The 61,299-nt window shown below is 50.3% G+C and overlaps 2 protein-coding genes across 2 annotated transcripts; one reads left to right on the top strand and one right to left on the bottom strand.

Annotated features, from left to right (window-relative positions):
• The first annotated feature begins 1,629 nt into the window (after positions 1-1,629).
• Positions 1,630-31,191, top strand: LOC128274142 (P protein). Its single transcript, XM_053012248.1, has 12 exons — positions 1,630-1,727; positions 5,503-5,647; positions 22,189-22,292; positions 26,241-26,603; positions 26,676-26,860; positions 26,928-27,662; positions 27,728-28,057; positions 28,136-28,293; positions 28,366-28,555; positions 28,614-28,761; positions 28,836-28,929; positions 28,988-31,191. Exons 2-12 carry the CDS (start codon positions 5,568-5,570, stop codon positions 29,070-29,072), a joined length of 2,472 nt encoding a protein of 823 aa, XP_052868208.1. The 5' UTR covers positions 1,630-1,727; positions 5,503-5,567; the 3' UTR covers positions 29,073-31,191.
• A 241-nt stretch (positions 31,192-31,432) lies between these two features.
• On the bottom strand, positions 31,433-40,803 carry LOC128273399 (uncharacterized). The gene is made up of 6 exons (XM_053011346.1): positions 40,713-40,803; positions 35,133-35,213; positions 32,611-32,709; positions 32,486-32,547; positions 32,043-32,414; positions 31,433-31,982 (listed from the first exon to the last, which is right to left on the bottom strand). The coding sequence occupies exons 1-6, from the start codon at positions 40,801-40,803 to the stop codon at positions 31,785-31,787; spliced, it is 903 nt and encodes a 300-aa protein (XP_052867306.1). The 3' UTR covers positions 31,433-31,784.
• Between the last annotated feature and the right edge of the window lie 20,496 nt (positions 40,804-61,299).

The following is a 61,299-nucleotide window of genomic DNA, read 5'->3' as shown; positions in this document are numbered from 1 at the left end:
ACCTTAGATTTGCGTCGTCGTCGAAAATAAATCATAGGCCATAGTAAGTGGTATGTAGCAGTATGCAGCACTGCAACATAAGCGACGTTCGCTCGAGATAGTGATCGCGAGATCGCGATCGGTGGGCGCAAAACAAACAAAAACGCGACGCAACGCGTTTCGAGGGGCCATAAATCATGCAACAATCACCAATCGAAATCGCGGAACTATGATGCACGCCGGGGGGGGGGGACCGTGCCAAATGGTGATGGGTAATTAATTTCTCAGCACCCCACACACGCCATTAGCATAGACCGATAGAGCTTCTTGCCGTGCACTAGGCCTCTTGGAGTGCTCAACAAATAGATTACGCTACTGTCCCATTTGAGGGCTTGAATGATTCTAAAAATGAACTCTTTTGGTAGAAGAACAGACTCATTGACTCTTCTCAATTGCAAATGAATTCATAAATAATTGAAAGTATATTCGAAGTCTATAAAAGTCGTTAAATAAAATTTACTGGAAGATGGCCTAAAAAGCCTAAAAAGAACCCTACTTAGCGGAAATGGCTCCACACTTTGGTTGGTTTAGTTGTGAAGTTTATTATCCCAGCGAAGGAAACGGGTGAACCTTTCGCCTATTATTCAACGTTCGAGCTCCAGATGAGGCTGGCTGAGAATGGGCCGCTTCGTCGTGGGAGAAAGTTCTTCTCACGCGTAGCTAATAATTTTTAAAAGCCCGACCCGAAAATATTTCACTCCGATCTCGTCGGTGTCCCGATGCCACTCTTACTGCCACAAACTCCATCAAATGGTGTTTGCAAATCTTGCGATGATTACCTTCCCTTTCGTTTGTTTCGCGAGCGCCGAGCCATAATTTTCCATGAACCATGATCAAAGACAAAATCAGTGCGTTAGTGTTCGCCAATTTCGCTTCGCTACTTCTTCGTGATAATGACCGCCGCCGTCACCAAATCGACCACGACCACGGGCTTTCGAAAGCTGCCGACTCCAATCCCGAAAAAAAAACATAACATCTCCCTAGACCCGACAGCAGCACCATGGCTTTGATCCGCGTGGTCCATGGTTTCGTTGCGAAATTATATGCCAGTTCATTGACAGCGAGCTCGCGCGCCTGCGTCTTGTTTTGTCTGTTTTCTTCCCGATTTTTACGACCCCGTGCGGTGCTCCAAGAGAGGCATCACCACGATGCCATGCCATCACCATCATCATCATCATCGCCGTCCCCAATGCCGGCCTCAGGGGCTAATAACAGTAGTTGGTCCGAGCAGTGCCATCCCGGTTCCCATCAGCACACACGGAGCATCCCTTCGGCTGGTGTGGTATGTGTGCGATCGGGTTGGACGGTTGGACGGAGGAACTTCCTTTAACGCTCAACCGTACGATCGGGGAACGCGATCGCTGGGGGATCGCGTTTATGCGTGTGACGTATGGTGCGGCGCAACGCAACTTGACACTGGCGTTCGCAGACGTGACGTTCGCCCACCACCCACCACCCAAACCCACCCAAGAGTACGCCGCCGCGGTCACTTGAGGTAGCAACGACGACGCCAGCAGCAGCAGCACCCGAGAGCAACAGTATTAGTCGCGGCATTCGGTGCGACTCGTCAGTCCAGTTTTGTCACTCGACTGGATGCGTACGCATCGTCACCGGGTCGTCGTCGTCGTCGTTGTGTTCTGATTGTGCGCCGGGTGTGCTGCTGGGTGTTCCGAGTTCGAGTCTCTGCAGTGAGTGAACCGCACGTATCCTGCGCGTGGCGATGTTGCCGGTGGTTGGAAAACTTGAACCCAACTCCCGTCTTTAAGGGTCAGATGCTTCGACCGATCGTGAGGAAGAAGAGAAGCGACTTTAAATAACCGGCCCCGACCAGCCACCGACCGGTTCAAGGTGCGTCGGCCGTGCAATTTGGCGCGCTCGTCGGTCGTTCGGCAGGTTATTTTCGGTCCAACGGTCCGGCGCTTGCTTGTTCCGGTTCGTTCTACGCTCTCCGCGTGTGATTGTGCGTACCAATCGTTGGTTTTCGTTTTTGTTCCACGATCCACGCAGCGCAACGAAAGAATTTTCCGTCTCGGAAAACGTGGACGTGGGCGATGCACGTTGTCGTCATCTCCCCACTCTGGTCTCTGGTCAGATGATCGCGCGATGGTGGTGACGATGGTCTGCGGTCTGCGTCAGTTAACGATGACGGCTTGCCAGGCACTTGGCCACGCGGGCGAACTTCCGTAGTTTTTCTTTTTTGAAAACAAAAATGGAATATCGATGTTTACGGTCCGGCGACTAAAAATAGTAATGGTGAAAAACCGGGCCGAGCACCGATCAGGAAGTGGTACCGATGGCGGTCTACACCGGTGAACCGGTGAAATACTACTTCCAGACGTTCGCATTAGGATACGGTTCTATACATCACGCGGCACGATCGGATCGAATAGAGACGTCCGAGACCTCCAACTGTAACCCTAACTCACGAATCAATCAGGTCGAAGCGAACAAGTCAATAAATAACACGTTACATCGTTCTGTGTGGCTTCTAGATTGACGAAATCGATCGATAAGTGAAGAATACGATTGCCGTGATATTAATAGGCCGCTAGTGTTTGTTGTTGACAAGTCCCCCACCCGGTTTAGAAGATGCTGTCTTTACGAAATCGGGTCCCCGGCGGGACCGATCAGTGTCCCAAATCAATGAACTCAATTTCGTCTAATTAACGGCTCTATATGTCCAATTTGTGTTGGTCCATAAAATAAATTAGCGCCTAAAGATCCGCGCCCGATCGGGCGATGGTTTCTTTCCTGGCTGGCTGCGTGTCCAGATGGATACCACCACATAGTCGGGTTGGGCCGGCGACACTTTAAAGTGGGATTTTAATCGAATGAATTGTGGCGGCTTGTGGGGAAACAACCGCGTTGCAACCGCGAAACGCGCCATGCCACCAATTAATGATGTGTGGCAAGGAATCCGTGGCAAGGAAACGGCGCAATACCAAAGAAGTTCGTTTGTGTGACGTGTGTGTTTGTAAAACTGCGTAAATAGTCGAAGCATTATGACGCGATGGGTCAGAACCTTGAGCTGGCTGGCTGGCGTTGACGTTTGATCGCCCGATCCTTGGCCAAGCCCGCCAGGTCAAGAATGGGCGCTTTCGGGAAGCTTCGTGGATTCCTCAACTCGTACGGCTTTTGTGGAGTGACCCAGCGATCCAAAGTTGAACTGTTTTAGTGCGCCCCTGGCCTTCCCCGATACCTTCCACATGTCGGCCTGGCCCTGGCGCGTATTTTATTGGAACTTCCCGCCGTTGCGCTGTTGCGCCGTAGGGTGGTTAATCTTTCCCTCCCCATTCGGATGGCCAGACGACGAGCACATTTGTGGACCTTGGCGGTGGCCAGTGTCGGGGCGCTGATGTGCCTCTAGACCTATTGTTGGAAGCGCTGGCGAGCTTTTTCTAATCACACGCCATTTGCATAAGACGGAACAAGTTTTACTGCTCGGTGCGATCTCGCGTCGGGCTCTCCAAACCTCTCTGACAACTCTGACAGCTCGCCCGCCCTCCGTCTCTACACCACTCCGTTGATGCCCCGGTTTGGGTGCTATTCGCATGCCTTACAAAGGAATGATTCGATCGTTGAACTGTGGGCCTCGAACGGAAGGATCCACCGTGAAGATGGGAAGAAAAGCTCCGAATCTGCGAAGGTGCATTCCGTCGGATCGAACCAGCCAAATTGATTGCAAATCCCGTCGTGACTCCCGCGGAGATTCTCTCTGTGACTGGAGCTGGAGCCCCAACAGAGAGCTGGACATTTATCATGGGCACTAAAAAAGTGAATGCACGGTTCCAAAAATTTGCGCCGTCCCGGATAAAACCTGTTTACACGGTTGGTGGCCCGCGTGGACCATGTTCCGGAAGCGTCCGTCTAAATATGGCGATCTAATTTTGGATACGGTGCCCCTGCTGTGTGCCCGATGCAACCCCCCCAAAACCCGGGACCGTCCGCGAGACAAATTGCTCAACGAGCCCAAAGACGAGCGCCTGCCCCGTAACGATTCGCTCCGGGTCTCCGGGGCCACCGTCAGCATCATCAGCATCAGCCTAATCATCGATTTACGCGCGGCACGTTATTTCGCACTTTACACGCTGAGACAATTGGCCCGCTGACCACCATCACCTACCACCGGGTCGAGAACTTGAAATTGGATTTAGATTGGCTCCAAAATCGTCACCCAACGGCGCGGTTCTCGTTCTCGGGCGCACGTTCTCGTGCGGCCAGCCGTACCTTGGCTAAGGGTCAGCTGGCGGGAAGGGCCTGAGCCGGGTGTAGAACGGCATACACATCTGTTCGTTTGATTTCAGAGCTACGTTTCAGTTTCTTGCCCGTCTTTTCTTCCGCGCAAAACCCGTTGTGGAGATCGGCGCGGTGATCGCGCGCGTCGACGACGACGGCGAAGGACGGCTCAGTCGGGAAGTCGCTCGCCAGTCGCTTGGTCACCGTCGGGGTGCACGGGAAGAATCGTAGTCGTCGTGGTCGTCGTTGTTCGCTCGCTCCGCTTCAGGCCCATTCGAGTGGCTAGCGGATCTCTGGATTCGCGAATTCCCGAGCTGATCACGGTCGAGCTTCTCGAGACAGAAGAATCAGTGACCTGCAGGCGAGGAGGTGCGCAAAGGTACTCAGTTCGTGGCGTTTTTGTTACGCCACACGGATACGAAGAGAAAGCTGGGTGACCCTTTCGGGCTTGTGGAATTTCGCGGAAGGTCGCGGAGGTTTTCCGTGTTAGTTCGCTCGTCTGGCACTATCATTGCTACCATCATCATCCTAAACCGCTAGCCTGTCACTTACCGCTGTTTCGCACATCATCAACGCACACGCTAGAGGCTAGACTATCCTATCGCCGTGATCCTCCGTTACGACCGGTTAGATCGGATCTCGCACGCACACGGAAAGGGACACAAGCACACGTTTGTGACGTTCGGTTTGTTTGTGTCCTTCGCTCCTGTCACCACATCGAGTGAGAGCACCCTCTAGACGTGTAGATAGGCCCCAAGACCGATAACGGCCAGCCGCTGTCGTCTTTTTCTTTCTGCGCCGCGTCTTTCCCGTGTGATTTCAGTGCATGAAGCGTACAGGTTAGAAGCGGTCGTAATCGGTCGGTCAGTACGGGCTGCTGCGTGATCCGATCCTCGATCCGCTCGACGGTGAACCATGACGAGGTGAAGAACCGAGTGGAGCCTCCACCGGAGCGAAGTGTTTGATTTTTGACAGTGCGATCGTGTTTTGAGATTTGTGTGCGTGTGACGTAGCCAGCCGGCCAGCTGGCATCTGTCAACGAGAACTACGAGAACCGATCGTGTTGTTTTGTTTCGGTTTCTGTGACCCAAACCCGGGATCGCGGATCGCCGCCCTCGTTTAGCGCTTGTGTCAGCCTTTCTCTCTCTCTCTCTCTTTCTTCCTCTTTCGACCGCGAAAAATCGAAAACCCAAAACAAACACATTTTTCCCAACAACACCCCTCCAGAGGCCCACGGCCAGCTGGTGCAGCTTTTTCGCAACCGGAAGATCAGCCACTGCCCGACGTTGGAGATGAAAGTAAAGGCCCCGGCCAAGCGGATATTTCGGCGCCGTGTCAGTAAGCAGAGCCTGGACAGTTACCCGAAGCCCAAGTGAGTGCCCGAAAAAAAAACCAACCCAGTTCTGACCCCTTTCCAGCAGGTTAATGGCCCCCTCGGTCAAGCTCTTCCTCCCGGTGCGAACCTCGGACCTACGGGTCCTTCTGCAACTAGTACCCCTAAAACACTGTACTTTGAAGGTCGGAAACTTCCTCTCCGAGGCTGAAGGGCCCTTTAGCGGGACCAGTCTCCCGGTTCGCTCTCCGTGTCGAGCCCGCGTTCCAATGAACAGGTTTCCGACGGACAGACACCTTCGACCGGTGTCTTTATCCAGTACCAACTAGTAACCTCCAGTGTGATCCTCACAACGAACGAATCGAGAGCATTTGCCCAGAGGTCCAGCTTCCGCCTCGGACGGATTAAAAGCTTCCTGGCGGCGCGCGCCGTTAGCATATATCAGACAATCGGAATTTGACTCCAAGCTATGCGGCATCCGAGTGGGTGTCTTGGGGCTCGTTTGTACAACAAGTTACTGGCCGACTGGTCTAGTTCATCGACCAAACACGGCAGATGTGTTAACTGCAATTGCATAGTGTGAATTGATTGATTGATTTTCGGATTATTACCAATTGGCAGTTCAGTTCGGTCGAATAGCTTTTAAAGCTTGTTTACTGAGCATATAGGGTCAACTTATTGCTATGGCCAACATCTTGACTTTTCTTCCTTTTATTTGAACTAAAGTTCCGTGCAAATCGACATGCTTTGTGCATAACAATTACGAAACGAGGCGTCGATACGATGTGAGCAATTCGAACCAGGTCCACTTTCTTTCCACTCGATGTTGTTGGGATGTTTCACTACGAAGTACAGGGGCCAAAAGTAGTACGAGGTCAGCATAATTGATTTTTCTCCCCCCGGGGGGGAGGTTGCTCAGTGGGGCGTCAGCCACGCGCGTACAGTGCAACAAGTATTTTGTGACACACCGAGACCCGGAAAATTAAACGAAGCGCTTTTATTCGAATTTGTCGTTTTCTTCATTCCTGGTAGAGTCCCATTAATTCTTAAGACTTATGCAATTACTCTACCGGGTTTTGTTCTGCTTATTTTATTTCTTTGCTTTACGGTGGAATTTATCCTCGAAGCTGCCCCGAGCATAGGGCGTCAGTATCGAACCGCACTGATCGCACCGTGCCCCTGGCAGAGTGTCCGCACTCCGCGAACCGGTTCGAAAGTAACGCTCGATTAACGAAATCATCGCGATTGGGTGCTAATGTTTGTGGTAAACAATTATCCGCTTGTTACTTGCCGTGTACGCACCTTCTTCTTCTTGCGCTCATCTGCATATTGATTGACGAAGACGATCAAAAAACTTTCCACCATCGTCATCCTGAAGATCGGCATCGTCGTCGCGTGTGTCACGTGCGGCGCTCGCACACACAATTGGACACACGGAATTGAAATGTCGAGGAGGGTCGAGGACCACCATTACGTGGCTGCTTACGAAAACGCAATTCGCACGGCCACGGAGAGCACCCGGGCTCGCAGTGGATCCTAGAGACCCAATTTGTTGTACTGGCTGCTGGTTATGCGAACCCCTTCCGCCAGTCGAGCAGATGTCTCGTGAGGTGCTGATGGAAATTTATGTGACCGCCTTATCAAGCGGATTAGCGGATAACTACGCGCGCACGCGGTCCCGCACTCGGTGTGTCCTTGAGGAGAGAGCAGACCAAAGGCCAGCCGGCCAGGTCGTGGATTCGCTCAATTCGCCAACCGTCGATAGCGTTCGAAGTCGGCGGGCACGCGTTGACGACTTTTGGGTGACGCATGGAAAGCGTCTAAGCGGGAAAACTAATTGGCGACGATTGAGGAAGTTGAGCGTAACGGAACTCATCCGGGTGTCTATGGGAGAAGTGCTTGTTCTCACTGACTTATGGAGTTACGGAATGATCCTTTACGTCAATGGTAATCTGAAACAAGCATTAAGGTTGTTGAAAAGAGCCAAATGAGATCTAAGTACGAGGTATGTTCAAAAAGTAATGACAATTTTGGGGGCTGTAAGGATGTTTTGGGCTAAACTAGCTTCACCACAAGCCACAGTCAACATTTCGACTGCGTCCGCGCTCTTAATTTCGTTTTTCACACAAAATTTGATACAGATTCTTTGCCATCCATTTTTTGGAGTAAAAAAATTGACGATAAGGCAAAACACATTACTTTCGTATGTCGTATGCCCAAAACTAACTTGTTAAACCAAATTATGATCAGCAGCCATCGGTCCAATATTGCAACATATCGATCTGACGGACGATCGATCGATCGATCGATCAACCTGCGTCGTTGTCCTGACTCTGACTCTAATTGTTGCGCGATCGGCAGTAAAACTGTCACAATAACTGACGTTAATTCCTCTGGAAGAACTGCTCGCCAACTCGTCGCCACCGCGCAAGGGTCGGTTTCATCAACATGTTGCCGCCGCCGCCGCCGCCGTCGCAGCCGGTTGATGAATTTGTTTCGCTGGACATAAAAATCAATTAAGCGCGGAATGCGCAAAACGATCGCCAACGTGCGAGACGATCGATGGTGCCGGACAACCGGTCCCGTTCAATTGTCGAGCTGGATGTCACGATGAGCTGGAGGGGTGAGATATGATCTTCCTCCCGGCCTCTGAGGCCGGGGCCCCGATCTCGGGGGTTTCTCGGGAACTACCCCCTGTGGCGGTGTCTTCTTAGAACGATAATAAAGAAAAATTGGTAGATCGTTCATTCGATTACTAAACCACTCGGAGAGCGATCCGAGTCGAGCCAAGTTCTACGATGTAGCCGTTGGGCTGTCCTAGTTTGACCTACGGCACGCGCGTTGATGGGGTTTTGTGGCCATTTTAATCAATCGAACCATGGGCGACCACTGCGACCGATTGTGAATGATCGCGCCCCGGCCGGCCTAGGCCCATGGGTCACCGTGGACGTTAGTCACAGCGTTTGACTATGCGCACGCTCGCAGGTTGTCATCATCGCGTGTGACGAGTGACCCTAGGTGGATGGGTCCTGGGCACTCAATTAAAAATGCGTTAATCTCAATTGATCTCGTCTACGGGACACGACTACGTCGTCATCGTTTGCAGCTGCAGCAACCCCTTTTCTTCCTGTGACAGATCCTTGAGATAACCGTAGAGCTGATTCTACACTACGATCGAATGCCTCCGCGGACTCCTAAGAAATTCCCTAGTGTTCGCCAGGTAACGTTACAAACCAAGCTCACCTGGGTTGCCGTTGGGTAATTATGCAAGAATCGCGCTCGATCGTGAAACTGATTTACATGCTCACGTTTGTGTCTTGGCATGCAACTGGAATGGGCTCGACTATCGGTGTCGGTCAACCTACGTCCAGATTCTTGGACCGCACGGTTTTCACGGCCAACCGGGCCCGAGCCATGTCCGGAAAATGGCGTCACGTCGCCACCCGTCCAGTGTCGGGGAGGTAATGTAAATTATGACAACTCCACCTGAACCCGGCAGCGATTAGTCAGTTCGCGGTGACGCAGTGTGCGCAGGTGGCCCACCGGCTGACCAGCTCGTGCCCGGGAGCCGATTAGTCATCTTAATCTAGGACCACATTCGATGATCGATATTATTAATCAACTTTGCACCTTTGCACCACTGTTTTCTTGTTAATTGTTTTTTGAGCGGCATTATCACTGAATTTATTTCTTTATTATTTTGCTTACATAAGCAGAGATCTTTATATGAATTTGCTAATTGAAACCGTGGAGTGTACAGAATCTATCGCCGCCGCATGATCGTTTGAGCCTCTGCTGAAGGGCTAATTTATTCGTTCTGCATCTCATTAAAAACATGTTATTTTTATTAACAACCGCCAAGATGTGATCGTGTCACTGTGCGCTGAGCTGTGCTGGACCATACTATGGCGCAGGCCGACCCGGACCCTACACCCCCTTATTAAGTCACACACTATCACCCGACCGCATCTTCGCTTTCCACCTAATAATCAGCGGCATTGAATGCTCAGGTGTGGGGTACGTCCGCCGAAACGGGGAGTTTCCAATCTCATTTCCTGGCACTAAAAGCTGTCGAAGTTGTGTGTGCTGCACCTTGCGCAGGTGGGATTTGCAGAAAGCAATAGAAAAGCAACAATCGACAGTCACGACGAATAAGGTAGCCTAATCGTCACCAGCGACTAGCGACGGTGGGTCGCAGGCCATCGGCTGCCAGCGCTTGACACCTATTAAATCTCATTAGCGCACAATCAGGAATGGAATGGCTGCTATCGGAAAGGGCTCTAATGTGGCAAGAATTAATAGCGCACGGGGTTTGGGTTTGCCCGGGCTTGGCTAGGGCCGGTTTGTGGCTAGGCGTTGTAGCTAATTAACCGTCGGTGGTGCTTTTCAGAAGGGAATGTCCAAGCTTGCATTGCGAGTGGCATATGGATTCTCCTGGGGACACCTGGCCCTTATTGCCCAGACGGTCGATCAAAAGTGTCAGTTGAGAGGCTTGTAATTCCATTTTATTTTTTACGCCGAACCGTTACCAGAGATTTATATTGGAGACTTCCAGAGGAGGTGCTTCAGCCGGCACTCGTTACTCTATTTTTAGTACATTTGATAACGAGTAGTGTTGTCTTCGCCTTCGAGTGTTCGTCAGCGTTCAACAACAAACAACATTTGGGGTGCTCACGGACGCAAGCTCACATTCCTAACGCCGTCACGGACACATCCAAACAAATTCGTCGACGCAATGGCAATTTCACGTACGCACCGTATCCTCGTCGAGTGGGTAGGAAAAATGATTCTCCGGAGCAAATCAAATTCCACCCCGGACCGTGCCCATCCGTACCGTGGCTGGAAACGGTTTTAAACGAGGTTAAGGTAAAACGATTCTCGCCCGGAACCCCGAGCCCACGAACTTCGTCGACGCCGGGCATATCATTTGGCCAAGGTTTGTGCCAAGGAGCCACGCGAGCGGGCGAGCCGCCGGGCCGCTCGTCCCGACGGTCGGCGGAAGGACCTCGACCGGTATTGATCCAACAAAACACCGTGAGCGCGACCAGCCACCGCCTCGATCTGGCGGTGCACTTGTCCGTTTGCACGCCAAATATAAAATCATCTAAAACTTGTAAACTCGTCATCATATCACAAAACTGTGCCAATTAACGGATCGCACGAATCACGGGAGCGTGTCACGGACGCGGACACGGCACGGCGATACGCGTTTGCGTGACCAGCGAGCGAGATTTGCTGCAGATTCAGAAGCAAAAATGTTCGGGCAGACGGCATGGCGACAATGGCCCGCCGAGTTTCGTGTCGGTCCTCTGTGTTGGGCCAGTCGATGGGTTTAAAGAGCAAACGCGCCACACGCAACGCAGCTCGCGGGCCTGAATGATGCTTTTTTCGCCCAATTACTTGCGCAAATGGGGGGAAAAAACACGGAAAACGTCAAAGCCTTAAAAGTTTACCATTGTTGCCCGTTGTTGTTGGGATACTTTTTGCTCTCGGTCTCGTTCCGCTCGCCGCGTTTTTGTCACCGGAAAGGAAAAGCGGAGGCGGCCGGAGGGATAACAATATTTGCAGCAAACTCGAAGTGATAAGCAGCGGAAGCATACCGTTTTGTTGGGTAGAATTGATATTTTTTTTGCTTTGCTACTGAGTGTTTGATGTTGCCAAATTGTTTTGAGTACGGACTTTGTTTATTTTGTAATGTTTTGCTCGGTTTTTAGCATGTTAATGTTGGTTTTAATGAATAAAGTGATACCGATATGACTGATACCGATGCCGATATGACTTATGTTCAAATATACTATGCTTGATTGAATTTTGACATTGAAAAAATAGATTTTTACTCAAAATGGTTGCCTTTTTGTACTCAAATACGCTCACCATTGTGCGCTTCCCTAATTGATAGACAATTCCGTGTGTCCGAAAGGAGAGCGAACCGTTTTCGACTCCCACATCACGCACCGCGTCGTTGAATGGACTTTCATGGACTGCAATAAAAAACGGTCTCGCGCGTGTGTGGCATGTCGCAAAAAACCGAAAGCAAAAATAACATAAAATCCCACCGAAAAAAACGGTTCGTTTTTTGGTTTGGCTCCGTCGCGGATGATACTGCGCCCTGAATATCAACAGATCGCACCCCGCCGCGAACCCGTGCCGGGCATGCAAATTGACCGCTGCGGGGCCACAGGTGACCCTGATCGCCACCGCGATGGTAATGATGCCACCGCCAGAGGGCCGCAAGCTACGCATCGCTGATCGGCGCCCTCGATGCCCTCGATCGATGGCGATATGTCGGATCGGACCGATCGGTACGGAAACATCAATTGACAATGTTGTTCATTTGTCGGCTGCGTGTCGGCTGTTACTTCCCAGGGAGGGTAGTCAGGGTGTTTCTTTTTGGATTGTTTACTGTCCGATATCGGCCACACTGTCGATGATTGGCATCAATTGAAACGGGGTCCTTTACCGTCGTCCGAGGCTCCGCCAACTCAGAGAGGGCATCGACGCTGTGTTGCAAGCACCAATATCGACACACATTCGTTGCTTATCTTATCGGATGCCGGGTACTATCGTTAAATTAACATCATCATCGAAGGGACTTTAACGGGTGCTTCCAGTAATAACCCCCTACCGATTGTTCATTTTCCTCATTAACCTTCGAGGGCGCAGGCTGCCGGAACGAAGTGTCGAACCGCAAAAACCACAGCAAGAGCCCCTTATGACGTACTTTAGTTTGGCGTCTACACATATGCCCCCAACACGTGCCACATGGTTCCCGTGTTTTATTAATTTCCTGTGGTAAAATTCATAGAACAACTCCTGAACAACGTCATTGTCAAAGGGCACGAAACGCCTTTGAATGGGCGTTGGATTGGAGTTGGGTTACCATTCTCCCCGACCCGACACGTGTCAACCCCAGCCGATTACGTTGCAAAAAACCACAAAGTATGTGGGCAATTACTCTAATAGTGTTTCGATGGGCTTCGTAGTATTTTGATTGCAAAAACTAAGAATCCGCGATGCAATCAATATCACCAACTCTGGACCGAGGACCGAAAGTCCTCGAAAATGCTGGAAAGTAGCTGGATTCGATCGTTGTACGCCTTATCACCGCGGGTTTTAATTAAGTTTTCGCTGCTTTTTTCTCCTTTTTGTTGATTAATGTAGCTCGGAACGGGACACTCTACTGTTCACTGCGACTCACTTGCTCCGACCGGGAAAGCACGTACTTTACGCTCCGTGGCCACGGTTTTGCACAAGTTGGGCTGAGTCGGTGAATGAATGAGTGATTCATTGACTAAAGAACTGTCTGCTTTGTTAATGAGCAGCCTCGCAACCTCTCGACGATTGCTGTGTGGGATTATCAACACCCACCACGCGTGGCATTCCATTTGGCTGATTGTAATGGGATAATCAAATCAAAGCATCTTCAAAGTGAGGCGAAGGGTTTGCTAAATTTCGTTAGGAAGCTTGACAAACACTCGTCTGTGTTATTTGCCAACAAGGACTGGAGCGACCGGTTCAAAACCCTCGTAAAAACCCGAGCAATGCACTGTTGTGCCCTAATCGGTTTCATCTCTTTTTACGGTCCTGTCTCGTCCTGTCTCGCCTTGCTTCCGGTCAGCCACCCAAGCCGCTTAGGGCGCGGCCCCGTAATTAATGCGCTCTTTAGCGTAATGGCGGCCGACCATACCGGGATGCGCCACTCCAACAAGTCGCGCCGTGACGTCATTGGCGGCCGGCGTGTGAAGGAGCTAACATCAAGAAGCGATAGAAGAAGCGTATTAACCTTGACCAGAACGGGGTGCCAAATTTCGATCGGTTCCCCGGTCCAATGGTTGACCACCCGTCTGTACGGGTATCGATCGACATCTTTTCACTTTCGCCTCCGATAGACGATTCTTTGACCACGGCCATCGCACCCGGTGCGAGTGTGCGTGTGTCTGTGTGTATGTAAAAATAAACTTCACTTTCAAGCTCCATCGGCACTCCGTTTCCCGTTCGGATCGGGTTGGGCCGGGTCGGGTGTTATTGAAAGGTTTATTTTTCCCCAATGGCCTCCCACCGCCTCGGTTTTCCCGTGGGGTAAAGGACGTGAAAACCGTCGGTCAAACGGTCACGAACGTCACGAGCACACGAGAGAACCGAGAAGAGAACCGAGGGTTGGCAGTTGGCGCGGGCTGTTGGGCGGGTGTGAAGAAGCGAACAGTTCTTTTCCATTATTGGTTTTCTTATCATCACCACACAGTGGATTCATTTATGATATGACAACAAATTTTGCTCCGCTTAGAATTTGCAACCGGTCCACGCGCTCCCATACTTATGGCCAGCGGTGTAATCCGGAGAGGCGACGCGTCAGGAGAGCGTTTCGAGAAGAAGAGCGGACGCTGGAAGTGAGTCACAGTCGGACCACTGCCATTAAAGCGCCTAAATGTAGATAGTGGGCGCTTGACAAATGATGAAACATCGGGCGCCACGATCATCGACTGAGCGAAGAAGGAACTTGCCCGTTAATGCCGCACCAGGCGGCTCCATCGGTACTTCGATCGGTTTTGGTTGTTGGGCGGACGCATTCGAAATGTTGACTGTGGCTTATGGTGAAGCTATTTTCACCCAAAGCAGCGTTTATCGGTGGTTCAAAATGTTCTCAGAGAGCCGAGAAGATGTGAACGACGAAGAGCCAAGTTTTGTCGAATGTGAACGGTTTTGCGTACAGTTTTCTTCAATTGCATGGTCGTGGTGGATCATGAGTTGTTGCCAAAAGATAGAACTGTCAATAAAGAACATTTCCGGCAAGTTATGCGCAATTCGGCCGAAGCAATCCGTCACAAATGCCCGGATTTGTGGGAAACCCAAAATTGGCTGTTGTGCTCCTGCTAACACATCATGGTTTCTGCCCGAATTTTTGGCCTAAACAACTCTTTAGTGATGCCAAAGCCACTTTATTCCCCAGATCTGGTCCCCTGTGACCTTTTGCTGTTTCCAAAACTCAAATTTTCGCTTCGTGGTCAATTACTTTTGGAATAGACAAAAAACGAAGATGAGCCAAAACACGTCCAAGCAAAGCAGCTGTCAAAAATTGACTGATTATTCAAAATGGCCGAACTTGGCACCATAGGTGAGTGACATGAGTAGCAACATAATGCCACCAAAAATCGAAAATCGGATATACGTAGCCCGGGTAAATACAAAATTATCAGAACTTTTTGAACACACCTTGTACCTCAACGACCAACAATCTTTTCGCAACAAGTCCTTGGCCTGAAACCGATGATTTCTTGCAACAAATTCCCTTCTTTCATTGGGCTGGGCTCGTTCGCACGTTCCAACGCTCGCTTTCGTGTTCGTGCGCTGTGTTCCGGGAGTTTGGAACCGGGAACCGGACCGGGTTTCGATTGTTCGAAACGTCGCGTGTCACGCGACTCTTTACAGGTTTGGTGGCCAATAAAACGCCATTCAGTTTGTAATGAACTTACTGCCGTGTTTACAGAGCGTGACACCAGAATTAGCAACTGGTGGTCGCAATCGAATGCGGTGCTGTTATTAATGCAAAAGGAATGCTGCTCAAAAAGGTGTTTAACGGCTTTTGCGGGCCCTCCAGCGTCACTGTCTTAAAGCACTACGCAGTGTCGGGTAGTGTCAACCCCCGTCGATGCCCAAAGATTCCGCTTCTCTTTCGGCAAACAAACATCGTGGTGACGTCGAGAAACGGAAAAAGATGATGCAATCCGCGGGTGAATTGATTTATCGGCCATCTTAACACCGTGCCGGGCTTACATTCGCCCGATAGCGTTATGCTTTCGCAGGACTGCGTAGGAGGAGGGCCTAAAATTAGAAGCCCTTGACACAGCGCAAAACAGACACAGGCTTCGTTCTTCGTCCACCGGGACCCATCTGTTGGGGTCGTAAATCCTGGCTTCAGGGTCGGCGGGGCCGCGGATTAATATTCGCTTGCTTATCTTGTGGGGTTTGCGCGTCTAAACAGATAGCGTGTCGCATGGTTGCTTCCCCAACACGTGCTGCTTGCGCTGGACCCCAGCATTTTAACTGGAACTGATTAACGTAACCGGGAGGATTAGTAGATTTCTCCGTCAAACTCGAAACAATGGCAAAACAAACGGGCCGCGTCTCGTGACTGCGTCGGTTGTGTCCGGCGCGACTACGATATTAATTTTCTGTGATCCGATATCCGATGTCCTCAACCCGATAGCGTTCAAAAACGTGCGGTCGGGAAAATAGCTCCGCGAAAGATAACGGAGGCTACCGGCGCGTTAGATATTTCCATTCCGGACACTCGGGCCACGGGCCACTGGAAACAGTGGCCACAGCGATCTTATCGAGCGTGGCAGCGCCACCGCCGCAAGTTGGTGTCGAGTGAGATTGACTCATATTGGTGACTTACATTCTACCGTAACTCATCGCTCTGAAGTGCTCCCAACAAAGCTGCTGCACGTGCGCCGTGCCGTGGTGAAGGACTATGTGAGCCCCGTGCTCGGGTTCGTGGAATTCGTATTGCGTGTGTGTGTATTTAGTTCGGTGTAAAAATTGGCGCCACAATGCCGCAGATGGAAGTAACATACGTGTTCTCGAATGGTGAATGGAGGAAAAGGTAGGGACATCACGGAATTGGGAGGTCCAGGAAAACGTATGACGCTGTTATAGTAACGACATCATCAACAAACACGCCACGCAACGCAATCCGAACCCGGTCCGCCCGGGGTGGTGGGTTGCTGTGGCAAGTTCTTTTCGATGTTGGGGGTGGTCAGTGTGTTAGCCCCGCCGAACCGGTTCGCAAACCGTACGCCCGGCGGGTCTTTCGGTGTCTGGCTTTCACGGAGGAATGCAACCGGCTCATTGCTGCAATTAGGTGCCACCTGCAGACCAGCTGGGCATTTAAATGCGAATCGTGTTGCAGCTCATAACTGCGTGTCGAAATAAATCCAAATCATTCCCTTAAACTGGGCCTGTGACAACTCCGTTACATCCCGACTCCGTCGCTGTTTTATCGGTGCGTCCAGCACCGAGTTCTTCACTTCAATTTGGGATCCAAAAATAGCCCTCCACTATGCTCACCAATCACCATGCACCACCATGCTGGCCATGTTCCGGACGATGCTCCGGTTGCATATGCTGGTCGAGAGAAAGAGAAGCCATTGAGAGCGAGAGACAGAGCAGACAAGCACCTGACAAGACATGTCAATCTGGTTCGCCCATTTGCATCTGTGGCCATGTTAAGAAAAAGGGTACCAACTGTGTGTGAAGCACCGTTCGTGGTGCAATCTTACGTTACGTGTCCTTCATTCCCAAACATTTGGGATATTTTTGTGGCACCTTCGAATTTAAAATACATTTTCTGGGAGACGAAAATAACAATTGGTAAATGAATGGCACCGAAAAAACGCATGTGTGTTGCGATGCTTTCGCATGTGTTTGCCCATTCAATTATTAATTTTCCAAAAATATTTCTCACTTTATTGTGTGTGTATTAACTCTTTCCCGCTACGTTTCAACCACCGACTGCGTTCCATCCTCATTGTCGCGGTCGAAGTTCACTTATCGTCTCATCCTTCTCACGGTTGCCGGTGGTCACGCTGGTGTGTTATTTTTGTTTTAATAATTTTCCATCACTACACCTACACCGTGGTCACAGTCTCTCTGGTCTTTGGCCAAGACTGTCATGCTGCCTACTGTCCGTGGCCGACCGTTTTTTGCTCTCGCGTTGACATCATCAGTAGCCGGTGGCGGCGGCACTATGGAACAAAGCACTTCCCCATGTTTACTGCTGCCTGTGACTTACGTCCCCCCGGGTGTGCTACTTGCGCTCTGGTGTTAGTGGACGATTGTCAATCGGTTTGGTGTTTGGTTGGAAAAAAGGCGGAAAACCTTTCAAGCGCTCAGCCGCCCACCGCATCAACAGAGCAGGACAATCTAATCGTAAACGATCAGCGGGATGATCGGTGGCCTCTAGTAGTAGTGCGAGCAGCATTATAAGATCTGCCTCCAACATCATGCTCTCTGTATTTAATTCTCCTGTCTCTCTCGCTCCCTCGGCTTTCTATCTCTATCACTGCCGCGCTATCTCGTGCTATCTCTCGATCGCACCAAGGTTTCATTGATCTGCTGTCCCGGTCCAACCGCCAGGCTCTGCTCGTTATCAGGCAGACCGACAGAGAGAGAGAGAGAGAGCCAACTTCTCGGTCGGATTGTTTGGTCACTATTCACTGTGTGCCGGATTCACTCCTCCGGACGGTGTGTAGTCCTTCACGAACGCTCGGTCGCGCACCACCCGCAGAGTGACCGTTGACCGTGTGTGCGCGCGCGCGTCAGTAATTGCGCGAAAAACTACGCCAAAACCGCCAGCCAGAAACGGTAACGGCGAACCGTTCGAGTGATCGATCCTGTGTCCTTTGGCGTGCAAGCGAAAGGATAGTGCGCAACCGAAGCTCCGGCGTTGCTCCCGCGCATGACGTGACGACAGATTGCATGAAAGCCAGATCGTTTCAGTGCGCCGTGAAAAATATTATCATTCACAATGTGTTGAGTGAAAAGTGCACTGAAGTGATCATCGCTCCAGTCGATCGTGTGAAGTGTTGCGAATATGGTTCAACGCAAACAGTGTGCTTTATAGCGTTGGCAACTCGTCTGACAGGGCTGACGATTCTCTAAAACTCGAAAAGCTTAACCACTTAGCGCGAAAGCGCCATTTTCTTGTGGCGAGCTCGTAATTCTTCGCGCCCGACCGTCGAGGACGAACATTTTTCTCTTCGTGGACCCATCCCAAAATGCCCCGAAGAAGGGCGACACACGACGGGCGACGGAGCTCCGAGAGATAATTTTATCCACCAAACGTCCATTATGAACGTCTGCGAAACCATTTTTCTCGATTGCGTTTGGCGCGCGCGCGGGCGTACGGTTTTCGTGGGTCACGGCACGGACTGTTGTTGTTCCCGGCGTGAAGGTGACCAAAATCTCACCCCCAAACTCTTCACACATCGATTCGTATTTTTACGTGCCACCACACCAACGTGGCGACCGCAAAAAAAAAAACCCTTTCGATAGGCCGAGCCTCTCAAAACTCTCAAGTGGACCGGAAGAGACCGGGGGCCACAGGGCGAGAGCGGTTAGTTGGTGAGCAGCATAGCAGCGCAATGCGCATTTTGCCGCTCCATTCATAAGTTCTCCAGTCAGTTCTCAGCTGATAGTACCAGTGTCGGGGTCTCAAAACCGGATCGAAGCGTTATCTCCCGCTAATTTGGAATTCGGGATTTCGAAAGAACACCCGGATACACGGAAACGTCCGACACCACGTTTTTGCAACATGACAGTTCGGACGCAAAGACCGGTGCCGGGGCGCATGTTTATTGGTGGCAAATCACGTCCAGCAGCCAGCGAGCCAGCGATAAGGAGACTAGAAATCAAAAGTGACCCCGCGTTCGAAAGCTGTTGCTACCGGTCTTCAACTGATAATCAACCCTTTTGGGGGCGGCATCCTTTAAAACCGGCCAATAAATTACGACCGATTGTAGGTCGCTCTGTGTTTGAAACGAAATCCGGCAGAGTGCCACCGGACCCGATCCATCATCGGTGATACGCGTTCCTTGCAGTGCCGATGACAGTTTATCATTACAGGCTCTTTATGTGGGGCCGCATTTGATTAATTACTAATCAGACTGGCAGATTAGGGGCTGGAGGCAGTGTGGTTGTGTGTAGCAAAGTTCATTAATTTTTAAACCCCGTTTCTGTTACTTTTTTTGCACCATTTTATTTGTCGTTCAATGACGACGCTTCATCGTTTGGCCCAATTACGCGGGGCTCAGGAAGGCGCGATAACGGCACCGCGCGATCGCCAGACGGCCGTGATGGGCCAGTGCGTGAGTCGTGAGTGGCGCAGTATGATAGCGAAAATAGAGCTGCGCTTCACTTACTTACTTAGTCGGCTATTACTTGCGGCGAGTGGTCCTGGACTACAATAGACTGGTTGAGCTGCTTCTGAGCAGGAGATGTTCAATTGGGGATTCCCGTTGTCCGACTCTGCATCGCTCTGAGACTACTAAATTGGCCGTACCGGACTCATTCTAGTCTCTCTATCTCCGTGAGTCCGGGGCCCTATCATTACGCGGTCTTTGTTGATGTATGGGGAGCGTACCTTAAATTAACCCACCGGCAGCCGACGAAACCATTACTCATCCGGGGTATGGCCGTGCAAAATTGATGCTTCGGTATGATTGAGTGAATCAACGCGCCGGTCCCCACCATGATGATGAGGGTTAGACGTGAGCCAAATTGACCGTGGACCATTCCGTTTTCTAATGGCTGCTAGTGGCGGCCTACGGCGACTTATTATTTTGCCAATCTCTCGCCATTCGGCATAAGGCACAGCAGGATGGCACAGTTGTCAACACGTGGGCCGGTGGACCTTTGGGGAATTCTCGGGAGGCGTTCGTTCGGTACAGCTTTATAAGCGTGTCGCTTTTGTGATATGTTGTTGAAATTTATTGGCAACCAACCTAGTCACTGGGGGGATGGAAGTGCCAAAAGAATTGGGCAGCTTTTCAGATATTATCACCGCTCGCGTGCGCATTTCCCAGCAAAAATCAACCGACTGGGAAGCGTAGGTGGTCACCAGCCTTCTGCTGAAAGCATAACCCAAAGCCTTTGAAGCAGCGGATTATCTTTGACAAACATGTTTGAGGCCGGCCAATATTGGTCCGTTGGTGAGCCGTTTGGTTTGGTTGGAGTTATTCTTGGAACATGCATAGAAAATACCAATACCAACGGAACATATTAGGCTCGATTGCTCTCGGACAAACAGAGGGCCATCGACACGATTGCGTCGGTTGATGGTGGGTTGATAAACCCTATTTTGGGCACATTTTCCGCCGAGCTGAGCATGAACATTTTGAACCCATTTTTTAATGCCTGTGATGGTAAGGGCAAACAACATTCGAACGAAACACAATCGTACTGAGAGAATTGACCGCAAATATATTTAGAAACACGAAAACAACGCAAAGGACGTATGTTTTACATTATTCAACAATAACTGCCATTGATGAAGCTTAATGGACCGTGGTTCATTTTGTAAGCAACATTTTAGTTAATCCAAATGAAACGAGAAGAGCCTCAATTGAATCAAACAAACCTCTAACAGTTGCTTCCGATTTTCGAGGTACCCGTGACAGAGGTCCCACTTGCTTGCTAGGGTCCTCTCCTGAGTAACCACACCGAATTCGGTCGAATTTTACAACGACCACCGAAGGTCACACGCGGCCCGTGAAAATCGCAGCCCCAATCGCGGTGTTCGTGAACTCAATAAAAATGACCGGCACACGAGGGGGCGCGATCGACCGACCGACAGACAGATCGTGTTTGGGGTGAAGCAAGAGAGAAAAAAAACATTAATCCCCCCACCCGGTGATGGCTGTGAAATGTGAAGGAGCCACTGCACGGCCGAGCCCGTGATCACGATGGCCCTCGCTTTGACAATGAAAACGACACAAATTAAGCGACAAATTATTGCCGCGATCCCCGTCGGTGTGCGTGTGTTTTGAGTAACAGAATTTGTAGTGGTTTTCTATCGTCATCTCCCCGTACCGTACACACCGTACGAGCACAGGACCTGTGATTAGGGTGACCATCGTGCGATATTTTACGCCCCATTGAGCCCTGTTGAGTTCAGCGAGTAATTTGCCAAATCTAATATCAACGAATTGAGCCGGTTTCGTGTGGTTTAAAGGTTTTAAAGAGTGTGTTGGCCGGCCCATGAGCTGAGCGCGTGCTGACAGTAAAGTTTGCCGGAAGCGCGAGAGTGATCCATAGATAGAAGAAAACTAAGAGAAAAAATCGTACCATTTTCCCACCGGTGACCCCCCACGACCGTGAGTCAGCGTGACGTGACGCGATATGGACCCGCAGAGGTGAAGACCACTCGCAATCAGTGTGTGACTCGAACGCAAACGTAACTCGCTTGTTTTGGAGTGCAATGCACGCATTCCCCGGAATTGGCTCTAATTGGCTGCTGAGTGCATGATGAATTGGTTAAATATTTAATTTCCTTCTCCCATCCTAACACACTCACACCGGCAGCCTAATCTAACCATAGCTGTCCAACACCGTCACCTAATTGCATGCACCCCGTGCCGTCGTTACGTAGAGATTGAGTAGAAACTAAAAGTGTGTGACAAAACAAAAACCAGTGTTCAATGGCGACCGTGGCGAAGATCGAAGGCTTTTATGCTAATTGAAGTGCGCCTCCCTCCCGGGTGCGCCGCATCGCTAACCTGCACTTGCATTTCTGTGTCCCACGGCACACCACGGTACTAATCCTGCACGGTAGCGGTCCACCACCAATACACAGTCCCGCACGCACGCACGCACACCACGCACACAACGCACAAAGTACTCGGTGGCCCCGGGCTCGGAATGTCGAAGGCGAAGGGCAAAAATGTCGTCTTCAAGATACTGCGGCTCAGGGACGAGCAGAAGGAGCGGGCCCGGCAGGAAGAGCTGGACCACCTTAACCCACGGCGCGCCCCGTCCGTCACGGTGCAAACGATCCGGCCTAACCACTCTATCATTTCTCTCAGCCAGGTGACGGAGGCATCGCTGGAGATATGGCGTACGCTTCCGGCCGCCATCCGGCAGGACCCGAGCCTGGCCTCGTTCCGGCAGGAGCACGAGCGACTACACGGTGAGTAGCTTTAGCTTTAGTGTTTTGTTTTGTGCCAACAAATCCGCAGTAGAAGAGGTCCTTTTCTGGCCAGTGGCACCTGTTGATTGTCTTCGCTAGAAACAAAAATCAAGCAAAGCATCCACATTGCATAACCCGGGCGCTCAACTGGCAGAGTGCTAGGGAATTGCTGAGCTGTGGCAATTTTGCATATTAACATTCCACTGAACGCACCGAAAAACGTTGTTTCGCTACGTTTCGCAGGGATGCTTTTGAGTGAGGGAAAATTCCCGTCGACACATCGTCGCGTATGCCAAGCCCCTTATCCGTGATGTAAAAAAAAACACCCCATGGCAACAGTAATACGGCTTCGAGCGGCTTCTGTGAATAGAAACGATCAGCATCGTCACACCCAAAAGTCAGTCCCGTCCGCCGTTCCTCCTGGTGGGGGATTATGTTCCGACCCCTTTACGTCGGGCGCCAGGCGCCGATAACGCGCTATGGCCACGGCGATGATTTGCCTGCCGTGCCGTGACCTAGAGAATGTTTTGAGAGTCGCATTTTTTTGTTCGCCTTTTTTGTGTGACGAAGAGAACACAAAAATAAAAATTACTTTCGGTGACCGGGAGCGCTTGCCACCCGTTTGTTTGGTTTATGCAACTTCAGACAGTTTTCTTTTACGTTTCGATGGTTTTTGGATCTTCTTTAGGAACCCAAAATTAACTGCACGTTATTTCTGTGCACTAATTGTTTGAATCACCTCCGTGTCACTTTGAACTCGAAATACTGAGTAAAGGACTTTCGAAATTTCCAATGATATAGAAGATGCATTGGTAACAATTTTTGTAAAACTTTGCGATGGTCGTACAGGGATCTCGTACGCGCCCCTCATACTCCAGCAGATTGCCCCAAAAAACGGTTTGGACCTATCTCAACACGGAGTGGCAACAAATTGCGTAACAAAACCCATCATTCGTTATCATGCCCACTGCGTGGTGTCGGACACGGATTGTTGGCCCACACACACACCTTCGACCGCACGGGAAGGCACGGTCACGTTTTGCCGCTGATTAGTGTCAATGCTAGGCGCTCGTTATGCATACTAAACCATTGTATCGTCGGTGTCAATTGATAAATTCCCCGTGCACCGCCTTGACTGACTTGAACCGGTAAAGCCTGGCGCGCGAGAAAAACACGCAAAACATAACATGTTGCTTTGGTCCCGCAGCAATTGAAAGAGTCCATAAATCATCGAACACCCTTTCTTGCGTCATCCCTCGGCACATCCTTGGTTGATCCGCCCAGCGCCTAGCGGATCAGTGCTGTCGGTGGTGACGAAGGTAACACGAAATTAATTAGCATGAGTTCCGCCCAAGACTCAAGATCACCCCGTGCAATGTTTTTGTTTATGCCGGCGCCCTTGCTACCGATATCATCATAAATCAAAGGGACCACATCCTCACGCCCATGCAAACGGATGAGATAATTCGCGAAAACAACGTGCCCCACCGAACGGAACGGAACGGGAAACGGCAACGAGCATATAAACCACTCTGTTTAAGATGACTCCTTGATTGCTCGTCAAGCGTCAGTCAAGGGGGGGACGAGAGGATTTCCAGCGGCTTTGGAAGGGTCGCGGCACTTGGCGGCCGATTGTCTTTGATGGAGGAGGGTTCAAAATTGAAAGTGGAATAAAGAGGAAAGATTTGTGCGGATTACGCTTCACATCTTACGGATTAACTTCGCTGCTGATCGTGGGGTGAAAGTTTCGTAACATCGCTGGGAGCAGTGCTTAACTTCTCTTGTCCCATCCACGTGGTTTTTTGGAGAAACTGTGACCTTCTGATAAGTTTCATGCACTAAAAATAAAGAATTATTTAACCCATACGACCGAACCGAAACATTCAAGAAACCTTTTAAAGAACGAATAATTTATCGCCAACCACCAATAGAGTGGTTCATTTGCGTGTTAAGTCTTACTCGTTAGCTATTGCCTACTACGTTGTGTGCAGCCTTCTGCAGTACAGAAATAGCTGAAACTGTGAGCAGTTGGTGAAGTGAAGCGATGTAAAAATACATCGGCGCCGCCGCCTCAGTGGATACAGTTGACGGGATGCAATCTATTTCGTCATGGAATTCACGCCTAATATTGTTCGAAAACCTGGATTGTTTTCACAACATCAATACGTCTTTAATTTAAAGAGAAGATTAAAACAGCTTTTGTTATTGAGTTTAACAGCTTTTTAACACATTTTATCCATTTCAATCATTTATTGGTTGCACTGAGCTATTCATCTTTACGAGTTATCCAAAGGTTGTGATGTTTCCGATTGCTTTGTTTATCTCCGGCTCCATATCTCCCCTCCAATCGCCACCGTCAACGTCCCCTCTCTCGAGTGCATCTCCTCGTCGATATTGCACCGCACATTGTGACAGTGACCCGCATTCGCTGCTGTCCCCGTTGTTTTCGTTTTTTCAAAACCACACCAATTGCCCGGTTCCATTCCATTCGATAGACTCGACGACGACAAACGCGGCCCGCGGTAGGCGGCCTTGCCCCCGGTAGCCGGCCAGCCACTCGAAACTCCAGCGAAGATTGTTTTCAATTATTCTATGTAAATGTTCGAGCATGAAACATTTCCGCTCATTATCGCATTGACTGCAGCGACCGAGGCGGAAAGCGAGGCTGAAACCGCACCGCACACAGCAAAAACCCGCTTCGGATGCGACTGATTTCGGGCTTGATTGATTGTGTACAGCGCACACACACACACAGTGGCACGAGTGCTGGACCCGGCTGATTGTATGCACCGATTATGCTACGGGTGGCGCACATGCTTCCGAAGGGTGCGCCAGTGGACGCGGCGATCACGCGAGAGATCTAAAAATATGCGCGGCCGGCACGGAGCGCATTATGAAATATGCTTTAGACCGCGCGTGGACAATGAATCTGGCCAGGAAGTAGTAATTAGCTAGAGGGTTGTTACCTTCCGCGCTATCGATATCTGAGGGCGGTTATCATTGCTTTTTCGCGTGTGTGTTTTCCGGGAAGCGTTGCCGCGATCGTCCGAAAGATAGTCGGAAACGTTTTATGTGTCCCCACCATCCGGTGCCTATTTACAGCGCAACGTAACATGGAACGTTAATTTAGGCCTTCTACAAGCTGTTTGCGATGAGCGGCGCAATTGAATCACTGTATTGCGTGTCTCACTTCGGAGCGCTTCAGTACGTGACGGTGGGAAATCGATAATCTGCCACACAGTCAATCGATGGAGGCGCATGGCCTTGGACCCGGTTTTTTGGTTTGCTTTTTATCCTTGCATTTGCCAGAAAAAAATAAAAACTACAAAACGATATGAATTGCAGTGCCTTGGCCGTCAGCGCTTTGGTTTGTTTCATCCGAAAAAGGGGATTCTGTTTCATGTTTACATCACTCGCCGTGCCGTCAGAACGAGCGACGTTTTATCAGTCATGTTGACGACATGTTACTGCTGTTACCAATCATGAAGAATTTCCAGCTTCAAACGGTTTGTTTACGGAGACGCTCTAGCCCACTTGTTGTCTTTCCAGTTGTACTGGTCAAGATACAAAATTATCCATTCATAAAGGCCAGCAGACTGCTTCAATATGGCGCACGAGGGTGCTCTTGAACGGAGCGAAGTTTGAACCATAAATTAACCTCCGTTTAGTCCGACGCCCGGTGGGCGTTAATTAACTAAGTCTGAGGAAGTTAGAGAAAGACCGTGTTTTGAAATGATGACGACTCAATGAGTCCCCATGTGAGTCCATCAATTGACGCTGATCAACCCGCCAGTCGAGAAAGGTTAACCGGGTTCGGGGTTCCCGACACAAAGTGTAACGATTGTCGCCCGCTATTGAACGCAAAGCTCATGCCACAATTCTATCGCGATGGTACGCAAAATATGATTGGCAACACTCAAAAGCAGCATCCTTTCCGGTTCGCTCTAGGAACGGACGAAGATCCGCTTCCGAACGAAGACGTATCGGCCGATGATGGCGAGGATAGCAATAGCAAGGAGTTCATCACAATCAAGGTGACCAACCCGGACTCGAGCATCGAGGACAGCAGCAAGGTGGTGGAGCAGTGCCACGAGAAGAATGGCCAGAACGCGACGACCGATGGCGAGGGCGAGGACCACGAGGCCACGATTGGCCACGAGGCCAGCCACCACCAGCACAGCAAGCTGTTCGGCTACGTCAAGGTCGGCATCCTGCTGGTGGTGTGGCTGTTCTTCACCGGCTTCCTGATGTCGGTGCACGAGAAGGAGCTCACACCCCGGCAGCTGTCCGTACCGGAAGCAAACTATCGAAGTACGTTCACCCATTGTCCGCCTGCTGCGACAAACGCGAGTCACTAATCGATTGTCCTTCATCTCCAAACAGCGTACATTCTGCCAGAGTCACCGCCAACCTCGAGGATAGGTATCGCCCTGAAGGGAGCCTATCTCAGCGATCAGCACCACAACAACACGATTACGTACTTGTTCGTCAACCTGCAGCTACTGTACCTCAGTAGCAACAGCTCGAACGCGAGCTACTTCCAGGAGCACGACGTGAAGTACACGGAGGTAACTAACTACGGACCGCAACTGACTCCGGTAACCAAACTAACGGGAACCCCTTTTTTCCTCGTAGAACATCACGAACGTCTGGCAGGTGCCGATACTGAGCACGCTGGACGCGATCGACCAGTCGGACGAGATCACGCGCAAGCACGTGTTCGACGTGGGCCCCATCAACCACCAGAAGGTGACCAGCGGGAGGGCGGTGGTCCGGGTGCGCATGGCCACCAACCTTGAGGCCGACTTCCCGACCAAGTTCACGTACGATCCGACGCCGATGGACGTGGAGGCCGGTGTCATCTACGCGGCCATCGTCCTGCTCGGCCTGTACGTGCTGATCATCTGGGAAATCGTCCACCGGACGTTCGCCGCCATCATCGCTTCGACGCTCGCAATCGGTGTCCTGGCGGCGATGCACGAACGGCCCAGCATGCCGAAACTCATCTCGTGGATCGACGTCGAAACGCTGCTCCTGCTGTTCGGCATGATGATTCTGGTGGCGATCCTGTCCGAGACCGGCATCTTCGACTACCTGGCCGTGTACGCGTACCAGGTAACGAACGGCAAGGTGTGGCCCCTGATCAACTGTCTGTGCATCTTCACGGCGGTGCTGTCCTCGTTCCTTGACAACGTCACCACCGTGCTACTGATGACACCGGTCACGATACGACTGTGCGAGGTGATGGAACTCAACCCGGTGCCGGTGCTGATGTCGATGGTAATCTACTCGAACGTCGGCGGGACACTGACACCGGTCGGCGATCCACCGAACGTCATCATCGCCTCCAACAGTCACATCGCCAAGAACGTAAGTGAAACGCGGCGGCCGGATTTGGCTCAGGCACACTAATTCTGTTCCGTTCTCCTTTCCAGGGAGTCAATTTCGCGACCTTCACGCTACACATGGCGATCCCGATCTTCTTCGTGATGATCACCACCTATTTCCAGCTGCGCATGAAGTTTAAGAACATCAACGATCTGCGCTTCAGCGAACCGCAGGACGTGCAGGAGATCCGTCACGAGATCGCCGTGTGGCAGCGGGCCGCCGCGTCCCTGTCGTCGTACTCGAAGGACGAGGACCTTGTGCGCGAGACGCTCCTGAAGAAGGTGAACCGATTGTCGCGCTCGCTGAAGAAAAAGCTCGTCACCGGCTCGGTGCCGGTCGAAAGCTACAAGGCGACACTGGAAGAGATGAAGCGCAAGGTACTCAACAGGTCGGAAACTAAGGCGAAAGTGATCGGATCCTAACTCTTCCCGGTTTTCTTTTCCACCCGTACCCAGTACCCGATTCGCAGCAAAGCCTTGCTGGTAAAGTCGGCCATCACGCTGGCGTTCGTAATCACGTTCTTCTTCCTGCACTCGGCGCCCGATATACAGAAGCTGTCCCTTGGCTGGACCGCGCTGCTTGGCGCGCTGTTGCTGCTGATCCTGGCCGATCGGTAAGTTGTTGAGGACAACCGGCCGGACCGGGGGGATGTGCGACTAATCCTTCTGCGTTTTGCGTTCTCCAGCGAGGACATTGAGTCGGTGATTGCACGCGTCGAATGGTCGACGCTGCTGTTTTTCGCTGCCTTATTCATCCTCATGGAAGCGCTGGCCGAGCTGGGCCTGATCGAGTGGATCGGCAAGCAGACGGAGAACGTTATTATGTCCGTATCGGAAGAATCTCGCCTGGCGGTGGCCATCCTGATCATCCTATGGGTATGTGCTTGCCAACAGGCCAATGTGTGTCCCTTTTAACACGTGCCCCTCGCTCCAGGTGTCTGCGTTCGCGTCCGCCTTTGTTGACAATATCCCGCTCACCACGATGATGGTGAAGATTGCCATCGGTCTTGCCGAGAACGAAACGCTGGATCTGCCACTGCAACCGCTCGTGTGGGCGCTGGCGTTAGGAGCTTGCTTAGGAGGTTAGTAGGGGAGGGGGCGGATGTCCAGGAAGGATTGGCGCGATGATCGGCTAATTTATTTCCCCTTTCTACAGGCAACGGAACGCTGATCGGTGCCTCCGCCAACGTTGTCTGTGCTGGTGTTGCTGAGCAGCACGGCTATAGGTTTACCTTCATAGAATACTTCAAGTAAGTGGTGGGGTCTTCGACCGCTTTTCGGTGATACTAATCGCAGTTCGTCCTCTAGGGTCGGTTTCCCGGTGATGGTCGGCAGTGTGATCGTCTCCACGATCTACCTGATGTTTGCGCACGTCGTCTTCACGTGGCACTAGAAGCGGCCGCTCCGTCACATCACGCCTGGTTATGTGCGTGTGTGTGTATGTGTCTGTGTAAGGTTGCCATCCTGCTTTTCCCACCCATCCGGATCCTTCAAATCCTTTCCCACAATTTCCAATGTTTGTGGCATCGATCGAACGATCGTGAGTGCATAAGTTGTAAGTTGTGTGACGTGTAGTGTAAGTATTGAAGCACGAAGTGCACCGAAGAGAGTGCATCGTGAATAGAGTGTGCAACGAAAGATCGTGATCGCGTGGGATGTACCGATCAGCAGCAACAGGTTATGTGATAGTTCACAGTGTAGGGCCGGCGGCCGCCGGCTTCCCCAATTTATCAATGACACCAACACACATCCTACATCCACCGGAAGGACCACCACCTAGAATGGCATCAACCGCATCAGCCGAGCATGTGATAAGTCTATCCCCTAAGCTGAAGGACGGCGTTTCGAAGGCATCGCGGTGCCAGAGGGTGTAGTAGCGACATCAATTGTACCGAATATTGTTATGAACTATGCATTTTACACACACACACATACACACACATACACCATAGAAGAAAGTCAATTGGGACATCACGCGGTAGAGAGTGTTAGCTACCCACAAAACCTACCAGAAACCAGACATGCAGTTATAGGGGGACGATAGATACAATTACCTGGTAGGCAGCACCCCAAGTATCCCGTATGGGAAGGATCCGAATACTAGAAACCTCCCTCCTATACAATCGCCAACCGGACCGGGCTCGACCGATACTTTCGGGTGGAAAGTATAGTCGCCTACGGAGTAACTCGAGAGCCCAGAGTCTCTAAGTGTTATCGTTTTCAATCTTTACTTCTTGCATGTTAACTCTGTACAATTCGAAAGTCCGCGTGAGTGTCACGAACGTTAGGAACGTTAGGCGCGGTGCGGATCGGTTTTAGAAGACGCGAAACTGAATGGCATGCTCGTTTTTGTTATCTTTTATCCCGTTCTTTATCCCACCCACCCCCAATTTGTTTTGCGTTTGTTTTGGCGTTGTTTCGTTGCGCATTGCGTTGTGCTTTCGAAAGTGAAATAAATGATGCAGGCGGCAGCCGGAGGAGAGCAGAGCGTTTTAGGAAAACGTAAAGTGTAATCGAACCTGTTTGTTAAGTTATTTGAAGGGCTGAGCGAGAGAGAGAGAGAGGACCAGAACGCCTTCCCGTTCGTGCGAACACACACGTGCAAAAGACATTCCAATACACGAGGAGCCACCCAGAGAGGTGCCGGAAAGGTGCAGTGGCCGGTTTAATGTAAAATATCAAACAACCGAGCGTGGCAGAGCAGAGCTTTACCGTAGCACCCTTTACTAGCGAGGGCCAGTGAGCGAGTGAGTGAGTTTCCTCACCTTTGGCCGGACGTTAGGGGCGGCAGTTATGTAGCCAATTGTAGATAGCTGGAAAATGGAGAAAATGGGCCAACCTTCGCCGGTTGAACGGTTGAACCGCAACACCGACATCTCAAGAAGAACATCACACGGTGTGATTGATGGCGCGAGAAAGGAACGAAACGTACATATATATATTTTTTACCACGTGCCACAACATCGTTCCAGAGTTCCTCCGAGATAATGGCGAGTGTTGCGTTTGTAAAAAAATCTTTCGAGCCTACGAAAAAAAAACAAACTAAACAGCAGCAGAAAAGTATGAAATGAAAAGGCAAAAGACGATAGGAAAATGTTTTGTACGTTCACACACTAGCAAACGGCCTCGAACGGACGTGCAGAACGAAGGATGTTTCCCTTAGTTAATTATTTTCATACCAAAAAAAGAAAGTGAAGAGCTATAAGTAGCGTTAGCGAAAAGTATGATGTAAAATTTGCCAATGCAAACCACGTAAGAAGTAAGCAAACCAATTACTAAGTAGTAGAGCGAGTAAAATGAAAGCATCACTAAAACCAACCAATTCTAAATCCAATGGACGAGCATCGAGAATCGAAAGAAAATGTACGGCAGAAAGAAAATTGTGGATTCACCAACGGAGAAACTTTCGCTGGTTTGGTAACTCGCAATTGAAATGCGCAGTACAGTCCGAGCGGGCAGACATTTGCAGTGAAAACCCAAAGTGTACTAGAAAATCACAATAAAACAATATGTTCCACAACTTTATTTCGGTTGGCCAAGAGATTTTAATATTTTTACACTCAAAATTGTAAGCAACACCGATTGCCTAACTTTAGGCGCTTAAGTTTCAGCATCTCAGCCTCCGGAACGATTTCGGTATCGGGTTTCGTTTTACTTCCACCAAATGTGAAGAATTTTGTTAATCCGTCCTATTCTACTGTGTGACCAAACTAACAGGAAACAATCGTTTACTATTGCCTTTCATTCCCGGACTCACTCTTGCTTTATTGGTTCGTTTCCGTTCGTATGCGATCTAATAAATAAACCCTCCCCGCGTTGTTTGCTTATGGTTTTCTTATGTGCATCCGTTATTTTAAAATACATTACACTAGGTAGGTACTGCTTTCGTTATTTTTTAAACGCTGCCCCACCTAGTACACCCACAACGTTCGTCGGATAGTGCAAAGGAACGACCCGCCAGTAGTCAATAAATATCACATCCTAAACCATTAACTATATACATCGAACATTCTGCGAAGCCGTTGTTGCGTCCGGCTTCACACCCGCCCTCTATAATACATCCGCCGATCCGCAGCCGTGGACAGTGGCGGCGGTGCTGCAAAACTTAGTCCAACGACACATCGGACAGTTGAGCCGTAATTCGTTCCTTGTCCCGCTTGCTAACCGGTCGATTGGTGCGTCGCCGCACGTTTCTTCGACCACCATCGATGGTTGCCGTGGCCGTGGTGGTGCTACTGCTGCTGCTGCTGCTACTACTACTACTGACTTCATTTTCCCGGGGCGTGCTTGACAGCATCGTGGGCTTTGTAGCCGCTACTGCTACTCCGTTGGTTGTACTGAACGGGGCAGCCGGTTCAGCAACGATGATAATCTGATTGCTTGATCCAACCGTCGGTTCCGCAGCTTGAGCTTCGTTCGTGGACAAACTCTTCGCTTCACTTTCGCCTCGCATTTCACCGGGCATGGGCTTAAACGGTGTCACCGGATTGTGTAACGCCTTCAGCAGGTTGATGCGCGTCTCCAGCACTTCCGCCGGCAGCGTACCGATGGAGTCCTCGTACTCGCGCTGTTTGTTCATTTCGTACAGTTGCTGCAGCTGATTAAAGGCCCCCTCGTTCATTACCGGTGCCGGGGGCATCAGTGCGTCCCGCAGCTTATCCTTGTTGAACTGCTGCCGTTGTTTCGTTTGTTTCGACCACGCTTGAAGCCAGGACGATCCGCTTCGGGGTGGATTCTACGGAGAAAGCGGAGTTTAGTGTGCACTGTTTAGTTTGGTCTCCGCCATGGCGCCCGCGTCCGACCTACCCTTATCGAGTTTGCATAGTCCTCATTATCCACGTATCGTTTACTACTTCCGGCAGCCGCTCCTGAAACGAAGCGTTAGAAGATTGATTCGAATATAAAGTTTATCGCGCTCGCTTCACACTCACCGATCGGTCGCGTGTTAAGCTGGGGACCAAGCTCCAGCTGAACCTGAAAATCCGCATGCTCGCCAAGTCGAAAGCCAAAACCTATCCGTGAATCGGTTCCTGTGGAGAAAATGGAAAATCGTACCTTAATGGAACTCTTACTTCACTCCGGCGGAAGTGAAACTGAACCGGTTGAGCGGGTTTGGAACGGAAACTCTGACTTTGCAAAATGCAATCCCAGGATGCAGCTGTCCAACGGTGGCTCACCGTTACATGCTAACACAGAGTTACCACACAGCGCATAAGAGAGCGCTGCCACTGCTCAAGGGCAGAGACCTCCGCGGCCTCCAGGCTAATGACGCAAAGCTGCCTTCCAATTTGGTGTGCCACGAATGACGGTTTGGTGCGGTTTGTAGGCCATAGTTTCGGAGAGCTCGGAGCCACCACTCCGAGTTTAGTGGAAGGTTAATCGATGTTTTGGGTCTGCTTGGTTTTGGGTTAAGTCTACGCTCTGACATTGAAATAGTTTATTGGCCGGTGCGATGGAGAACGTTCCACGACACTCGTTTCCTAACAACCTTTTGTCAAAACGGTTGAATGTTAGATAATGTTGACGCACTGATATTAGAGCTCAAAAAGAGCCGTGAAAATAGTATTTTAAAGAGTGCAAAAGTTCAAGTTTTTGGTTTATTTTCAATTTTGTCATTCATTCTTAGTTGGCTAACGTCATCCTTAAGTTGTAAAATATTGGGGACTTTCATAATACTGAATTTTCGATTTTAAACGATAATCCTGAGGGAGGATTGAGGTCTTTCGAGCTACGTTCTCCCTTAACCCTCAACCCTCCCTTCGAGTCACCCCTTAACTTACTATAAAAATGATGGCTCTCCTATGAAATCTTTCGAAACCGATCATGGAGCTCACTCACTAGCGACGATGCATTTTAATATCTTGCATCGTCCGATTGATGGGACCGATCAACCGGGCGGTCACCGTGCAATCGAGCGTCTAATCGACGATCCCGCGAGCAAGTACCACTTTCATCGGGCAACTTTCATCGGCAAAATTATGGCCGGGCTGGGAGTGTTTTGCACAGTTTCACTTCCCCCGAGACGGGAGCAGTCCACTTAGCGTCGCCAACGATGCCATAATACACCGTTTGCCGGCAATTGCGAATTGTGGCCATTTTCTGCACGCGAATTACAGCACGGAGTAGAATCGTTTAATTTTCCATTTTCTCTGCTGCCGAGACTTATGCAATTGATGGCCCGGTGTCGCTGGCGAACCGGCCACGCTCAAACACGTGGAGATTGAAGAGAGGATTTTTCCCAGCGATCCTCTCGAAGCGCCCTTCACTGTGGTTCGGCTATTTGATGTGTATCCATTTCATTACGATGGACAAATCCCAACACGGCAAGTGCACACAATGAAAGTTATGCACCCCACTGTACTGCGCGACTCGATTGATGTTTGCCCGTGGTCCGCGCTCCGATGCGCGAAGACGGTCCGTCCGGATGTCCGAGACGGTGTGGATGCAAACAGAAAGGGAAAGTTGTCTCGCCGATCGTCGTCGAATGGCGCTGCGCGATGTTTGTCCCTCGACCACGATCGTCCATTGTGGACGGGCGCGGTTTCAAGGCAAAACCGGCAGCTCGGTTTCCGAGCCACGCGATTAGCATTTGTTGGTTTCGATGCATCGCCCGAGAGAGGGCAGGGCAATCAATTTTCCGCTGACTAGCGGTTGCCCATCTGGGTGGTTATGTTGTGGCCGGTTGTTGCGTATCGATAACGGGTTGGGTTGGCCACCTGTCCCACGCTGCTGCTCATCACAGGCTCGTTTTAAAAAATTATGTTTTCCTACGCGCTCTTTAATAGGAAAAACACCAAAACAGTCCTTGAAAGAACAACGGGCGCCATTGTGATCGATGCAAATTTATTCGCCGATGGTGAAAGTATTATACGCCGGACCAAATCTAAAATTCGGCCCCATTAATAATTTTGAACATTATGGAACTAAGCCCAAAGTGCAAGTTATGCGTCGATAGCTGTTTATGGAAACAACTTCGTCACTTTTCGCACCGTTCGAATGATTACACTTTCGGGTGTGAGCCATTCTTGAAATACCGGATTTCATATCCGGTTCGGAACCGTCAATGGTGTCACCCAAAGTCACACTCGCTGACTCATGTGGCGGTCCGAAACCACCATCGCGCCGCACGCTGACCGAAATCTCGGACGTCGGTGCAGGACCTACAAAGTTAGCCACCATAACAATCGGGAACCCGCGGGAGGATCGATTCCGAGATTATGAAACAACTGGGCCTCGGATACAACGGTTTCCGATCCTGTGATTTCCGTTCCGGCGGAAACGCCGGATCGACCGATCGGATCTCCATTAACCCTGTTTCCGCGTCGGGTTCGCCGGGAATAACATTACATAATTCGACTTCGGTAATTGATCGATCCACTCTCCGGGAAGGTTCGGCATTTGCATTCCGGACTGGATCGGGTCGGACCCCGGATCGGTGCTGGTGCGCGCTTACCTTTCTTGATCGGTGGAATGTTGGAGTAGACCAGGGAAAGTATCGATGGCAGCTCCTCCGGTACGATGAACGCATTTGTGACTGCGTGGGGGCGGCGGCGGCGGCCACATGGAATGAAAACGGGAGGACGGATAATGAATGAGTAAGTGGGCATTTTTAATAACCGAATTGTGGGTTGATTTCAGGGTACGAGGACACACACACACACGACCGCAGCGGTTGGCAAAATGGAAGGTGCGCAATAAAAACAAAACCAAAAAAATGGACACACACAACCCGGGGCTCCGGGTTTGGGGCTAAATCGCTCCACCAAATGATGCTTTCACGTCAACCCCAGGCGAGGGCAATCTGTTGAGAGCGGTGTGTGCTCCTGCTTCGGGTGCGGGAAGCTTTCCGTTGGTTGGTTGGTTGTTGTTGTGGTTGGGTTTTCTTTTGTGGCTTTGATTTTGTTTAGCCTACAAATTTTGGGTTCCGCAATGGTTACTTCCGTTTCTCTGCGGGGTTTCTTCGGGGGCCTTCGTCTGTGAAGTCATCGAGACTTCACCAACATCGGTTCATATGGTGTTAGAGCTTTGTAGGCACTACTTTATGAAGCCTTAATGAAGTCAAAAAGGGTTTATTACGTCAGCCACAGATATTTGATCTTCTTCCAGTGGTGCCATTTTACTTTAGTTAATAAAGGCTTGAATTAATTTCAAACTCTCCACTAAGAACCTATAGTAAACCAAACAAATCAAATTTGAATCCATTGGCTCCATGACTTCTGAACTTTGACTGAAGACTTCTGAAGACTTCTGAACCTTAACGAAATACAACAAATTTATTATTCAACTAGATAATGAACAGCCAAAATACCTACCGATGACAGTGAAGGCAAAGCGCTCATTCATCGAACGGAAAAGGTGATGTTGAAAAAGGTACAAAAACCTACACACAGGACTACAAGCACGGAATTACAAAATGACCCCCGACGGTGCAAATTGCTCAATAGATAGTTTGGCCTCGGACATTCGAGCCTTTTCACTCCGAAACACGCACCCGAAACATCATCATCATCGTCGCCGTCGTCGTCAACATCGCCACCATTCGTATCATCCTCTAATGATGACGTCTGGCCCATCACAGCCCAACATCCCGGCCCGCTGTTCGCTCGTTCGTTCGCTCGCTCATCGACGTCGTCGGTCGCTGTTTGGGGCGAGTGCTAAAATTGATGGTTTCAGGAGTGTATAATTCGGTTACCAAACTCATCAATTACCGCCAACATTAATAAGGCGTGAAGCTGGCAAACGGTTTTCTACTAATCATCTTGCGTGTAAATGAGATGTTCGAAGGTGGATGTGTTGGCGGGTTTAGTGCCAACACCAACGTCAGCGTCCGACAACAGCAACTGTCGCTCAATTTTCTCTGATTTTAGTTTCAAAACACCTTCGCTGCGAGCTTTTCTCCTTCCGACGGCAGCAATCGACGTTCACGGATCCGGCGGCTCATGGCTCGATCTCGCGCGTTTACGTAAGAAGCATGATCAGAAACCTGTTTGCGGTTGCCAGCCCACCGTGCGTACGGTCGCCCCTGATGGCGCACAGCGACGGCCCAACCCAAAGGACCTTCCCGCCTTGCTCGGCCGAGCAATTCGTTCAATTGTCGCACACAATCGAAAGACCTTGGCGCGGAAAACCCGTTCCCTGGGGGGCATAACGAAAGACTCCAACGGCTAGTGACAGGCGAGAAACCCCCGTGGCGGGTTCGCCACGAATTCGCACAGTACAACTACAATCTGTTCCGCCACTTCCGAAAGTGCTCCGTGCACCACTCGCAATTGTGGCACCCTACCGGCGTTGGTTGCACAATACGGCGTGTTTGAATACTGGTTTTAGTTGAAAGAGAAAACTAATCGATCGCCCACGGAAGGAGACGCGGCGCAGTGCGTTTAAGTAGTAACTAAACTTGTCTAAGAGCGCTTGACGAGGCAAGCATTTGCATTCCTCTTGTGGTGAAACGAGCCACTAACGAGCTTGTCACGGGAACCGTACGAGGTACGATGTCGCAAGATGTGCCGTTGAGAGGGTTAAGTACTTAATGCAATAGAAGGAAGCCGTTTGCGGAGATCTGCGTGGCCCCTCAGCACCTTCGACATTAACGGCAAAGTGGGTCAACATACTGCAATGCTGCTTGACCAGGCAATAAGCATAGCGGAGATTGGCTCCATCAGTATCCGTTTATGATGCTGCGTTAGCTAAATGTCACAAGAAACATTAGAGTCATTAACATGGTGATGACTTCAATTGTAAGTACACAAATACATTAAAAGTACTGCAAAAAAGACTCATAAACTTCATTCGAAAGTTCCTCTGCTCTGTGATGCAATTGCTACCATTTTTCCCGGAATACCATCGACTACCACGAAACCGAGGTGGTCGTAACGCTGCAGCGAAAGGCCACCAGGTCAAAACGCCCGGCACGGTTGTGACCTTGTGAACCAGCGGGCCGAGCCTTGTGCACGGCACCACAATGAGTTGCTGTATTTAATTTTCGTCGTCTTCGTCGTTTTTTCGCCACCGCCATTTTTCCACCCGTTTTCGCGGAGCAAACTCGGTTAAACCAGATCTCAGATCAACAGCCTGCAAAAGGATGGGTGGGAAGCAAAGAGTAAAACGGTGCTCTCCGAACGGGGTCACTTTTCGTCCGAGGTCCAGTTCGGTTTCACCGACCCGCCGGGCTGATTATAACGTTGCCGATGATGACGTTGTTGATCGCGTTTATCACGTGGCCGTCACGGGGAGGCACTGATCGCGCGTATCTTGCGACTCGCTAGTTCGGCCCTCGAGCCACCGGTGTGAACGGTGTCAATGTCATCGTGGCGGGCCGCGGGCAGAGCATGGTGTTAATGGCATTGTACCCAAAAATTTAGCCTGGCGGCTGCCCACATCGTAAAGCGTTTGCAACATAAAACCCGCTTCCCAGGCACTCGGATTTCATGCAAATGAGCTGACCAAACCCAAACACCGACGGGCACGGGACGATTATTGAATTGTGGCAATAAAGTTGCAACGGGGCGCGCAATTGAGGGAAAGAATTACAAGATGCGCGTGTTGGGTACCGTCGGGTGGCCCGATTTTTCGCTTATTATGATTCCAATTTTCCCAATGCTCACGGGGGGTACCGGTGGGTGGAAAGTGCCTGTACCCACCTACCTATCAGACAGCTATCCTGCCGCTGCTCCACGAAAGCTCCATGAGATCATTCAGCCGAACAATCACTCTTGAGACGTCTCGCACCAACATCTTCATTTGCTTTGTCTTCGAACAATTTCATCACGCAATCCGCGTCGTCACCGCAAATCGCGGGCAGCCGAAGGCACGGTGCTGGTCAATCATCTTCACGTCTTTCATGACTTTTATTTTGCATTTTCCCTCTCAAGTGGGAAACATTTTCAAAAGCAGCACTTCGGGTGTGATTACACCGATGGCTGATACTTCATTGCCGTTGCCGCTGCCGATCGCTTCGCAGCATTGTCGGCGATCATGAGATACTTCACATTGAAGCCCGTGTAGCTTTGGGACCCTTGACGTGGGCCCCTGCCCAAGTGGCAGAAATAAACCGACAAGTGATCGTCGCTCGCTCCTTAAATGACTTTTATTGTGACGGCGTTTCCAACGCACGTCAGTTCGTGAGAACTTTTCACGTCACATCAAATCGCACGCCCCGTCAGAGGGTAGTCGGTTGCATTGTGGCGTGGCACTTTATTATCGGGCACCGTGTCTGATGTGAACCTTAACTATCCATCCCATCCTCATAATGGACGTAAATGGGAATTTATTTTTCTTTACTTATGTTGCTGCAAACACCGTCAAATCCGTCATCCCTATCTGCCGATGTAATTATACGTCTTTAACAGAGTAGCGCATTAAATGGAATCAATTGGGCGAGGGTCGGATAGTCTGACGATCCACCACTATTATGCAAGGCTCGGTGCCACGCCGATCTTCATCATTCCGTTAGCTAATACCAGTCGAACGATTAATCAATCACTGATTTGTTCTCATGATTGGGGCCTAACGTAAGTTGACACGGCCATCTTTGGCCGGAGCCCGGCACCTGAGGACCCTCGTTAGCCATGAAGATGTCGGTCCACCAGCCGACCGTTGGCCATTTTGGTAGCCTCGTCTGCCTGGCTCCCCACACCGGATTGATGGCAACGGCAACCGATCAAAGGTCTCGCGACCCTCTCGAGAAAGGCCGCGATTGGGCGTCGTTTCGTGAAAGTGAAAACTGATTAGCATTGTCAAACGGTTGACGCGGCCCGAGCGAGCTTCCCGTGACGGTCCCCACGGATGGGGCTGCAGTGGGCCACGATGAAGACGCATCTTTTATGGTCGCTAATCAAATTAAACGTACCACGGTGTGCGCCGAACGGAATGTGTTGATGGATTACGGGAAGGATATAAAATGATCTCTAATTAGCTTTTAGTGCCACGAATTAAGCCGATCCCATCCAATGTCCGGCCGCAGACAGGAATGCGATTTGCGTAATGAACGCTTTTGGGATACGTTAATTCCGTTCATTAGGGAGTGGTTTGCCTTTTTCTGCACAAATGTCCGGGAGCGAGAGTTGGTCCGTTTGAAAATCTGTCACCAATTAAAGTAACCAGTTTTTTACCACCAGCCAGTACCAGCGCAACAACATCTCACCATCCTCTCGTCGGGCCATCCATCGCGGCGACGGGCGTTGCAAATTTGTGTATCAACAACCGAAAACAGCCGTACACCAAAGGCACCGCCCGCAGTTTTGGGGAGGCCATCCCGCTGTATTCCGAAGAGCCGAAGAGTTGCGCAATGTTTTATCAGATGTTGGAACACAAAAGCGGAAGCGGCTTCTTCGTTCTTTTTTTTTGCTACGCCCATCCACAATTACACCGGTTGTTTACGAAAGCTAAAAGGTTCGTAACTATCACTCATCGCCACCAGAAGAGGCGGTTGTTGTTTTGTACCGCGGCGGAAAAATGGCGTGCGCTTAATTGAGTGGCGTAAAAAATCGATCACGTTCGACATTCCCCGGAAGGCAGCCAGTGTTTATGTTTTTCCGCTCCGAAAGAAAAGCTCCATCCCGCCAGCCCGCCCGTGGATTGGCGGAAAAAGAGAAAAGCTGGAGGGCGTGCAAAGGGGTGCAGGCCAAACTGCACTTCCGGCCCACCCAGCCCGTAGTCGCCGTCACGGACCGGGACCCGTCACCGCTTCGAACGAAAGTGAAACAACACTGTAACGTGTTATTTTCCCTTTCGTTTTGCGTACTTGCGCAAGTGAATGGCACGCCAGCAAGTGCACGTGCTCGTAGCGGCAGGGTCTCGATCCACACGGCACACTCGGCTAGCAGCGGTGGCCCTGACACGTGATTCTCCCGCTGCTCGGAGCATTAAGTTATGCGTCGTAAGCCAATCGGATCGTAAAGTGTTGAGAAAGAGATATTAAAACATTCAAACGACCTACGCCCTCTCTCACGCTCCGACGGGCCGAGGCAGACCGGGTTGACCTTTTCGGGTCCGTTCACAACGTACACCAGCATGCGTCTGCAAATATACTTACATGAAACGACATCAAACGCCAACAGTAAGATCATCAGCAGCAGTGGCCGCCTCGTTCGTGTACGTAGTCCAACTAGAGTACGTGCCGCCATCATCACCGTCATCGTGAATGCTGACTGTTGATCGTTCTCTGGTGAACTTTGTGGTGCTTTGAAGGACCTACTTCTGTCGTGATGGGCCTTTATTACTCTATCGGACCAACGAATTGACAGCGACAGAGATCATTTCAGCGTCTGATGATCAATCATCTCTAGCATCTTTCGCAACACTTGCACATAACTCAAACACACACAGATCGCTGATTCTGATCCCGTCAGAGGACACAGCAGGAAAAGGGCCTGTTGCCAATGTGACGCTTTTGCACCCTGCCTGGGTTGAGACACGTTTTGGGACACCACAATTCACACCTTCGAAAAAACGACCATTTCTTCGCACGCACACACGAAAGCTCGCTGGGATTGTTGGTGAGGTTTGTTTTATTACCTTTTTCAATTAAACAGTGGCTAATATTTATTCACTTGATTTCCTTTCGTTACGCGATGCGACACAATTGAAGAAGCCACCACCGCAACCGCCGACTCTGCAGCACCCCGATTCCTCCGGCACGATCCGCGTCTCAATCGATCGTACGCGAGCGAACGACCGAAAGAGAGAGAAAGAGAAGAAAGCACACACACTGTGCGTGTGTAGTGCGAAAGAGCGAGAGAAAACACGGCGAAAAAACTTTCTCACCGCGGAATTTCGATTTTCGAGCCGCCCCTTGCGAACCAACGTCCAACGAACACGTCGACGGAGATGCACCGGGTGGCCGGGCTTGCGCCGGGTGAAACGATTTTCTTTATTGCACGATGCAATACGGTGCGGTGGCCAACGAAACGGTGACCATTTCCGCCGCAAAATCCACTCGCAGCGGCACTACAGACACACGCAAACTCCAAGCACTTCTGGACCTCCGGAGCGAAATCCGCGATGAAACCAACACGGAGCAAGGGGCCCGGGCGTCCTTCACGATCCTTTCACCAAAGGACGGTCTCTGTTGTGGTCGTAGAACGTCGGCAAAATGATCACAACACTCGCCGAGAATTTCGTAGCGCGAAAGAAAGACTCAGACAGAAGACTTCAACGGCACGGCAAGTGACGAACCGTCTCGATCGCTCGCAAACGACTGAAGACTGAACGACGATCGTTCGTGCTTTGCGCACCGCGTGCTTTCGTGGGTATGGGACGTTCGGGTGCCAGCTGCTGTCGACGAAAGAGGTGGTGCTCGATGATCGGTACCTTGCCTTGACAAGATCTGATCTTCGACGAACGAAGGTTTAAATGTTCCGTTGCACGTTGCAAGCTTTGCCAACGGGTTTCTCGAACAATCTTGGGGAAACATTGAGCAACGAAACGATCAGCATCGAAACATGCAATAAAATGAATAGAAGGCAAATCACTCTTTACCAAAGCAAATTTTATTGTCTAATCTAGTTCATCATCAGTTTATCGAACTGATTATAGTTTTTCAAATTTGTTTCAACATTCAATATTTGTTTCCATTTCTGTTTCACAATCTGCGAAACGGTTTGAGAGAGAAAATTCGCAACAACTAGAGAAATTGGCACCGTTCTTATACTCAACTTTCGTGTAACCCATTGTTGTACGTGCTACTTGCGTTGTTTCTACGTTTGCGGCGAGATTGCATTTCATGCAACATGCTCAGTGAGGTCGGCACCCCCAGTATTTCCCATAAGTCTGTGTTTATTTTGTGCCGCCAATCGAAAGTTGGAGTTATTTCAAGTTCTAGCAACAACCCTGAACTGCTTTGCTCCTCCGGCTCATCACCTTCTGTGCTGTTTGTAGAGTGTATGGAAGTTAGTTCTGGTTCAACTATCGGTTCGTCTTCCTGCATTCTAGACGTGCTGTTCATAGAGTCTATGCCACTAAGTTCTGGTTCAAATAATGTCTCAGCTTCCTGCAGAGTAGACGTTCTGATCATACAGTCTGTCCCACTTGGTTCTGATTTAACTATCGTTTCATCTTCTTCCATTGTAGACGGGCTGTTCATAGAGCAAGTGCCACTTAATTCTGGTTCAGCTATCGTTTCATCTTCCTGCAGATTTGTCGGGCTGTTCATAGAGTCTATGCCGGGTGGAACGAAAGAGAGCAAGTTTTACATACCATCAATGACCGTGTGAGGGCAATACCTACCATATGTGCCTTCAAGCTAAACACGGTGCGATACGTTTTGCTGCACAGATTACAGCAAAACGGTCTCTGAGTGTGAGTCGCATTGTGATGAGCGAGCAAGCTTCTGGTTCTAAACTTCGCCTGGCAGTACATGCAAGCGTACAATCCTTTGCGAACGTGAATTTTCATGTGGCTATTCAACGATTTGCACTGTTCCGCACAAATCGGGCACATGTGCTTAAAGATCTTGTTCGGTTCGTCTACCAATATCAGTTTTTTCGAATCCGAAATGCCCGCCGGGTCTTCAACCTGCGTTTCGCGTGCCGGCACATCCGAATCTTGCATTGGTTCGCAAGAATCGTTTGGTGCCGGTGCCAAATCTGGAACATATTCGGACGATTCAACTGTAACCTGCCGTTCCACAAAAGACGGGATAAGGTCGCTAGGATCATGTTCAAAGTTTTCCTCCCAAGCGTCAGTGTCGTTCAAGTCCTTCGAATCGTATACGATTCCCAGCAAAGGATCGTACTCTTCTATTATAACCGGCGGGTCCAGATCCTGCAACAGTAAGTCCCTAATCTGAGGCTCAAATTGATCATCGTACATATCGATCCGTTCGCGACATTCATCGCAGACCGGAGTGATGATACCAAAAACCGGCTTTGCGCGGACGTTGGTCATTGCAAGTATCCGGTCCAACATCCGGCGATCGTCGGCATCACAGACGACCGACCCCATTCTGGTACCTTCCACCTCGCAGATTTTGCACTTTTTCAACGGCGGCGGATCGAAACTGGAAAACGAAAGAAAGGTTACACATTGGCAACACGTCGGGATCGTAGGACTTCTTACTCCGAACACAGCGTAAAATATGGATTCGCCATTGCGGGCATCTCGTTTGTGTTTTTCACCGAATGCTAGCTCAAAGAACACACACTGTTGTTTAATTCTTCATCGAGAACTGCGTATTACTTAATCTATTTATTATGTGGCACTTGATAAATTTGCTCGCGCGAGAATGTTTACAAATGCCGTGCATACAAATGTGTAATGCCAAAGTGCCAGTGCCCTCTGGTGGTAACAAAACGACCGAACAATGAACTAGGGCCACACGAAGCGTAAAACCTAGCGTAAAAGCAATGTATAATGCCAAATTGTTTACGCTTCGTGTGGCAGGCATAATATAAAAAAATTTAAACCAAAATATTAAACGTGTTTACATTCGTGTTTTTGGCCCGAGAAAACAGAAATCAAAGTGGTAAGTTGATTTCTGAATAATTTTTTCTGGTTTTTCTGGATTTTGTTGATTTACCAGCAAAGAACTTACAGCATAAGAACTTACATTATCCTCTGTTTGTAAGCAATTATTCTCACGTTTAACTTTTGGAAATTGGACAGATATTGATGCTCTTTTGCTTAGATTTTCTACATCTGCGTCGGTGGTCGACAACGACCAAAATTGGTGCAATTACGCTGCGATTGCAATGCGATGCGATTGCACAGATCGAAGTAGCAGTCAAATCGTTGCGTGTGGACCGGCCTTTCGCAAGGAACGAGAGAGAATAGAGAAATACAGAGAGAAAACCAGAGAGAAAAAGAAAAAAACAGAAAAGTGAGCTTCAGGAACGCAAAGTCAGTTAGTTCAAGCTGTCAGAAAATACAGATCCAATTGTTTTTTCAGAGAAATGTCAAAAATTCAGCGCGTGCGGTTGTGTTTTGTGTTTCGTTTGGTCTCCCATTGCTTATTTGCTTATTTGGTAATATTTTGATACAGTATAGGTATAGTTTCTAAAGTTGGCCTCACGAGTAGGCTCCAAAGTTTCCAGAAGGTTGTGAAGAACGGCGTGTAGAACCGACCCGCGTAAGCATTTCGATACACCAACGTAGGTTCCAGCGATTCCCGGGCCATCGGCTAAAGTTCTACGGTGCATGTTCTTCCAGACGCTACGCGTATCCCAAGTTGGCCTTTTTCAGTTTTCACCCGTTAACGTGTGCGGCGAGTGCGGTGCTAATCGATGGCAAAATCGGTACAGAAATAGTGCGCTTCCAATCAACCACCGTCGGTGTGGCGGGTGCACGTGAGCCACCGAATCATAGATCCTGCCAGTGCGAGTTCGCCGTGGCCTGTTGTTTGTGGTGTTGGTTTCTGTTGGTGCTCGAGTAGGCTGTTCGTCCTTTGCTGGGCTTCCGACGGGTTTCTATTTTCTTGCGCCTTTCTGTGCTGCGGTGAGCATGATTATTTAGTCAGTGTGTGTCGTGAAAAAGGAAAGAAAGCGCCAGCCAAAGAAAAGAATATCAAGTATCAGAGAATTGTTATTCCGTGGTGGTGGTGCCTCTTTTGCGTGTCACTGGTATGTTTTTATGTTCTGACGAAACAAAGAATGGAAATGAAAAATAAGTGAGAACTCTTTTCGTTAAAGTGCGCGGGTAAAGCCTCTGTTATTTAGTTTAGTTTCGATTTAATTTGATTGAAAACTTCATGTTAACTTGACGGTGCTGTCGTTCGCCTGCCAAGAGAATTAAATTACTTCTGAAGTGCAAACACAACGTTACACAAAGTTTCAAGTGGCGAGCCTTCGTCGATTGTGTATTTCCAACGGCTGCCCTGTCCTGTAGAGGTGTGCGTGAAGAAGCAACGCTTCCTTCAGGCTTCAAATCACTCCAGAAGACACACACACAGGTTGGGCTCTTCTTAACACTGGAAAGGACTAATTACCTTCTCGGCCAAGAGGATCATCAAACAATCGACCTAAAGATGGTGAACATCCTCATCGAGGACTGAGGAGCGCGTGGAAGAGCTTGAAAAGGTCCACCCGTTGGAACTCGTCTCGGAAGTCAGGTAGGTGAAGCGACCACGGTATTGGAGTCGGTACATCTTTACCTTTCTGGAAGTCTTGGAAGGTCAGAAATTAGCCGTAAGCTGCGGTTCGCAAGCGGCGTGAATTTGGGTTCTTTACGCCGCGTTGGCCCCTGGGTCTAATTTCTTATTTCTTTTCAGTGAAAAATTGACTCAGAGAAGAGGACACTAATCGTGATTCTGGGTTGCGTGCAGCGATAAATCGGAAAGCCCCTTTACGTTAGAGCAAGATTATAGCATTCAAAGGTCATTCGATCGCTAAATCCACACCATGGCCCAATGCCGGCTTATCACTGCGCGCTAAAGTGCCTCCGAGGCACGCGTAATCATTTATCCCCAATCCCTGGCCCCGGTCATATCAGGTGGAGATATTTCCTGTTTCTGTTCGGAACTCGGAACACAGAACCGAATGGAAAAAGATGGTCGAGGATCAATCGGTTTGGTTGGCCGATTGTTATCGGAACCGCATCGGGTCACGGGAATCGGGATCCCTCGGTAGGCATACCGGCATGTTCCCTCGGCAAACGCGATCCGGTAGAACCAGTTATTCCGGTCCGCGACTCCGATCCTGATAGTGCGCAACCAGTAATCTTTGGATAAAAAATATTCAAATGCCGCTGACAAACCGAAGGCATTTTTGCTCCTTTAACCACCTTGCCGCCACCCATTGGCGTTCGGTAATCTTTTCCCCAGGCACCAACCTTCTAAGTTCTCAACAACAGGTTTTGCATCATGTTTCCCACCCGTGTGGCTTGGGGTTTTTAATTTTAAAACACGCAATTCACGCCACGAACTCGAACGGAGTGTTAACGGAGCTCACCGTGCATTTCTTATCTGCCAAGCAAACCACAAAACCAATTGTTTGCCCTCTTCCGGCAACGATTGTGCAGCGGCAAGAGCTGGGAATGAGATTCATTAAAATCGTCGTCCCGTTGGTCCACAGCTTCGAGCTGCGGATCGATAAGGAAAGCCGGGCCGCGGGACCGTTCTTAAAGACTAATGAAAAGAGGAAATCGTTCTCCGCGACGATTGTGCCGGAAACAGAGACCGGTTTTTATTTATCCATCTCTCGTAAGTTAGAAGTGAACCTCATGAAATATTGATTATTTGCAAAACATACGAAATCCGCGCCCGAAGTAGCGTTAAATCGAATTTTATACATCCGCTTCATTCAATTAAGGTACGTAATTACCGTGAGATAATCTCTCTCGCGCGATCCCGCCATAGCGGGCCGTCCTCGGGAGGGTACCGTCTCTTTTCCGTTTTTGGCCACTCACTACTGCGCACGGCAGCAGCGGTACTTGCGGGATTTGGTTTTTTTTTCTTCTGCTGCCGCAACGTGTCCGATGCTCTCCTCGTCGGACACACAACGGTTTTATGTCGCTGTCCATCGCCGCCCGGGTTGGACGAGGACGGGTTTTGCTGAGCGCTACAACTGGCAAACATGACACAGAAGTCATTACTCTTCGATCGAAACGAAGCGAAGGTCTCCATCGGCGACCCTCAGCTCGGCCTGGCCCGGCCCGGGTGTGTGTGGATGCTGGGAGGGACGGGCCCCGCACAGCAATGGTACAGCTCGGAAGGACAACTTTCCACAGATGGCGAACCGCAATCAAGATCGTATGCATTTCTTTTCACGGCTGCATCCAGCAGCTGTTGCGAAAAACTGCATTGCGATGCGAAACGCACGGGGCACTCCAATACGCGCCATCCGTTGTAAACAGCACCAGCCCCAGTGTTGACATTGCCCGAAAACATTCCTGCGTGCGACTAGAAGCCGGGCTCCTAGCTGGGTCCATTCCACGGCAGCGAATCACAGTTTAACAAGATTCCCTTTGGGGCTGGTAATTTTGAGGGCCTCCCGCGGGGCGCTAATTTGATTCCAAAAATCTTGCCGCCTCAGTCGCGAATATGCGGCCAAAGTTACTTACTCCGTTGTCAGCACTTTCGCGTGTCAGTCAAACTCCGGTGGTATTAAATAAACACATTTTCGCCCTTTTCGACGCCGCGGGCACAGCGTTAGCCGTGATGATAAAATTATGGGCCCAAAAATAAAGTCACACCACGCGCTCTACTGATTGCGAGTCCCTGGGCTTCACTCAAATTGAAGTGAATAGAATTGAACTTACTTTTCACAATATTTTGTTATTAAATTCAAAAGAAGCTCAAAAATCAAATGCTTTCTCTGGCTGCGTGTTGTCGTTCGTAGCTTATCAATAGAATGTGTCACAAGGTTGGTAATCGAACGCGGTGGCAACCTTCGTCAAACTCAACGACTCCCTGACCTTCGGGAGGCACAGAACGTTGGCGTTGAAGGGGCGGCGGTTCCTCTGGTGAAGGTGGGTTAGTTCTGTATTTAGTCACCTCCGATTTAGTGGCTTGAAAAGCCTTGTTTGCAGCCACACACGGTACACGACGGTGGTCATCTGGTGTTATCGGTCCGCGATTACTTAACCTCACAATCAATTCTGCGAAGCAAGCGAGAGAGAGAAGGGTCAACGAATCCACTTCGCGTTGGCCTCTTGGACTCCTAAGACGAGGCGGTTTCCGATGCGTATTCCGAACTGCACTCAGACGCTATCGCGCACTCGGTCCTCAGAAGTTGGCCAGCTTCTCGGGAGTTGATTCCGTTGATGTCGTTCGGCCGTGACGTGACGTGTGTTGTGTTGATAACTGTGTTTGTCTCTAGACCTACACCGACCAGACGAAAGCACTGATAAGTTGGTGGTGGGCCTTCACTTATATTGTCTTCTATTTTATGAAATGTGCTCCATTCGCGGTCGCACTTGAAGTGACCATCGCTCGGTTGGCGATGTTTTGGCTTACAGTTCAGTGTCTTTTAATTCGATTGTTGCTTAATTAGGGTGAGACGTGACAGGAACTAAATCCTGCAATCGGGTCGTTTAATCAACAGTTTCTACTGACTACTGGTGTGGTCCAAAATATGTTCTCCATTTTCTGCACCGTTTAAAACGTAATTGCGCCCATGATAAACTACTCCGCATGGCGAATGGGGGGATGCCCCTTGGATGGAGCATAAAGTTCGCCGCGCGGCCCGGGAGCATAATCAATTCCTGATGAACTCGTTACAAATCTCCATTACACAATCCTCCCGGACCCGGGTGCTGGAATTGTTGGCCTACATCCAAGCCAGGACTAACTTTGCCCCACACACACACACCGAGTGTCCTGTGGGGGGTTCCTATCGTGTGGTTGGTGTTATGAGAAATTTGCGCACCACGTCGTTGCTGCTGCAGAGCCTCACACCTGCCAGACCCGGAACGACATACGAAAGCTTTCCAACTTGTCTTGCCCGCCGACACCAAATTTCTCGGGAACCATAAATAGGAGGAACATAAATTGTCATTAAAACTTCATTTTTACTCTGCACACCGGGTAGAGCATGCCCCGTTATGCTGCGCCAGCATCATCATCCCAGAGTTGGACCCGGAGTATCTGCAGCCGATTGATTGGCAGGCGGCTTTATGATGGTGCACAGTTGCGGCCCCCCTTCCGTCGATCGGAAGCTAATTCTTACCGGTGCCGACCCCGGGATCACCCCTGCGGCCGCAGGGTTTAATTTGTGGAAGAAAATGTCCCGATGAGGGCGCACGCGACATAAACTTTCGCTCCATTGGGTTTTCGGTTTGTGACGCACGACACAAGAGTCCTCCAAAAAAGGGCAGAGATAAACTTTTACCACCGTAAAAGGGCAGCCGTGCTGTGCCTCCCTGCTGATGATGATGGGCCATGTGGCCAACAAATAAACAGTTGCACACGTCCGTCCGTCCGTCCGGATGACGGTGGAGTGCAATTGGTGAAAAAAGCGGTGTTTGTTCCACGGTTGTCGCGGGCGTTAAACTCCCCCGGGAAAGACCAGTTCCCGTACGTTATGGATCGCGTTTTTTTTGTGGTCATATGCTTTTTTTTGCCTGCCCACCGGTAGTGATGCCAAGGACAGTAATGGCGTTTGAAGGGAAACTGTTCCACTTCCAAAGCCTCACAAAACGGCGAACGAGATGATGAGCTGGCAAACAGTGTAACCAGCAGCGTCAGCGGTACGGTATCGTTCACCCTTCCGGGGGGTGTTTGTGGCCCTTGTGTTTGTGGAGTGTGTCTGTCTGTACGATAAGAGGTGCGAGAAACGCTTGCACTTCTGATGACACCGTGGCCCTGCGTGTGTAATTGAGACAACGACACGTGCCAATTATCATCGACCGATAGTGGTAGTGCGCCACCGCCAGCCGGGCTGAAAGTTTGAGCCATTTTCTTATCAATCTACGCATGAATTTGGCCCCCAAAAAACGTTGCCTTATCGCCACCACTGGGCAATAGTTTGCCTGGTGGCGCCATTTTTTAATCTATTTTACGGGTCTCATAGTACGGGTCAGGTTTCAGGAGATCGCCTTTTCCACACAAAACTCTACACAGAGAGGAGGATCGGTCTATCGCTGGCCGAGACAGAGGCCGATGATGAGTAATCGCTCGAACGATGCTCGCCATCCATAACCGCGACGTGTCTTAATGACCGCGAAAAAATTCCCATTCGCGCGTCACTGAACTGGCCACACGGCGCACACACACGCGTTCGTCTTTCTTGCGCTTTGTGGGCCTCCTTTGTACACCGGTTTACCGGTCCCGGAAACACCGATGGAAAGCAGCCCCCTTTCCATGACTAATGGACGTGTTTCATGGATCTGGAACAGAGGGAGGAACACCACAAAGAATTCTGGACCGAAGATTGCATCTTCTGTCTGGATTGTCGTCTGGGGCGATTACAGGATTACATTCCGACCAACAGAACAAAGGTTTTCAAAGATGTGGCAAACCTACTAGGGTGGCCAGTGCTGGTTTACGCTGACGTAGAACAGTTCTAGGTCACACCACCGGGCTGGGCTCCTGGCCCTGGTTGGTCGTTCGCAAAAAGTCAAGGACAGACCGGGGCCGGTCTCGAGACCGGCGGCCAGCGATAAAACACCCGGTCGTTCTTGGCGCGGTCCACGGTGCGAGAGTTCCGCGCGTGATGTTACGACTCTACACACACCACGCTCCGTGACCAATGGTTCCCGCGGGGGCTTGTTCGGGTCGAGGACGGTGAAGGCAGCGGCGGAACTTCACGCTTGATGGAGCATGTTTGTTTTGGGCCAACTGGCGTGTCGTTGAATTTTTGTTCTCCACTTGCCGAAGCCCCGTTACGCGACAATGTACCTTTGGTTGGCATGGGGCAGAGGGTTTAGTCATACGGCGGTGCTGGTGTCCCCTAAAACTATTCCGTAACTACGCGAAGGGGCGCACAACACAACACACAACCGGCGGCGGCGGTTTCCAGGCACGCGCAGGCTATTGGCCTTGAGAGCAGGAGGAAAATCGCTGACCGCCGGGAGAGAGAGCGATGCACATCGTGTGATGGTGTGTTCTTAGCGCAGCGCCAATGCACGAGAGAAGGGCTAGGTTAGTGGGTCACACAGAGCCGGGGACCGGTCGTCGAGGTGAGACTAGATAGGTTCCACCGGAAGGTTCCCCGGAGCGGGCTGAAACTCGATACGCGAGAAGATTCTCTGCGCGGTCCTGCTGCCAGCCTGCTGGATATGGACCGACAGAAACTGTGCCAAAGAAGAAGTGTGACAATCACCTGAAGATATCCAACGGCGGAGTAAACGGTTGACCTGTTCCGTAGGCTATTTTTGCTTCACCCTCTCTAGAAGGGGTACCCCAAACGGCCTTCTTGGCTAGGCTTAGCCGGGGTTGGAGTCGTGTCGTACGTAGGTTTCCCTTCCCTGCACAGAGATAACCCTGGCCTGAGTCCGAACGGGGCCTCTGGTCAAACGATGGTGTGGCTCCCATGTTTAACCGTTAACCAGCAGCAACACCAACGGAGATGGCAATCGTTTCTGCAAGGTATTAATATTTAAAAGCCCCATTCTACATCCGCTATTGCGGCCATTTTGTGTTGCTTTAATTTAACCACGAAATTCAAACGCTTTGCAGCAATAAACGGGGCTTGTTGGTCTGGTTGTGAATGCTACTAATTAAGTAAATTAATCAACTAAGGGAACCGGCGACCGGGAAGCTCCCCACTAGAACCCACCCAAATGAAGCGATTCGATTGAATTACTACTTCCTACAGGGTCTCCCAATGTTATTAGTTAATTATTTAACGGCACGGCAACCGATCGATAACGTTACAGTGCACCCGAACTAAGGTTCTAAGCCGCATGGTTTCCGGTAGGTTCGATGTCCTCCGATGTGGTACCGGACGGTCTCAAACGGTCTCATAAACTAGCTTCGCCAAGGGACACGACAGCCTTTGAGGGCAGCGAAGCTCTAGACCAATGGGCCTCATTCCGATTCGAGTTCATCAATATTAATTACTGTCTGTGCCAAGCCCCCCAGACACGGTCCCGGTGTCCGGTTCTGCAAGACGTTACGGCCCACGAAGTCGCCGCCGATTATTTGCTAGCGAAAGTGTGACTCAAACAAGGGACTGGCCCTAGAGGTTGATGTGTAATAAATCACAAAATTTGCGTGGAATTGCTAACCGTCAATGTTATCGCGAATAAAAGTGCAATTTTGCAAATAGCAACCGTCGGAAGTACGGGGACAGCGGCGGGACACATACACACGCGCGTGGACCGTTGCGTTTCCTCCATCGATAAACGGCTATTGGTTATTACCTCTTTCTCTCGGGCTCTATTGATCGCCACGAACCGTAATGTTGTGCCGTAGGTCCGTGACAGGGTTTTGCACATGATCGAGAGAGAAAACAGTACCAACACAATCGCAACGCACGCGAGCAAACTTCTAAGCCCCTTCGAATGACGCAGCACCGGCGGCAGAGACGGCGCGAAAGACGTCACGTCGTCACACGTCTGACGTGATTCTGTTGACAAGCTCCTCGCGCTTTTATTGCTGATAAATGAAATTTGAAATCCATCGATATGCTGGCCTGTAACGGGTTTTGCACACCAATGGGTGGCCCACTGGTGCCCACCACACGACCACACTAGGAGAGTCGATGCTTATCGATGCTTTTTCGCAGAACCTTACGAAGGCGCGCTCTAGTCTCCAACTGGTTGATGGCCGCACGACACGATAAGTGCGTGTGCCGCCGCGCTGCTACGTGTCCGCGATGGGATTTCGTGCGTGCCTGCTGGCGGCCAACGGATTCGGATGGAGGCAAGATTGCTGTGGATCATTGTTTTGTATCTAATGTCTTTAGATTCATCCTTTGATTGTAAAGCAATTCATTCTGGGATTCGAAGATGGCAAGAGATTTGTGTCGTTTTATTGAAGTTTTATTTGTATCTTATTCCATTTACAATTTTAGTAAAGTTTTAATTTTGGTTTCATGAATTCTGACTGTCTTACCTTATCGGGAGTTTATATAAAATTGTTCTTTTGAGTAACAAATTCTTGATAATTTATAATAATAGCCTTCCATATTCTCTCTTTTCTCCGTAGGTAATTATGCACTTCGATGTTGGACTGGCCAGAATTAGTGAGTCTAGTTGATATCCGGAAGTGTAACCTAAAACACTACCAACCCAACGACCACCACCCGATTCCGCTGTGTTCCGCTGCGTCCTGTGCTTGATGGGATTTTTCTGTTTCTCCTGTTGGAAAGTTTGCCTACCGTGATTTGTTGTTGTTGGTCCGTTGTGTGGGCTTAATGTTGTTCAACTTTAAGCCCATTTACGGCCACCGACAGGCGGCCGTAGTGCAGCTGGGCTGGCTGGCTGGGAACTGGTGTGAGGCTCCTCGATCCGCCGGGTGTCACGTTTCGCTCTCGTCACCGCACGACAGTGACGGCGACGGCGACGACGGTTGATCCAATTGCGTCGGTGACTCGACTCGTCCGTCGACTCGGCAGTTCACTTGACAAATCACCCATCGGGGCTGACCTTCGCCGAGGTCCCTCCAGGAGAGTGAGACTTGTTAAGACACAGCAGCCAGCCTACGGTACGCCGATGTCGGCAGAGATAAAAGCGATGATGGAGCGCTTACGAGGCGTGCGAGTGTGCCTAGTCCCCGGTAAAGCTGCGGTGTGGCCCCTTCGCCGGCGCGCACTGGTTAACGACGATTACGATTGGGGCCGAACAAATTGATGCAGCATAATTATTTATCCACCGCCGTGCCATGCCGTGTGCCGTGTCGGGCCCGCCAAGCTCTCGGCCGAGCGGTGGTTCTCCTTAACATTTTTTTGTGGTTCTGCACGGCCCATGCTGACAGGTTGGGATTAACCTTCCATCAATCAGCTGTTCCGTGTGCGCGGCATTCAATTTATACGGACCAACGAGAGACGATTGCAGCATTCCTCGGTGTTGGCGCAGAGGAAAGCCATCTGGCCGGTTGGCCGATCGCCGATATGTGCATGTTAACTGCAGTGAACGAAGTAATTGAGTTACGTTTCAATATGTTGCGGCTTTTTTTCTGGCGAAAACACGAATAAGTAATGACACGATCCATGTTTCATGTGCGTCAGGACGAATTCCTAGTATAATAATTTCAGGGCCACCGTAAGAATGCGAATCTCCAGAAAAACTGCCCCATGACCATTGTCTCCGATTGAAATCGTTGTCCGTAATGTCCTGTTCGCTCAGACCATTATTGCAGCGCCACGACAAAACTCATGATTGACAGATTATGTCCCGTTAATGGTGTCGTTTGTTGGCCAATTTCCCTCCCGAACGATCCGTATTTTCCATTGGCGTGGATTTTCTCGGGGCAAAAACCCAACAGCGAGAGCTGACAGCGCTCTGTGCGTTGTCACATCATTAGCAAATCTAATGAGTGAAAGTAATGTCCCATTCGTCACCGCGCTTGCTCTCTCTATTTGTTTCTAACGCACGCAACATTATGCGCTCCTTTTTTTCGCCTACCATTACCCGGTGCCCTTAATGTCACTGTCTCTGTGCTGTGCCACGAGGCCGGCTGGCGGCTGGCATTTTCGTTAATGGGCGCTCACAGGTGTTTACTGGTGTTGGTTTGGTGCTGAGCCACGACTTTTAGTGCGACTTGTTGATAGGTCGGTGCTGCTCGAGTGATAATCGTGAGAAAAGCACACGACGTCGGTCCGGCGACGGCAATGGCTCTATGCTTACAAACCCATTTCTTTTTCCCGCCACTCGCTCTGCTGGCGACCGCCGGGATGGACAATTGAAAACAAAATCAAGTTTTGTTCCGTCCGGGAAAAAGGGCCCCATCAGGGGGTATTACGCGAAAGTAAACATCTCTGTTGGTGGTGGCGGCGGCCATGAAGCACTTTGGGTGCGTTTGATTAAAGTTTAATGAAAAAGGACAGGACCACGGTTCCGGGCCACTGTCAGGGCACAGTGTTCCCGTGTTGCGATGCGGTTAAATTAAAATTACTAATTGCGTTTTGTTCAGCGTTTTTCGGTTTTTCTGGGCCAACCGGAACCGGTGGTCAAAATATGGTCGGCCGGTGACCGCCGCCCGGCATGCATATGTATGCTCACCGTTACGACACCGCAGACGACGACCGATGATGATGATGATGATGGGGTGTGATGGTAAAATGGTGTGAAAACGCAGTGTAGCGCCAGGGTATTACGACGCTGGCGGGCCCTTTTGTGGCGCCGTCGGCCAACCGGAAGTTCTCGGGAAGTCGTGAGAATTTCACTGTTTCCGATTAATAACGCCACCCAACGCGGCCACTCACCGGCACCCAGGGGGAATGGGTTAAGAACGTTGCTCTCGACAGAAACGCTTCCGTAAAACGGGGAACCTGGCGACGATGCTGGCGTCTCCTAATACCAACCATCATTACGGGGTGTAATGAGGCCTGCTGGTTGGGTTTCATTGGCCACGTGGGGCGCGTCGAATGCAATGATATGCACCAACGCTCCTCTTTCGTTCCGCACAAGTTCAACGCATAATCATTGAGCGGAGGAATGTGGATTTAGTTGTTGGAAGAGCAGACAATACAGACAGCAGTTTGACCGCAGCAATGGTTGATTGCAAATGTTCTGCAAGCTCAAGCGCTCTCTCTGCAGTTCGAGTTATGGCATCTTGACGCCACCCGCCACCAACGAACGGTTGTTCGGGCACGCGAGATGAATTTTTCGTTATATACCCGCGTCGTTGTAGTTCAGTCCTCGTGCGTGCGTGTGCTCCTATTGTTTGTGCACATTGTTGCACATATTTTAAACCAGGACGGGCGTAATGAGGGCTCCTATGCTATGCGCAAATGGCTTCATTCAGTGGGCGACCAACGGGCGCAGTTAAATAACGACGCAGACTACATTCAGAAGATAGAGCCCTGTTATGTAAAGTATGCTCCATTTTTCTGCTATTAATTTCAATGCTTGTGTCCGCCGATGCGCCGAGTTGGTGGTCTTTCGCAAAGACCTTCACCGAAATCGACCCCTTTTTCAAGAGTCAATGATAATTTTTATTGCCCCATCAAAATGGCATTACGAGCCGGCGTGTGTGTTTTAAGTCGGTCTTTCAATTTGCGCACACAACTTTTGTGACATTCTGGTGACTTTCAGGGACTTCCGAAAAGTCGAGGCTCCTGCCCAAAAAAAACCGTGGGCCACGAAACTCCACTCGAAGTGAACACTTTTTCCTCTCTGTGGGACCTCTGTGCGCATGTTTCAGCAAACATTCGTCTTGGTTTTGGTCGGAGCGGTTTGATGGTTGGGCGGCCTTTTCGCCGGGTGCTGCGCTCGACTTGGCTGGCGACCTTCTGGTGAGCTGAGCGTGGAATTTTGCGTTCCCTAGCCCGCGCGGTGTGCGGGGGGGCAAGAAAAATTCCTGAAATACATTTCCCAGAGCACCCCCCGAGGCGGCGCTGGGCTTCAGTTTTTCTTGCCACTATCTACGGTTCGGCGCGAAAAAAAGGGCCGCCGCGGTGAGGCTGGAGCAACTAACGAGCCACAAGTGCGCAAGAAAACCCACCGCGGCGAGGGACCCCCGAGCAAGATCGCATGATCTCGATCTATGCTGTGGGTTGTGGCTTTTAGATTTATTTACTTTTCGCACAGATTTTGTGCTCGCCGTCCGCCGGGGCGCAATGGAATGTTGCTGGGGTGTTTGCCCGTTTGCACTCCAAACGGCTCCGTGATGTAAGTGGCAAAATCAATTCCTCTCTCTCGCTAGGGGAAGTAATGCGAAAAAAGGTTTCGATTTTCACTCACTCACATCTGTGTGCTGTTCACGCCGACGATCTATGGTATTAGCAACCAGCTCCATTTTTACATCGAAATCGTTTCGCTCGGAGCAGGAAGCGGTTCGCCATTTGTGGCGCGCAATGTGGCTGTGGCCCCCGCGCTGGGGATGGCAGTTTCGAAAATGATAGCTTCCAATGGCCCTTGGTTTCCGTTTCGACGGCCATCATCACAATGACGATGTGTCGATTGGCTAGCTGGCTGGCCATTTCGCCGACAGCAGCCCAGGCTCCTTTCTCACTTTCTGGCCATTTTACGATGAAAAACTCGCGGCATGATTGGCGGCTTGACCCCGTAAAGATATGTTTAAGGTCCGGGAGTTTGAGGCTGAGAAAATTGATTAGCTGTGAGAGGGGGCGATGGGGCCGGCACCATAGAGACTTTAAAAAATCATTGGTCATTGGCACACTTCTACTGGACGGTGCCGGATGCCTATGTCAGCATTGTTCGCTTTGACTTGCGTTTCCATTTTTTTTACAATAAAATTTACGGTTAAATTTTTATATTCCCCTCCAAGCATAAGCCGTATTTGTTGTAAAATGCCACGAAGGTCCACCCAAAACCCATCAATTATTGTGTCAAAATAAATCTTATTGCCACACCATAAACACAGATCGGTCATTCGAGAATCGGGGACACAACATAAAATGCATCCCGATGCAGTTGGTAGCACGTTCGTCGTCAAGCGGAGACGACGATCATTTTTGGATTATCGTCGTCGTGGCCGTCCGCACGCAATAAGGCGACCGACCTCTAGCGACCATCGATTTGTGTGACAGAAGGAAGCATAAACAATATCGGCCTCGACGGCGGGGATGGGCCCCGCACAAAAAGTCTCACAGCCGCGCACAGACCTGGGATGGAAACCGTGTCCCGTCGAATGCACGGGCCTTCCCGTTGTGCATATAAATTAAGTTAAATCATCTAATTAACCATCCACCGCACGGTTCTTAGGTGTGTGTGGCGCTGCGAATTGCGTATGCTGCTTCGTCGCTTCCCAGCAGCACCGATTGGTTTCTCTGAGGGAGGGACTTTACACTCACTAAATCCCGCGGTCCCGCTCGTGAACGATGCAACAGCGCGGCGGATGGGACTAAGATAATGAGCAGCGAATTACTCGCCACATCGTGCCGGCGTTTAATTTGTTTGCCAGTGCACCGAGAAAATGGTTGTGGCTCGTTGTGGGGTTGTTGTGAGAGAGGTACCGATGAGTAACAGCACGGTAGGACACAATCGAATGGCGCACACCAGACGCCGTCAACGACGTTGTAGCTCATTGTCGGAGACAAATGTTTGCCGGCTAAGGCGCTACTGTGTGTTGAGTTGTTGCTAATCCGTGCTGTTAGTTATGCTTCCTTTCACCGTGCATAGATCACCGTGTCGGCGGCGGCGGCGGCGCAACGTAATCCTTCGATCCGATTATTTACTACGGTGCACTTCTATTTTGAGATCGAATGGACACACCGGCGAGACGATCGCGCGCCTCTCGTTAGCACTTCCGTGAGCTTTGCGAGTGTTAATTTATTTGATATCAAGCGTGTATCACGGGCTGGAGAGATTGGTTACACAAATGTTTCCGGAAAATAAATAGAAATTCTCTCGAATAACTTGCCGAGCTCCGATCATCACGGTTCAAACCAATCAGCGGTTCCTGTATCGGATAGGAAACGCTGGCCCTTAATTTAGGGTTGGAATCCCAAAACAGGCCATAAAATCGATCCCCCGTCATTGGGCCTGGGTCGCACTAACAACCCGCGATGTTTGTCTTTCGCTGCGCCCAATTTGTTGATGTCTTGATTCGATTTCCCGTGCGGGCCGGTTATTGGATGAAATAAAAATTCCTCCACAGGCCTCGAGCTTCCCGTTGGGGTTTTCTTTTACCGACCGACCGATGGAAAATCCATCGATCGCTCGCTTAAATGGGCTGTCCAAGTCCGGGTCACGCTCGGCTCAAATGAAAACACGCCGGTGGCCTCAAGTTCACGTGAGTCTGTGTCGAAGAAAAACCGGGAAACTGGTTGTCTCAAACTATCTCGGCTTGCTCGGTGGCGGAAATCGGACTTGCTCGGGGCTTCGGGGTTTTCCGCTTTTCTTTCCCGATTGTCTGTGCTCTCCGGCCCGTGGAAGACTTGGACGACCTGCCGGCCCGGTCTTTCAAAATAAACTTTGCTGGGGACACTTTCTTCCGCATTGTTAACATTCTACTGCTGGGCCGGGAAGTTTGAACACAGCAGATAGTGGAATCGTTTTCCACTCTAAACGCCGTGTCCGATGAACGCGCGGGATGAAGCGGGCAGATAAACGCCCCGCGGGATTCAGATACCAGTTACACAACGACGCATTATGGCTTCCTAATTGCCGGTAATTTTTGCTCCTTGTTTTCCTCTTTGCTGAACTCGGAAAAGATTGGGAATGAGGATCCGATTTTCCGGAGAAGCGTTTCTTGAAAAGGACGTTTCCTGCTCTACTAATTGGATTGGCCAGTGAAGTATCATGAAGGGCAAGTTATGTCGAGCGATGGCAGCACACGCTTTACTCTAACAACATTAGCCGCTCGATGTTTCGTTTTGATGCTCGCTCGGCTGGCCAGTTTGTGTGGAGCCAATGGAGATGTTTTATGATGCCCATTTGGTGCTTATTAACTGGCACCGCCGGCATCATCCTTCACGTGGCTCATCGGGCGCGCTGGCATTCGGCTGGCTGGCCAACGAAGGATCTGGTAAAATATTATCCTGAAGGCTCGCCCGTCTGCGCCACTAAAACGTGGCGGACGTGCTGCTGCAACATCGCCGGGCTGTCGACGTTTGGAGGACCTCGGCTTCGGTCTTGTTTTCGCGTGATAGACAGCGCCACTAAAGACGAAAACTGCGGAAGTGGTGGCGCCCAATAAAACGTTCCTTCCATCATTCCATTCACCGAATGTCTGTTTGAGAGAACACTACTGTCCATTCTGCTGAATCATTTACTTTTGCAATGGCTTAAGCACGTTGTGGACTTTAATGAGAGAGTTTGCTGCAGAATGCCTTTATCCGTCTTTGCATTAAGCGTTTTACTGGTCGAGTGCACACCTTTTTCGATTCCTTTTTCATTTCAAGCCAATCGGTTTTAATCGGTTTTAAACCCCAACCGGTTCAAGGCACCGTCTAAATCTTGATGTTGGTACAATTCGTTCCATTATTTACCGTCTGCCTTCGAACTTTAACGTCTCCGATGGGGTGGTTCCCTCGGTACCTCGGTCGCCACATACTGTAACTAACAGTTTGAATTCGGTAGTGGATTCTGTTTCAATTGTAACTGCGGTTACGCGATCCCGCTGGTTTGCTCGCCACTACAACCGTGGAGAGTACCTTGAATTAGTGCCTCCGCCGACTCCGACGGTTGGTTCGCCGGGCACGGGCACGAAACTCGAGCATAAGTTATTCATACTCTACACCACCCGCGGTCTCGGGTGGGTGAGACTCACCTTTGCCACGACGTCTGACGACCTGTTGTGTCTACCGAGAGCAGCACGTACCCGTTTCGGTTTATTTTTCTGCCACCGGCCATAAAGTTCGCACGAATCACCAGACCGGAGAGAGAGCGAGCTAGAGAGATACTCATGCATCGTGACGACCGTCGCGGTGCAAGGTGTCAGCCAGGAAGGTGTGTTGCATTTCACAAGACAAGAGGCCGGAATTTTTTCGGTGCACCAACGACACGGTGTCGGCGGACGGAGCGACGACGACGACGACACGGACTCCTGGGTCCGATGATTCTAAATTTACCAAACCTCCTCCTCCCCGTTGCACTGTCCGCGGTGGCGGATGCGGATTGTTCTTTTTTCTCTATTTGGGTGCCCCGACAGCTGAATGGACGAGGGGTTTATCGGTGTGCACAACATAAACCCAATGGATGCAACAACGAATCGCGGGCGGGCAGTGTGTTCTGCCGCAATCCGAGATCCGGCACACGAGATGTGTGTGTGTGTGTCTCTCGGGTGATGCTTACCACGTTAGGTGGCCACTTGGTTTTGTTACCTCAAGACTTGGTTCGATCCGGATGTTGCATAGTGGGCACCCCTTTTGCGGGGTTGAAACATAAATCCTCACGTCTGTATATTATCTGAGTGGCGTCTTCTGGCTTCTGTTGCAGGTGCCAATGGGGAGATTAAGCGAGGACATTAGAATCTATGAGAATGCGGTCTTGCGAAACGTGGGCATTCGTATCTCGGGCATCGTCAGATTTTGGGGCCAGCCCCGTGTGTGGTGCATTGCGACGGATTCTTATCGAATGCGTCGCAACTTCCCTACTGAAGATCAGAAGGTGGTCAGAACGGACCACCGCGTTCGGAGTTCGGATTGACTCATCCGTTCTATTTTAAATGACGCGCA

Source organism: Anopheles cruzii, chromosome 3, assembly GCF_943734635.1.
Source record: "Anopheles cruzii chromosome 3, idAnoCruzAS_RS32_06, whole genome shotgun sequence".
Lineage (NCBI taxonomy): Eukaryota > Metazoa > Arthropoda > Insecta > Diptera > Culicidae > Anopheles > Anopheles cruzii.
This window is presented reverse-complemented; position numbering and strand designations above follow the sequence as displayed.

Bases quoted from the DNA above. Each gene is read 5' to 3' on its own strand.
- LOC128274142 (XM_053012248.1), top strand. From the start codon at position 5,568: ATGAAAGTAAAGGCCCCGGCCAAGCGGATATTTCGGCGCCGTGTCAGT. The intron at 5,648-22,188 runs GTGAGTGCCCGA...CATTTCTCTCAG, and splicing joins GACAGTTACCCGAAGCCCAA to CCAGGTGACGGAGGCATCGC. The intron at 22,293-26,240 runs GTGAGTAGCTTT...GGTTCGCTCTAG, and splicing joins GGAGCACGAGCGACTACACG to GAACGGACGAAGATCCGCTT.
- LOC128273399 (XM_053011346.1), bottom strand. From the start codon at position 40,803: ATGGCGGCACGTACTCTAGTTGGACTACGTACACGAACGAGGCGGCCA. The intron at 32,710-35,132 runs GTAAGCGCGCAC...TTTTCTCCACAG, and splicing joins CATTCCACCGATCAAGAAAG to GAACCGATTCACGGATAGGT. The intron at 31,983-32,042 runs GTTGCTGAACCG...GCGGCTACAAAG, and splicing joins CAAGCAATCAGATTATCATC to CCCACGATGCTGTCAAGCAC.